Genomic DNA, 51,026 nt, shown 5'->3' with positions numbered 1-51,026 from the left:
TTTCTGCAAGCTCTAGCAATCCCCCAACATAATGTTTCAGACAAGGCCACATATAGAGAAGTTTTAGTGGTTTATTTCTTAGAAGGAAGGTTCACATACTGTCTTCTGTTGAATTGAAAATCCAATAAGTTTTAGCCCATGTTGAAGACCCACAATTTTTAAATGAAAGGAAATTGGTAAGTGAGTAAATGAAAAAAAAAGTCAAAATCACTACCTGATCATTTCAAATAAATATGATAATTAGGTACCTGACTGTAGTCTGGATGGCTTTCTAAAAAAATAAAAATAAAAAATACAGGAATAGAAAGACTAAGAAATAAGCATTCATTTGTGACTGAAATTCTCCAATTTTTCCATTTCTGTGAGACATCCAGCCCCATCTGTGCTCAGGAGAAGCCCGAAGCCCACAGACCATTCCTCAGCAGGTAACCCTGCAAAAGGATCTCCTGCAAAAGGAAGTCTGGAGATGTTAAAGGAAGTCTGAAGATGTGCTTCATGACTCAGATGCTTGATGGGAGTCCTTCACCCTCCAAACCTGAAGCCAGGCATTAATTCTTCTCAACTCCAGTGAGCTGAGAAGAAGAAAAGGCTGTCAAGGAATAAAAAATGGTAAGTGGAGGGACTAGAAGGCCAACACAGAGGGAGCAAGCTGGTGGCATTGCTAATGTTCGGTGTTTGCTTTTGAACTCAAGTGTGTTTGTCTAGCAAATATGCAAGCCAGGCTGGCAGGTTTGCTGGCATATGTGAAAACATCTTAGCTGCAGGAAGCCAAAAACATCAATACTTCCCTCTAAACAAGGGCAAAGTGAGATGTATAGGAAATAATTTCCACTTACTAAGTTTCACTTGCATACCACCATCTGATGATGAAATCTTGAAATCCCAAGACTAAGAAAACCTCACTGAGAATGGAGGGCAGTGAGAGCTTTGGCTGTGATTCTGGTAGCTGGGCTTTTATCAGCAACTAACATGGTTCAATCAGCAGTCAAGAAGGCAAAGCAGAAATTGGTAGAAAATCCTTGCTGTTCTCTCATGCAGCCACTCACTTTTGATTTGTGGCTCCACTAAGTATAAACCACTGCTGCTACCAGGTGAACAGAAGAACTACTGAGTTCAGGATACAGAACCTGAGGCACCATAAAATGAAGCTGTCTTCTCCCAAGTGCTATAGGGATCTGGGCCTAAGAGATCAGCAAAATGATGAAATGAAAACCACTGACCACAAGAAAAAAAAATAGTGGATAAGACATTTCCCACTCTGCTGAATCACAAAATATTTTATTAATTCTAACATCAGTTTCATCAGTCTAGCCCACAGAGACAAAATTTCAAAGGTGCTTACAAAAACCTTCTATCTACATGGGTAAGAAAGACCTTGGAAGAACATGTATACATGTATCTCCTAAAAGCAGAAACCCTCCCCCCACATCCAATCATATAAATAGGTATGCCAAAATGGCATGAGCTTATGGGGATTCAAAGGAAAGGCTGTACATTTTTAATAGAAAACATGAACAAAAGCAAATAACAAAACACATACCAAACTAATCAAAACAGATGCCCAGAGTTCTGGGGGGAAAAAGGTTGGCATTTTTTCATCCTTCTACACATAAGCATTCCTTCGTCTGACAGGGAAAGAAACTCCTCGTATGAGCTGAAACCCTTCTAATCAACATGGTAATGCTGATGGTCAATGGCCAGACACATTGCTACACATTCCTTGTCTGACTGGGCAAGGCAGATCCCACACACCAGGGCACAAACCATCCTGTACTGTTGCAGATTACACAGGACCACAAGCAGGGTCAACTCATCTAAAAGGAGCTCTCAGACAAAATGCAAGTTATACCTCAAAGACAATAATTTTTTGTATTGATATTAGCTGAATTTCACAGAAATCAGTTGCAAAACTGTTTTAAAAATATAATCGTTTTTCCATTAATCATTTAAACTCTTAAATGTTAAGACTCATTTTCTCTAACTGTAATTTTCAAATTTTTACAAAAGAATTGTTGTTAGGTCTTATCTTGAAAGTTTTATGCACATTGAAAATCCACATAACATTAAAGTTGTTTGTGGATTCTAGGACACAGCCACATAGCTGGGCCCATATGAATCTAAATAGGTTTTCCCAAAGCATCACCTTTAAATATTGCTGCCTTCTGCCTTTAAGAAAGATGAGAAAATCCCCATTTTACTCCCAAACCATCTTAAGCATGATTAGAAACTTTTCAAGTGCCATGAACATCTAAAATTGTCAGATCAGTTAAGGTATGGTATTGTCAAGCATGTGCAATTTGTATGCAACTAGATTGTTATTTGTGCAAAACCATGCAGTCATACTCTGCCTTTATGTGTAAATCCACACTGTCTTCAGTGAGGGCTTTCTGGTAGTCACTTAGGGCAGAATATGGTCTACATTTACCTTCTTGGTATTTAAAAGACAAGAACAATTATTAACTACTATCTGTAAAAAATCCAACTTGAGAATGTTTTAGTAGAAAAATAAACATTTTAAGTTATTGGCAGATTAACATTAGTGCAATTTTTGTGACTGCCTTACTTCCATACAGTAGATTAAAAAAATGTCACTTATGAAAAGAACCTAAGACACTTGAGAAGCAGTTATGTAGCTGCCAAATAAAAAGGACCAGATTCTGTGGCACTTTATGAAGCTCTCAGTACTTAGTGCCTTCTAAAGCTCCAGGAAACGAGATCCAAGGCTTGTCAACTAATTACAGTTCTTTCCATACAAAAATATATCACTTATGAGCTTTTCAAAAGGCTGACTAACTGCTGACTAGAAAGAGCACATTATTTTGTATTCAGCTATATCCTAGACAACATCTGGATCAACTTCTTTCTTTGAAGAACCATTTTTGATAGTCCGAGTTGGTGCAAGGTCGTAGCAGTGGTGCTGGGTTCCCATTGTAAGCGTTTGCCTCGGCTTGTAAGCACCTCTGGGTTTGTGGGTGAAACAAGGTACCATCCTACAAAAGCCAGAAATAAAGTTAGCTTTTCAGGTCTCAAAAATTTCAGACATACCACTGTATTTTGAAGTAACAGAAATCATTTGCAACAAATGAATATCCCACATATTCTTCAGTGGCAGCCATCTTGTGGCATGTCTTGGGATTGTGCGAGGAACGGATTTTGGGCAGTAAAGCAACCTTGAACATTTTGGGGCTCAGCAACTGGGAAAAAGGGATTGGAAGGAGGGATTGTGGGAAGGAGAAGCTTCTTTCTTCCAATGGGGTTGTTTTCCGCTTTTAAAATTACATAAACTGACATCAGCATTGCTTTAGAGTGACTCATGAAGTGACATCTCAGCCTGTAAAGGATGTGCTAACATTTGCTTTCATTGCCTTTTTTAACTGGACCAGAATATGGCAGAAAAGAACTAAGCCAAGCACAAGCATTACCCCCAAATGTATCAATTTATCGCACATCTTGTGAGTAAAAGGGAAATATTGCTCATTAAGCATAAATGTTGAAAATATTTTAGCAAGAAATTTTCCTGTCTCTTCGTAGGGTATATTTTTGATGGAAAAAGTAAAAATATCTAAGTGTGCCCCTTTCCTGCAGATGTGTGTGGAGTTCACTTGCTTTGCTGAAAGGAAAGCTGCCTCAGAAGTGTAAGGTCTGACAGGCATCCATAGTCAAATTCCCTAAAGAACACATTTTGAGATCTCAGGCCCTTTTTTTACATTTATTTCCAGATCAAGTCTCTCCTTCCAATCCAGGAGTGCTGTCAGCTAGGACAGCAAGCTGCAAAAGGGCAGCGCAGCAGCCGTGGAGGACTGCCCTGCTCTGAGGCCAACCCCTTGGCCTGGGTGCAGCAATTCCCAAGGCCCCTGGTAGCTTTGAAAGAAAAATGCCAATGCCTTGTTTCTGTCCATAGCCCCGACTCCTGTGGAAGTCTGCTCCTTCCCCCATCAGGAATGTTGCACTTAACTGCATCCTGAGCTGCAGCTCCTGATGCCCAGCAGCGTATGCTTGCTCACAGACTTGCTGAAAGATTCAGCTGCAGAATTACTTTCCTGCTTCCATCACAATAATTCAAGTTTTAGAGCAGATTAATCAGTATCCATCTCACTCATTTTGGACTCAGTGTCCGCAAGAACTCAATTCTTGCCAAGCTGCTGGGAAGGCTGTTCAAATCTTTGATTATGCTCCATCCATAAGGACAGCTGCCTGACAGTACTATGCACAAAGCAAAAGAAATGTGGTGCTGACACCTCACCCATCACTCGCCTTGAAAGGTGGAGACTGGTGCTTTTGATTTAGTGCAGCAGCAGAAAAGGAACTGGAGCAGAGCAGTATATTCAAATCACACACATACAAAATGATCATGAGAAAGAACATTTAAAGTAATTCCTAAAGTCTCAGATGATGAAATTAATGGTTACAGTGGAAACAGATACATTCCATAATTTTTTCAATTTTTTCATTTTTTCAATTTGAAAAGTTCAGTTCTCTTGATTACTTCTTGAAGTGACTGAAGATCCTTCAATATACACCATCTTAGGGATTCATGCAATATGACTGAGCAATTTTGTTAAAAGATGACATTAAAAATGAAACATAATTTATAAAGTCAACCTTTTAAACATTTTTATTTAGTAATATCACTATGAGCTTCAGTCTGGACTAGATTTAGGGAACAGACAGTAACTTCCATCTTATTTTTTTAGAGTTTACCCTGCTACCTATCACTGCTGGTAGTATCGAAGTGTGACATTTGTCAGCCATGGAGCCTGTAGGGATTCGATGCATTATGCAGACACATTATGTAAATATACCATTTTGATATATTATGTGACCTTTTCCATTAGCCAAATAACAACACTCCAGAACCTGACCAAGGCCATCATTTTTCACCCAGCTTATTTTCTCTCAGGCATCCAGGGGCTTCTTTACAGATTCAAAACTACTAAACACAAACTTTTCTAATATCATGTAGAGGCAGCTGCTTAAAAGCAGGAAAGAGCACAAAGTAATGGTGATGTGTGAAGTATTGGGGATAAATGGGAATATAAATATTGGGAAATAAGTCAATGAAAAGAGAGAAGTAAGCCAGCCATATGACTGGCTGGGAAAGGGTTATATTGAAGCACCTCAATCTCAGGAGAAAACAGCAAGGGCGACATACAAGAGAGAATGTTCCCAACCTCCTTGATGTTAACAAGGGTGCTTTCCTTCCTCTAATCTTCCTGCTCTTTATGACTGGAGTGCTCTTTGCTCACTACCCTGTTTCTGTGTTCAGATGTTGAAAGCCAAGATAGTCTATTTCTCCCAGAGACCTGTGCCAGTGTTGTGGCCTGCACAATGTGTATGCAGTAAGATAAAAATTTCAAAAATTCAACAATTCTCCTTCCACCCACTCGCAAAAAAGAGAAAACCCGAACCCAAACAGGCACACTTACCTCTCTGAAAATAAACTTCTGGTTTTCAGGAACACTGTGGGCATTTTCTTGACACAAGTACATCGTCAGGTAGTCAGTCCCTGAATCAACGGCTGCGCAGACTTCCGGCTGTCGCGTGTTGTAGCGTATTTCATTGTGGGATGTGTACTCGAAAAACTACAAACCCAAGGGAAGAAACAAAGGACAGCAGTCATTTCACATGCACACAGAGAGTGTTTAGAAAGAAGCATATACTAAGAGACTATAATTAGGTTCACGAATAAAAGTTGCTGCTGTGAAGGGAAATTTTGCCAGAAATATTCAAGAGTACTTAACTTCTACTGCTTACTATTTTACAGAAAATCAATCTCATCACAGCACTGCTTTATTCTTGTAGCACTTAAATGTCCTGGAAAACAGGCGTTCCAGTATTAAAGAATTTCCAAATTTCAACTGCAATATTTAACTTTCACATTCTAGGCCCCCCTTAAAAATTGGATGGAAAACAGTTTCTGGCCTGACATTATGCCTTCTTAATTCAGTCATCACAAAGTAATATTACTTTTAACTAAGGAGTTGCTCACTGCATTGTTCAAATGCAGTTTGGTCCAGGTTCATTTCCAGTTATAATGGCCATTTCCACCACTAGGGATGCATGGTGATGAACATTTTGTTCTATAAAGTTTTAAGATATTATTTGAAGCAAAACAGGTACAGCTGCTTTTAAACATGAAAAAACTTCATTAAAGACAATTTACTGTCTTTACTTGTTGCACGATATTCTACAGAAATGTTATGAACATGCTCTGAAACTCCTGGCTTCTGTAGCAGTTATGGTTGAAGACTTCCTTAAAATTGTATACTTATCATGAACATTTGCCAACTTTTGGACTTCATTAAAGAGTGGCAGAGTTGGACAGTTGTTTGTATTTAGCAAGCTTATAAAAAATTTAGATGACTATAGTGCACGGATGTGTGTTTAGATCTGATTTAAATTATACTCAATAAAAGTAGAGGAGAGTTGTATAAACATCAGAAAATTGCTTATTACCCATAGTGCAGCTGCATTAGCAGAGACCAATAAAAGGATGAGGGAGAGAAGGAATCCTCTTTTGTTTTGTTTCCCCTCTGGAAACTGTAAGGCTTTGTGAAGGGGGCTGTACCAATTCAGAAATGTACATACTTGAACTTACCACAAAAACATCCTTAACAACCACCAGGGCTAATAACCTTGATGAGGAGTTGGAAGTGGAGTTTCAGTATAAACAGGACTGTGCTATTACAAAATCTTCAGCCATCCGTTTCCAAGTGTAAGAGCTCTGATCTGGACTACACTGATAGTAGTTGTTTCATGAAATCTGCCCCTCCTATTATCACAATCAGGAATTTCTCTGTCAAGGCGGCTGTCACAGCTATACGCTGACTGATGCTGCCCACTGCATCACCCTGTGGAGTCTCATGGCTTTTTTTTCCCAGCAATGATGCAAGTGACTGACCCCTGCCCTCCCCCCTGCCCCCCAGAATTCACCTGTTTGCCACCATTCATTTGTGGTAAGCCACAAAGGTAAATGAGTGTTTTTGAGAAAGCAACATCAGGTTTGAGGTCTCCCTGCTAACATAAGACCCCAGAGACCATGACTTTCCCTTGAAACCTATTGCTAAGATCTGTTCCTACAATGTAGGTTGCACTATTTTTACATTTGCCGTGTGCAAAAAACAAAAAATCTCATCAACAACAAAAATAAATTGGGTGAATATTGGTCCTGTTATTATTATTTACCCTAACAGGCAGCAGCTACTCCCTGGCCTTTAGGCTTTATTCCCAGGTTCAGTATCTGACTGACACATGGAAAACCCGCTACTTTGGGCACCACAGTGAGCTACAGAGACATGCATTTTAATCCTATGGCTTGTGAATAAAGAAAAAGCCTCAGTTCTGCTCAGTTGTGTGTGGATGGACACTTTTTACAGCTGCCACTTTCACAAATCCATATTTAGAGCCTTGCTCGTTAGGGGATGTATTAGATATAATAACTCTTTAGCAATTTGTATAAGTGAAAGCTTGCAAGCTGCTGACTGTACCAGATGTGCCAAGAATAAATGGAGCAGTTTCTAGATCAGAGCACTTCTTACTACTGATATCTTTCCTGAATGGTCTCTCAAGGACTTGTACCAGATTCCAAAGAAGAGCAAGTAAAACAGTTAATTTCTGGATAGCTTCAAGGAATGGGGTTATAGTACTAACAACCAAGCACTCCTGCCTTGTTGCCCAATGAACATAATCAGTTTATTATCCTACACTTCAAACTGAATAAATACTTCAGGCTTTGGGCTTTTCCAAGCTCTAGTAATACAGGAAATAAATATCTTCCTCCTCAAAAGGTAAAGCATTTTTTAGTTCTCTTTTCTAGCATTCTGTTAGCAGAAAGGAAGCATTTTCAAACTGATCCACAGCCCAGTAACTAGTAGCCTTACTGCATTTCTTTCCTTCTGAGAATCAGTAGATTCCCTTAAGTGCTATTGGCAAACTTGATGAGGCCTTTTACCCAGTGTCTCTGGCTTCTGGACAATCTACAGGATATGTCTCAGCTGCATCAGTGTCTCTCTGGTACTGGGGCCAGCAGCAGATTTTGGCTACCTCACTGGACCCTGAAACACACTCTCATCCTTCTCTGTGCCTGTTGTTTTGCATGCAGGGAAAAGTTTGCATTTGATGGGTAGAACCAGCAGAGAGGTTACCAGGTCTGATACTCTTTTTTGCTGAAAACCCAAGGGCTTTGCTAACTTCTTTGTTTCCCTCTCACTGTTAATGTCAAATGTATCAGCTCCAAATTGGAATTCTGGGAAGAACACTGTCAGTCAGTGTGTTCCCATCCTCTTATCACATCAGGCTGATTTCTTGCCATCACACATTGCTGCCCTCTGTGCTGCTTCCCAGCCATACCCGGAAGGGCAAAGGGCTTTAGTGGTGTTGAGTTTCAAAGCCTTTCATTCTCCTCTGTGGGGCACACACTCCCACAAAACATAAGAAGCCTGAGGTACAAGCAATCAGTGCCCAGTGTTTTGTGTATTTCCTTCCTCTCTTATGGATACACTCAGCTTTTAATACTGCAGTGTTATCCTCCCTTTCTTGTGATAAGGATAATGCTAATTTAAAAAAAACCCCTCCAGTTAGTTTTCTTACACTCACACAAAAGAATTAAAAGCAACCCTCTCAATTAGACCATGGATTCAAGAAGGAACAGAAACAAACTACCAGGAACTTTAGTTTTCTGAGAGTGGTTTTATTCACTGAGACATAAAACAGGAGCAGGTGCTGGGCTTTATAAATAACCAAGAGCACAGTGCTCTCTCCTCTCAGCACAGTGCACACAGATATTCAGAGGTCACCAAGTGGAGACTTGTTGCCAGTGAAAAGAGTTTTGAAGTTGTCCCCTACATAAACAGCCACCTGCCTGTGGTGTGGGATAGGGAATAGGAGCAAAGTTTGGAATAAGGGCTTGCTGCTAAAACTCTATATAGATAAAGAGTGGAGTGATGAGAACAAACTCACAGGAAAAAAGGCAGAAAGGGCTTGGGATTAGGATGGTGGATTCCCTTCTAGGGGGCCAAAGAGAAGTTAAGGGCTGCCTGCTGTCAGTAAACATCTCTGAGACTCCGTTGTTGTTATAACTAGAGGATGACCAAACCTTGCCACAATCATTTCATCAGCAGACAGCAATGGACATAAATGTGGAAGACTTGACTGTTTTGATTCTGACAGTATCACCTGCCAAAGGATTCACACCACAAGGAACAGCCTGCTACCTTTTCAGATTGTCAAGAAGGTGGTGGGATGGGAAAGAAATGGAGAGAAATGTCCTGCTGGTAGGTTTCACAGCTATTTGCGAGCCAGAAAAGGGAGCTGCAAGTCCAGCAACCCCAACTTCATTTCCCACCTCACTTGTGTTTCTACATCTTGTCTTATTTTAGTCTTCCTTTGTTCTCCCACACACAACTCTTCCTGCTGTCCACTTGTTCTCTTGCAACTACCTATCACCCCTACTTGTGTCCTCCTTTGCCAGCTGGTATCTCAGCTCCCTCATTCAGTCACCATGCCCCTTTCCACTAAAATGTTCTCCAATGACTCTGCTTGGTCGACTCCCTGTCCTACTCTTCCCTGTGTCACACATGCCCTGCTCATCACCTGCTGCTCAACCTCTGTCACAAACTACTACTGCCTTTGTCACCTTGGCCCTTTCTGCCTGGCTCCTGCCAGCCCTCCCGTGCCTTTTGGCCCATTTCGCTAATCTTGTTTTACCCATTTCCTGTGTTTGGCCTTCCCTCCTCAGGCTCTGCAGTTCTCTCGAGTCATCTCATATTTTCCTTTATTGGTTTACTTTGCAGTCAGGTGCTTTCTCCACTTCTCCTTCCTGCTCCTGCCCGGGTGCCAGCAGAGGGAGCGGTTTGCACAGTTCCCAGAGTGTCGCTGCTCCCAGCCCGGCGCCTGCCACCGCAGGTACACGGATGCACCACCAGCAGAGATGGAAGAGCATTAATACCCAGAGATGTGATATCTTGCAGTAAATGCAGTTAATCTCTTAGGTTAATCTCCTAGTGCCAGCTAAACAAAGGATAACTGTAAAACCATGACAATTTGTCTCTGAATTGTACTTCTCTTTTGCTTTCACCTTTTATCTTATTTCTTTATTCTTTCTTGGGGAAAGAGATGAAATTTAAGCTAACTCTTTTTGCTCAGAGAAATGCAAAAAAAAAAATGCAACCCCTCTCCTCTCTGTAATCTGCAATACAAGGAAAAATATATCTATAAATACCTTTGGCATGTTAGCATGTAATCCTCAATATTAAATGCTTCTTAATCTACAAAAGCTATCAAGTCACTTATAAGAAATGACTTGACTGGGTTATCTGATTATTAACTTCTCTATAGAGAGCTACAGAAGTATTCTTAACTTCTGCAAGAATTTGAACTGAGGGAGTAAACAGGGTGAGGTGGGGCTTAGCATAATTGGCATCCATCTGTTAGTATTGAAGTCCTTTGGCTTTTATCGTACAAGATTCTCACCCTGCCTTCCTCTGCACCTTGACCTTAAGGACAGAAATATTATGAAACCTAAGACATAAACCAGACATGAGCTAATAAATAATACTAAATAATAGTTATAATAATTTAGGCAATAAACTTGCTATCAGCAGCAAATCTATTTCCTCTTAAGATCTGAGGTACATTGCTTTTCTTTCCCCTTTCTCATGTAAAGTGCAATTCATATTAGAAGCCTTCTCCTCAATACAGATTTGTTTTACACTCCTTGAGCTTTTATGTTTGTTTTTTTAAGCAGAGTTCAGAACGATAGCAGATACTCTGCCTAACTGTCACATCTCTGTTTTTTTTCCAAACTTTGTTTTCCCTTTTTTCCTTTTTCCAAACAATCCTAACTGAATGTTTGGATTAATTTCACTAAAAAAGGACCTAAACAGTCAAGCCACCCAAGCTGTCACAGGGTTATGTACAAGAGGTCTCACAAGACCTTTGGTACTCAGCACTGATGAAACCATATCTCAAGTACTGTGTTTACTCTAATCGGGATTAGAAGCCAAAAATCAAGATAGGCAAGTACATGACCCACATCAAATATCAAACTTCAATTCTGGAAGGTGGTCACTCAAAACTGTGCAAAAACAGCCATTCTAGCCATTCACACAGTGCCCCACAACACTTTTACCATGGCATTATGCAGAGAGGCTTATAGGTATCAAAACTAAGAACTGCTGCACACAGGTTCAGTCAACATGGAGAAAGAAAACAGCATTTTCATCTTCAGAAGTTAAAAACAAGACAGCAAGAATGACAGCGTTAAAGAGAGCCTTGGACGGTGGAGCCCAAGCAAGGAGGAGATTTCTGTAGAAGTAAAGGAGAAGATGTGGCCAAAAACCTCTTGGGTAGTTAGAGAAGCACCACGAGGAAGAGACATGATGACAGACCCAGGTGGAACTCGGTGAGGTTTCCAATGTTATTAAGGGCTTTAGAGGCATGGACAGAGAGAAGCTCAGAGGGGTTTTGGAGTTGAGTGAGCACTGGCCTGTGAGCACTATAGCTGCAGTGATGTGCCATTAACCCCTGCTAATGAGCTCTGTGGAAAGGCATAATAAAGGTATGCATGAGTTCCCTGGGCTGGGTAGACACATCCGCAGAATGAAGAAAATCTGACCTGAAGATACATCAAAATAAAAAGCATTTAGTGCAAGAATCAAAACTCAAACTAAGATCACTTTACTGCGGCAACACATTCTCTCAGACCTACTGCAATGACTTTACCATACTTCCTTACATTACAACCCTAAATGTTAGTCAAAATAAAAATAAAACATTATTCTTACCTGATTTTGTCCCATGCCATGGCATGGGTAGAGTATGACCCTCTGTCCAGTTACTTGATGTTCATTTGTAGGATTATAATCAAAGCAGAAGTTTTCCATTCCTCTATTCTTCAGCTAATCAAAACAAAAGAACATTTTAAAATATTAGTCTAAAGTAAAGAACATATTCTGTAGTCACTCTACACTCATCCTGCTGGGCTCTGAGATCCATCCCAAAGCTAGTGCAAAGCAACAGGAATAGATCAAAGGGATGCAATGGTAACATCTCTCAGACTAATAAGAAATAAAACTGGATCATCTTGACTTTGAGCACTCAAGCAGCCAGACATGATGGCTTCCCCTAGGAATGACACTATGTTCCAATGTATTTGCAAAGGAAGTAGGTAGAAACTATGAAAAAGTGTGTTGAAACCCAACAAGCCAGCAACTCATGCAGAACAAAAGAGTCTGCCATGCCTTTTTCCCCCAGGATCTACTTGTTCAATTTTCTTATGAAAAGATGACTACATACTTTTCTCAGTTTGTCAAATGGGAAATGTTAGGAGGATTTGTTCTCAAAAGGACTCCAGTACCCTCTTGAGGCAGAACAAGCAGAGAGATTTTAGGATCAGAAATTTTGAAAGTGGGCAAAATATATCTTTGGAAAGGGATATTATTATGGTGTGATATTAAATGCTATTGACTCATGTTACTGACCTCTGACAGAAGAGGTACATAACTTCTACATAAAATTTTAAAATATTAAGTTAGCTAATTTTAAAAACAACAGGCTAGTTATCAAGGATTTGCATTTAAGTATTCAGGAGGCAAAAGTAACTAAAAATAAGTTAAACAATCACATAGCCACTGATTCCTGGTATCAGCCACATAACCAAATTTGAAAACACACAGAGCAGAATAGGTTCTGTAAACAAGAAGCTGAATGCCCCTGCTACTGAGTGTAATTATATCACAGACAAAAAGAATAGGCAGAGTAAATCTCAGAAGAGTTAGTTCGGCAAGGTGTAATTTCACTGTTCTTCCCTAGTCATGATAATCGTATCCAGAGTTCTTAATGTGGAAAATGAGCGGACACACAGGGATTGCAGGCGGCTAGAACTAAACAAACAAGACAAACCCTGCGGGGCCTAAACCCACCACAGAGCAAACCACACAAGCTGGAAAATTAAATACTTGTGTTCTATATATGTTTGCTTTGCCAACTTCTACTTTTACTGTTACCCAACATCTTCTTTCCACTGCCTTGTGCTCACTCCCACATTAGACCACTGCAACCCTCCTTCAACAGCCAAAATAAACATTTTGTTTACTTTCCTAACGGGAGCCAAGAATTACACTTAGAAAAACAGGAAAGAGAAGTGTCTTACATAGACTATTTTTAACACTGCCATGGAACTACATAAACCAAACAATAAGCTTCTCATGTTTCTACATTCTACATCAGGAAACATCAACCTAAAAGTCATAACCACTTAAAATGGTAATTTTATCTCTACAATTGTTGTTGTCAGCAGCTGTCTTCAGGACCAGAGGGTCTCCCATTAGTAGGTTTAATAACATATGACTCTGCCTGACTGTCTACTGGCTCCAAGGGCAGCAAAGCCCTCATCCATGGTGCCCTTCCAGGCAGCCCAATGACTTCCCTAGTGCTCTTTGCCATCAGCCCCTGGCACATGCTCAAGTGTGAGCTCCCTTTTGGGAAATTTTAAATAATCTGTTTGAAAATGCCCTTCATCACCAGAACTACAGTAACTCTCATATGCATGTTACTCAATGCCCAAATATACACAGCAAAAAGATATGTAAAAGCTTACTAAACTTAAGCTTCATGTCAGATGGTTTGAAAATGGGGCTGTATTCTAGGGTGTTACCATGTATGTTCTCTCCTTTTTCGCTTTCATGCATAAATGAAATGTCAGCTTGTGATACATGCTGACATTTTCCTGCATGTACATGGTCCATGTTGTTCACCTGGTTCTTTTATTTTGTCAGACATTGGTAGATATGCCCACATTTCATCAGGAAGCCAATAAGTATTCAAGACCTAATTAGTGGGAATAGTATATTCTAAGCTTTTAAATTACCTGATTTGAAATGACATAGAAAAATTTGAAAATCTGACTGCAGCACCATTTATTTAAAAAAACCCAAAAAAACAAAGATACACACCCGCCCTCTGTTCCAAGGCAGAAAAAAAGTATAAGAGAATTTGTGAAATATTTTTCTCTTGTTAAATGAAAATATACAGTTTAAGTATCTTTTATGTGCAAGAGTGCAAGAGCTCTATCAAAACAGTGATCACCCACTCATTTCTGAAGCTATGTTTATTCCCACATCCATCATAAACAAGTCATGCAACGAGAATAAAATTTTCTGTGTGACTTACCTTACTTCTTTTGCACAATGCTGCATTAGAGAAACAGAAGCAAGAAAAAATGTTGATCACCTTGCCATTAAAACACATTGTTCAGATCTAAAACCACATACCCATGCAGGACTATTGGCTGTGGTTTTTTCAGCATTTGCTTCTTATTGAAACATTGCTATTGAAACTACAGATGTCACTGTCTGTGCCATTTAGTTACCACTGTTTGGAGGCTGACATAGGTAATAAACACCAAGATATTCACCATAGACCTTAACCCTTACTTCTAGGAAATATTTCAATCTATTGTTTCCTAATATCTGGACACTTGCATATAACTACACAATACAGCTGGCATTCCATGAATAAGTCTTCGTTTGATAAAGTGCATTGTAAACAAACCATCAACAACAGATTTTTGACATTAAAACTTCATTACATTAGTTGATAAGTACAGCCAATGGAGCCCTGCCAACCTTTCTCGACATGCACAAAATAGATCAGAATCCTCTTTATTCTGCCAGCAGCAATAGAGCTGATCTATTAGTGAGATGGACAGATGACACTGTGGGATGCAGTAAGATATGAATTTGCAGCAAGCCAGACAGCTTCACTAGTACTGATCAAAGATCAGCTTTTACCTCAAAGGTAATCCAAGCAGTCACAGGAAATTATTCTACTGAGTAAATGCTATTTTCATATCACCTGTTAACTTAAGGGCAATGCTGAAAAGGGCATACAAGACTGATGACTAAAACCCTCTGAAGGAAGGTGACACACTGCTGTTGGATTCATTGGCTCACCTCAGCAAGCCCCCTGGGAAGCTCAAAAACCCATAAGCATGAGGCTCAAGCAATGGTGTGTTCACTACCAAACACTTGAATTTCTTCCAGAAATTCCTTTTAAAAAGCTTCTGCCTAGCTTTCAGAGGCTTTTCAGAGCCAACCAAGTGGTGCATATTTTCCTGTGATTGGCATAAAGTCTCCAGGTCTAGTCAGTCCTAATCTTGGCTACCAAGCCAATGTCAAGTGGCAGCTCTACAAATTGGATTATAATGAAGTTTTAGAGGTATACCTTAGAGAAGGGACCCTGATACCTCTGAGAACTTGAAGCATGAGTCATGCAATATCTTTGATTATGTAATTTAAAGCACATAGCTATATTCTTCTGCAAGCCTGTCCAAACATATGTGTTCTTTAGATAATTTAAATAATTTTAAATTCTCTTTCATGTTGCAGCAAAACAAAATTCTTCAAAGTTTTAAAGGCATAGTTTAAAATCTTCCTTCCAATTTTTTTAGGATTATATCTAGTCTAAATTAAAAGAAAATTATGACTGAGGACTTGAAAAGGAAGATGAGATGGTCTTGGAGGAAAATAGGGAAGGAACTGTCAAAAGAAAAATTCAAGTTTTTTGACTTCCCAACTGACTCAGTCAGAAACAGATGCCTTTAGTGATAGAAGGCAGAAAGAGAGACCCGATAGAAAGTCCCAGCACAAGACATCTATCAGCTTAGTTGCTTTACATTCAGCTGAAAGAAATATCAGCTAGAAACTGAGAGCAAAGAAAAGCTTACCATGTCAGAACATAGTATGGTCTCACCACCAAGTGATCAAACTTACAGAAAATTAGAGTAAAATCCTGATTTTTGTGTCACCGCTGTTTTTTAATGCCAATCTTGATGCCAAACTTAAAGCCAAATTCACTGACTGACCCCAGTCTTTATCCTTGGATATGCACCTCAATGCCAGCCATACTTAATGCGTACCTCAGAAGAGAGAAGAGCCCTGGCTCCTGCCTTGCTTTGCAGCGGTGCCTTTCCACAGTCACCCATATCATGGAAAGAGCACAGAGCTGCCCAGCCCCTCTATCTCCACCCAGCTGCACAATGCAGAGATGTCACCACACCAATGCTGAGCACACCAGCTGGCTCAAAGCTCTCCCTACAGACTCCCACACCATCCCTTCCCAGGGTAGTTAGGATTTGTAAGCCGACCCAGTCTCTGCTGTCCAGGTGAGCAATTTGTGCAGAGCTGGGGCTCAAACCTTGTTACAATTTCACACCTACCTACTCGTAGCATGCTCAAGGATGGCCAAATCAGAGGTTGTGCCAGAAAAAGATACATCAGTGTGCTACACCAGAGCCTAAAAGGTATTATCAGCCTTTCCAGAAGTGCTGACATATTATTTTAACCCACTGAGTGCCCACCAGCATCACTTCTTCCTGCCCCCTCAAAGAAATTATTCAAGGCAGAAGGTTCATATCCCACAAAGTTCCAAAGCTGCACGAAGCCCAAGGAGCAGCAAGAAGATATTTATCTCTTTTATAGGTGCCAGGCAGTTTGCAGGAATGTAATCATATCTCAGGCAAAAAAGGTTCATAATTCAGTATGTTTAAGTAAAGTTTGAGGCAGCTAGCATTTTAGATAACCAAGAGTAGGTAGTATGGATATTTTTATCCATGTATCAAGAAAAAAAATGTAGCATAAGAAGCTGCTTGCCAGTGCACAGCACTGAATGCTGCTCATTAATTCTTGACTCCGTTTGAATAGCACATGGCTGACTTACAGGTAATCTTAGAAATATTTTTAAGTTCAGTTCAAAAGTAAAAAGATTTTTAAGGGAAGTAAAAATCTCCATATTCCCTTGTATTCTCCTTGAACAATTAAATAACCTCACACTAAGCTGAGCTGTTATCAAAGCTGACACTTTTAAATACAGTATTTTTGTGAAGCAGAAAAGCCCTACACAGCTGAGGCAGGAGTAAAGAACAAGATCAGTGATTCATTGAAGCTAGCAGATGGGACTCAATATCCACAAATCAGCTGAATCAGTAGGTGTCGTTTCTGCACTCCCAATTTCTCAGAGTACAACCATATTTCCATCACATTTTAAATTCCTCCTCCCCCCCAAAAATGGCGTATTCTCATTATGCTCACAACTAGATGACAGCATTTATGAATTGTTTTTGGAGAAATATATAGAGCACACCTAAATTACACTCTAGATACCTCAAGCAGCTCTGAACAAGAGTTATTATTTCTAGGTACTGTCAACTCCTTGCCTGAAGATGACAATTAAATCATAAAAGAAATTGCACAAATCCCTTCTCTTCACTATCACTGGCACCAGTCTAACCCTTTCTTTTGGAGGGAGAAGGATGGAGGTGGAGGGAAGGATAAAATACCTGAAATGCTCCTGGAAGTTAAGTCTTATAATACTTTACTGCTTCAACTGTCTCAGAACTTGCCAGTGGCAACAAAGAACAAAAGAACAAAAACAGAACCAGTGTTGTACCAGGGTTTGTTCAAGGTACTGGATAATGGTGGGTAGCACCTTTCATGCCACTGATCAGAGAGATATCACCTCTCCTGCAAGCTCCAAGACAAATGGAGGAGGGTGGCAATTCTCCCAGAGGCTCCTAAGGGCTTTTCTGACAACTGCTCCCACAGCTCCCCAGGGGAGGAGTTTTCCCCAGGGGAAACCACAGCATTTCCACATTAGCATCTTTTTCATTCAACAAGTTACAAAGCTATTAGGGCAGACTTCGGGGAGACTTTGTTCCTGAATGTTTTGTATGTCCACAGAGATCAGATTATTTTTCCCTTTCCTGAAGGAGATTCAGCAGAGGCTGAGTAACTTGGGGAAGGGCAGATGGCAGCAAGACAAGGGCTGGATGTGATGATGCAGAGTGGGAATGCAGCTCAGCTGGATCTGCAGAGAGATTGAGTTACCAGCAAAAGTACTTTTAAGTCGATGAGGCATTTGGTAATTAGGAAGGTATTTGATACATCTTTGCCTGGTGGAAAGGTGCAGTTTTGTGTTCCTAACAAGCAGCTGGTAGAGAGGAGAGAGGTGATTTTTCAGAGGAAACAGCTACTTGCTGCATCATCTCGGCCTTCATCCCTTCCAGATGAGATTACAGTAATGTAATATACACAGAGCTATAGTTTATATTTCTTTGTAAGCTGCAAAGAGCATAAAGAGCTGTCAGCTCTTAAAAGAGAAGAGGATTCTGATTGAATCTATTGCCTGTGCCCTTGTTGGTCTAAAGTGACCTCCAGATTAAAAATTAACCTGTTGGTTTAATATACAGAATCCCCTATGATCTGGAAGCACTTAGCACCAGTTCTCTTTCCCATCAGCAGAGCATCATAGTTTTCATCAGATAAAATGTATGAACATATGTTTCAAAGCAGACTCCTTTTCTTTTCAATTCAACAAGTAAAATAAAACACTTTACTGTTATCTTTTTGTTACAAAATGTTTCGAGAAATAAAAATCTCCTCTTTTCCTGCCTTTAACAGTCCCAAGATGTCACTTAGAAGGAGTAATCCACAGCAACATTACCTGTTCTCCTACTCTGTCTCAGAACTCCTTCATAAACACCATTCCCTTCAATAAAGATTCTGATAAATACTACATTTTAAAGCCTACCAGTTTTAAGTGAATTCTACCAAAATCCCAAACTGATTTAGGCACAAAACCACCTTCACACTAACTTAGTAGGAGAGCTCAGAGAACTGCAAGCAGGCTCCCTTCTCAGCAGCCACATACCATTCCAAAGAAGCCTGGTCTGTCCTCGGGTACGTGAAGTTCTGGATACACGTTCTCCAAAAACCATTTGAAGTCCTTACATTTCAGCTTCTCTCGTAGAAGTCTCCTTTCTGTCACATCTCCATATGGTTCCTAAAAAAAAAAAAAAAAAAAAAAAAAAAGAAAGGAAAGAAAAAAAAAAAAATTTAAAAAAATCCCGAACAGATGCTCTCTTTTAAATTATCTGTATACATTATTAGGAACCGTATGCTACAGTGATGAGTAGGACTTCTAGCCAGGAAATATCACCATGTTTGGGTGCTGGATTTGATTTCATTATCCTTACATTTGTTAAATGCTGACAAAAAATAATTGGAACTGTGCAAGTAGAACTTTAAAATATTCTAGAAGAGAGTTGTGTAAGAAAACTCCCTGAATCTGCAAGTGAGGAAGCCCTTGAATACAGATTGCTGGAGACTGAGAAGGCGTACTGGAAAATGAGACTTCCTTTAGATACATAATTGAAAATCTCCAAAGCAGTGAATGAATCTTTAGGACTTTAAATTGTAACACTATCCATTTGAAAATTACCTGTACAGTTCTACACTTAAGTTATGAAATTTGTGAATCTGATAATGTATCCTTTGAACTTCACCATTTTGGGGGGGTGAGGAGTATGAAATTTTAAACCTCCAGAGAAAAGCTTTCATTGCAGACTTTTCCCTGTCTATGAATTGGAGCAGAGTCCATGTCTTTTTATGTCTGTCTTCAAAACCCTATCTTCATACTGACTAGGGATTTCAGATAGTCAGGCACAAGAGAGCGTTTGCAGCCCCCAGATTTTTACAGGTCACTTGACAGAGTCTTTCATCAAACCACAAACATATTTGCATTTCTCAGAGCTGTGGAAATACCACTGAAAACACAAAGCAGATGTAAAACAGAGATGCCTGTTTGAATAAACAAACAGCGTGACATATTAGCTCTGAGGTCTGAACATTAATCTTGCAGTGAAACTTCATGGAACCAATTTTTGCAGCCATAACATCAATCATTTTCCTGTATGCTATGGAACTGAATATTTGGGTCTGATGAAGTAAAAAGGTCTGAGCTCAACTGCTGCAACAAGTGGTGCACAGAGCATTATGGAAACCAAAGTTCATTGGCAGCAGCTTTGATATGTGGAAAAATAACCCTCATGAGTTTCAGCTTATATCCACTGTGTTACAATAAGCCAATACATGAAACTTTCAGTACTAACACAAATATCCTTTAAAGTTAAAGCTCTGTCATTACAGACATAAGAGGCCCAGCATTTTACATGAAAAATTGTCAGCATTTATTGCTCTTTTTGTGTATGACAAGCTGAAATCAGCCTGGCGTTGCCTATGGGCAAATCCCATATTTCTCTCCAAGTCAGACTCCGATAATAAAACCTAAATGGCTTTTATGACATTAAAGTAAACCAATTATTACAAATGTGTGGACTATAATGATCTAATTACCCAATTTAATCCAAACAAACACAAGATGAAAGCTAACCAAATTCATCTTCTCCAGCATCCTGTAGCATATTTTTTAAAAGTCTCATGTTTGCAAGGGCAGTTTTCCCCTGCTGCATCTATAGGGGTTGGCCACTCAAATAAGAGGGGGGCTCCCTGTGCCCCACACTGATCTGATCTGGGGCTCCCTGCCCCACCCAGGTCTGATCCAGTGCAGCCAGAGGCTGATGCCCAGCAGCCCATCCCAGGCACAAAACCAAAAAGGCAGCATTTAGAAAACTTCATGCAAAGAGATCATGCTGGGGAGACCAGGCACCTCCAGAAACAAGCAACAGCAGACAATGATTTCTCTGGGGCCTGAATTTCAGACGTTGTGACAGGGGTTCATTTAATTCATTTCTAGACACTGAGAGAACCTTCCACTGTTATTGTTTTCCAGCCTTCAGGCCCCTAACGATAAATACGTCCAAGTTATGAATTTGCACACTGCTTTACTGTTTTGACATAGTCAGTTTTCACAGTAATAATTTCCTGAAAAATTCTGCAACCAATGATCTTGCATTTTCATTTCAAGGAAAATAAAAATATCAACTTAAAAGAACTCAAAACTGACAGAACTGATACTTGAAACATTTTATTAGGAACATTTTTATCTGAGTTGCCATGATTGATTTTAATTAATTTAATCATTTCAATATTGATTTTGGTTTCTACTTGTTGGTGTTTTGGTTTTTTTTTTAACTGAACATGGTGCAGCAGTAAATCAAACAGAAAAATATATTTTGGTTTACATCAGTCCCAAGTTTTACAATTATCACAAGACAGGTAATTTTGCTAAATATTAATAACATGCTGTTTACCTGAAGGTCTACTGTCCACTGAAAGTTGTGGATTTGCATTCATTAATTGTGTAATTCTTATTGAGAGTCCAGGATCAGCCATTTCACAGAAGTGTACATTTTAGGCTAAACAACTCCTCCTTGCTTTGATGATCCCGCTTCATATTATTCTTTTATTTTTTCACTTATTATTGACATAGATTGGGCCACCTTGTACTCTTACAGAATTTTAAATCTTTTTCCAATTATTTCCAAAAATTATACACTTATTCTATGTCTGGGAAAAACTTTCAGAAGGAATAAGAAATAAACATAGAAAGCACTTCATGTTAAGTATTAGCTTAGCCAATAGTTAGTAAGTTGAAAAACAAATTCTGAAATTGCAGGAACAATGGAGTTGAACTCACCAGGCGAGCGTGTGGGTTTCGGTGGTAATAAAGTTGTTTATATTCATCCATCCACACTTCAGCTGCACGCACGCTGTTTGCCAGAGCTTTGACCCGTGAGTATGGGGCTTGTTTGGGGAAAACATGACCTACATGGGAGCAAGGATGGATCTCAAGACTTCCTCCACACTGCCATATCTGAGCAAAGAATTGACAGTGTGCGTCATTAATTTTGTCTTTTGCAAGCTCAAGGATATAGTAACAATAAGCCTGTGTAAGACCAACACCATCTCAAGAACACCACACCACACTACAAGTAACACATACAATAATTTTGTGTCTCATTTGATGACTAAACTGGATAGAATTACATCCTTGTTGCTCTTAGTAATTTGCTCTGAGTTCACAAGGAGATAATCACTCTGGTTTTATCTGGAGTGCAATATTCCTTTCTTAGCTTTATTTTGTCATGATAAGATGTGATCTACCATACAAGTTATGCAGGCATTATTGAAAAAAAATAAATTAAAAGACAAAAGAAGCATGTTTCTTTTCCAAATTAACCACATAAATAGCTTTTTCAGAAAGAAACCAGTAACTGATAACTAATTCTTATTAGAAATCTATAGCTCTATGTACCATCTACATATTCTACAAAGCTGACTTGGCAAAGGTAAGCTTTCCATTTGTACATTCACCAATCTAGAAGGGCAGCATAGGTGCCTGGTGATAAAATCTCAGTAACCTTTTCCATTGGAAAGCTGGGAAATGTACCCCAGAGCCAGCACATGAAAAGAAAAAGCAAAGTACTTCTATAACTTATGATGGTCCAACCAACAACAATGAAACAACCTCCCCTATCTAAACTAATATTCCTGCTTGATGCCAAGGAAGTACTTGCACCCAAATGTGGAATTGGCAGATCCCTGCAAACCATCACTCTGCCCTTGTGCTCAGGCTCCTGCTTCTCTGGCTCCCCAGGCTGGGAAATGTACAGCCCATGAGATAAAGTCCAGAAACAACCATCATGTGGATCCATTAGCCTCAGCACTATGTACACATTTTTGTAATTACATTCTTCGCCTCCGAAAACCAAGGACTTTTGGCAGCTCATCTACACAGCCACTTTCCCATCACCCATTCCGATCTCAAGTTTGATTACTTGAAAGGAAAGCAGAGCTATGCATTTCCTATTCAATATTGTGTGTGACCACACCATGGCAGATGCCCTGTTTCTGAAGGGTGCCTGAAACAAGGTTTCTGAAATTTTGCCAGATGGAAGGAAGGCCGGAGATGTTGCTGTACTTGAACTAACTTGAGGCTGTCACCAATGGCTCTGATGGACTTTCCATAAAAGATTTAGAATTCTCCTCATGTATTCAACCATGCATAAGTGGCAGCTCATCATTCCTTTGTAAATGGAAGACAAAGGAAATTAGCTGGGATAGGCTTAAGGGGGTAGAGGTTTGCTCCCTGACAACCTTCTTGTATACATTTTTAATTATATGCTATCCAAATACATACAGCAGGAGTGAAAGATAAGAGGTAGCAAATAAAAGCTCTGCTGCTAACAGTGCCAAAAGATCAGTGGTGGGACTTTTCCCACCTCTCTCTCTGGGAGTTTTAGGGATCTAAAAAGATAAAGGTTTTCAACTCACACAAGATAGGACTTGGTTTTAGACTGCTAACTTTTAGGGGTTTTTTATTTTAAGTTACTTAGAATTTCTCTAAAATTTCTAAATTTGGAGATCAATGAGTGTCATCTCCATTGATTTGGTTTTGGATAACAACATCAGAATTTCTGCATGGCACAATGCTATATTTAATTACCAAAGTGTAAGCACTCTAATACATATGTTTACTTTTAAAAAAGAGAGTTTCTTTAAAGATATAGGTAAATCATTAATCAGCTATAGGGAACATTGGATAATTATTACTTCCTGGATTTAAAATTTTAATTTCTTGTTTTCCATGTGAGGCTTCTTTCCTCTTTTTTGCTGCTTTTCAGGGAAGCAGTATATTTGTCATTTGAACAAAGATGATTAAAGGAATTATACAAAAAATCTACAATTCTGTACTAATCTTTTAAACAATTTGCATATTTTCTTAGATAAGTTACTTTACTGCCATTTTGAAAGCTGCTATGAAACTAACTATCCACTTTCACTTTACAACCTCCTTTTTTGAGATTTATTTCAAAACAACATTTTTCATCATTATTATTTCTATGTTCAAAATTAATTTTTTAAAGCTTCAATTTACCATTCAAGATTTGTCAGCAAATATTAAGAGCCATAATTTTATTAGTTTAAAAATTTCCAATGTTATATTCCACATAAGAACTATTAATTCATCTTTATTTATCTACTTTTAAAAAATATATTAGGAACAGATGATAAAGACTACTGAAATAAAAATGTAGTTAAAAAGGAAGCACATGCTTCAGCTCTTCCATGATAAAGTCTGATTTCAAAGGAATGAAACAAACTGACCATACCTCTGCTAAATTGATGACAAAAAGAGAATTCCATAACAGCTGAATTTTTAATAATTAAAGCTCTCTAAAAAATAACTGTAGGTTGCTAAGCAATGCTCACTAAATTCTAAGTATTTCATAAAAACAGTACAAAAATTATCTTGTCATCCTATTACAAAAGAAAATTGAATATACTTCAGCTAAACAATTCCTCAAAAGGAATTGTTTATTCACTTTCATTAATATGGAAAAATTATGACCTCTATATAGAATCAGGTACAAATGAACAGCCATAAAATAGAGCGAGGAATTTAATAGAGAAAGTAAAGTTGATTACTAAATGCTAAGTAAGTGGCTCTGCAGAAGATTCTCCATAAAACTAGCTCAACCTTCTCTAACAGAAAAGCACATAAGGTTTCATGCATATTTTGCAAGCTCACGTACATGTAGATCTGTTTCTTTACTAGGTCTGGGTAACTCACAGCTCTCATAATAAAAGCACACATTTTTCCTCCACTTCAATAAGAAAACAAGGTGACATTCCTTTTTTCACTTTCACTTTCATCTTGATGCATGCAGACTATCGGCGTACTTTCTTTTGTTTTCAGAGACAGATGGTGGCATTATGAAAACCTACAGAAAATGTTCACAATCTCACCTTGGGATCGCTGTCCCTGCCAGGGTCTCTGGACAATTGACCTTGTGCTGGGTCAATGAATACTAAAGAATAAAAGCTCTACCAGCTCATTCTAACACTTTAAGACTATCTGGAAGAAATAAAAAACATAGAAAGGATGCTACATCCTAAAAGGTGGCAAAATGTGGAAAACCCTATGTTTCTGCTGCTCTCTCTCTGCTGCAATTTTTTCTTGACAAGTTGTGGCTAAGCCCCCAGTGTGGTGCTCATGCACAATCTGTCGGAAGCTGGGTGGGTGGAGAGGCACCCCAGACACACAGACTCACCCTGGCTGCTCTCAACACAAGACAGAGTTCCAGATCCAGACAAAAAGAAACAATACAAAAATACTGGAAAAGAGAAAACCCCAGGTGTTCTGAGGCGTATCACCCAGGCTCATGGGCAGGAACATTTTTGAGAAGAAAGACCTTTTTGCACATGGTAGGCTGAAGGACAGACCACAGACATATTAAGCGTTGGTCCAGAAACAAACTTACATTGCAGTGCCACTTGCAGGACCAAGAGCAGAGAGGGGACAGAAGCTGCAACCAGGTTCCCTTTGCTCTGAGTACAAGAGGGAGAAGATGAAAGAGCATGTTTTGAATCCCTCAGAAAGAGGAGTTTCAATGCCCATTATGCCCATGAAGTGAAATCTTATCCAGCCAAATAGCATTAAGCAATCCAAAATCAAGGTACATTGACTCGATTCTGCATTCAGCACGTAGCCTCCATCTCTCTTAGTCATCGTGCTTTTAGTGAAAGCTTTGTCCTTGTTGCACTTCTCAAAACCACAGAGAATTTCTTCAGCTCAGAATAATCGAAGTGCAAGAAAGAGGAGGCTTGAGGACAAGTCTTTTCATGTCATTGGGAGAGAGTGGTGTTTTCAGAGACGAGAGCAACAATAAATTAATTTACAGCAGTTTTGAGTAGTTCTGCTCCTAATTTTCAGGTCTGACAGGTTTAGAAAACACAAGGACAACAACACTAACAATGATTTATCCCTTCCGACCTCTTGGAACACTGCAGGCAGCCAAAAGAACACAGTTAAACAGCATCATAGCACTCTGCTCTGTTCCACAAAAATCCTCTCCACACAGAGCACAAGTACAAGGGCTCCAAATCAAACAGAGCAAAGCATGTTGCGTACAAATACCCAGATGCTACTGGCAATCTGCACTAGGAAAATTGGCCAGGCATATTTGTTGGCCGTTGCACAGCCTGTCCTGTTAAATCATTTGTCTCCCAGGAATTGCTTGAACCACCTGCACCTACATGCTGGCTTAGACCCTTGCAGAGTGTCTGTGCACTCTCTCCTGAGGACTCTGCTGCTCCCTTTGTGCTTCTCCTGTGTGCTGGGCTACCTCTGAAGCTTCCTCTCTCCCATGAGGAGACCTCTGTCCTGCATGCTGAAGGAGTAAAGGCACTGCTCACACATGCTGCTGCATCCCAGGGAGCCCTGGCTCAGGGGAACCTGTGATGTACAAAATGAGATTGGCTGCCAGAGCCTCATAGAGGTCAATGGCAAGGGAAGGGTGGGTCTAAAGCAGCAGCTGGGACTGGGGCACTCTGAGCCAAAAGGAAGGGTCATGCTGCATGCAAGCCTTGGTCTCCCCAAAAGCAAGACACAAAGAACAGGAAGCCAAGAACTGCATGCCAAATGTGCCATATTAGAGGTTTTCTTCAAGGAGTTGAAGTTCTGGGTACACCAGGACCAGAGACTCCTGCTTCAGAAGATTCCAGGGCTGATGGAGGTGGGTGAACTTCTTCTCCCTTCAGGTGGAGGCCTGCTGAACTAGACCAGGACTACTGACTAGGCTGTGCTTGGGCTTATGTGCCAGAAACTGTTCCCTAGGTGAAAAAGGAGGTGGTCATGAACTCAGATTGAAGAGTGTTTCCAGCTGACAAGTCTTCCAAACAGAGAGAAACCATATCAACTCTAATCCTGTGCTTGTTATTCCTAATAATTTTTGTTCCTTATTTTTATACCCTCTTTTCTACGATTTCTGCACTACAGGCAGCAGGAAATCATAACAGCAGCCAGGAAAACTCCATGTTTCTCTGGTTAACACACAGACATCCAGAGAGACAGTCTGCTGATGTCTCCTTTCTCAAGAAAGTGGTTTTATAACATTAAAATGCTATTTAACCTTGAAATCTGTTGTCACCTGGTAAAAAATCCAAAAATCCTCCTGAACCATGAGTCAATGACTCAGAGAAATGCAAACATGACCATCAAAAATAACAGATGATGGGCAGAACAGACAAGGGTAATCCAGGATAATAAGCTGTGAACTCCATGAAAGCCAAAAGAGGCATCCCTCTTACATCACCACTGGATGGCTTCAATGAGCTCAGTGTGATTTGGGGTAAAGCACAGGCAGCCAGTGCTCAGGGGGAATCAGCACTGGTAAAGGTGAGCAGGGAGAACTCTGCTTTGCTGATCAGCCTGGACTGTGCTGTGTCTCCTCTCTTTTCCTGCTGTAAATCCTTTCCATTACAGCTATCTGACTCACATCTGAGCACTTGGTCACGCCTCCTGTGGGCACAACTCTACAGTTACTGGAGATCTTCCACCTTTTATAACCTTTGTACCAACTTTTTCTGAGGTGAAACAGAAAAAGACCTTAAAATTAGTACAGGGGCTGCCTTCTGCTGCCCCACTGGGAACTGCTTGCTTCATCAACCAGAGCAAGAACTCTGAGTCACATCAAAGCACTACAAATCTTCTTCCCCATGACCTCCTTCAAGCTGCAGGATGTAAACTTCACCCACTAGTATCACAGCCCTTTTTCACATTTTATACTAGAGCTCAAAACAAAGACATGTATTTAAAAATTGCTTTAAAATGGCTAGTTGGAAGAAAAGTACAGTAATCCTGAAGTGCAAGAACAAGATACTCCCTAAATGCTCCCTTCTTAGCACTTAGCTACCTCATTAAGTAAAAGGGCATGAAGAAAGAAACAGGAACTTGTTGTATTCTGAGGAAAAGAAACTTTCAATTAAGCCACCTACCCTAAATGAGAATTCAAGGTTTTCTCCTCCCCAGACTTCCATTCCTGTGTCATAGGAACCAAGATAATCAAAGTACTTCTTGCTCACAGAAAATAATCCACCTGCCATGGTTGGAGACCTATGAAAGAGAATAGAAACTCTGAACTGAATAAAAAAATATTAAACCAATGTAACAGATAAGAAAATACAATATATTTTTATTTTCTCAGTCTTTTGTGGATACAAAGTAACAGTCAGAAATTTATCAATTATTATGAGGCCATTTGAATTTAATTTTGCATTAAAAAAAACATACCTGAAGCAACACCAGAATGTAAAAATATTGTGTTAAAATACATTTTTCCAATTGCAGTGTCTGTGTGTAAATGAAGAGCCTCTTCACATAACAGAACATTACTTCTTTGTGGCAGAACTGTATTAGTTGGCTCTGAAATTTCAAGTGCTGTGTCCTTATATATTTTACTTAAGCAATAATTAAATAAATACTTGTGCTTTAGTAATTAAAACCAACATTCTTGATCCCACTAATATAAATTAAAAAAACTCTCACATTTTAATTATTAAGTAAATATAGCCCCTAAAGAGATTTGTTTTCTTTCTAAGAAAGAAACCATCTGTGTGTTCTTAAATTTTTTACTAAGTTTTGGGAAAAAGAAAACAACAGGAGTCATGGCTGGGTCCTCATTGAAGATCACAAGGCCCACAGTGACAGCACACTTAAGGGATGTACTTATATTTTGGTAGAGTGTGCACATGTACATAAATTTGTATTTGTTCAATGTTGTTCCCTATTGTTTACAGTTTTAGGATGACTTTCTTTAAAGTGCCAAGTATATAATGGTGATTAGAACTAAGTTCATCTGGCATTATGTGAATTTTCCAAAATACTGTTGAGGTAAATATCAACAAAAGCGAGATGAAAGATCAATTACACTAAATCTGTCAAAACTAATTTTACCAGCTTTCTTTTTGAAGCAACACTGTCTCACACTGTCATATGTTGTTTCAAAGAATGGAATGAGATGAGACAAGACAGAAGGAAAAATAAATTCCATAACCAGTCAAGTCCTTCTGTCTCCCTCCAGATCTCTCCAAACCAGGCTGTTGGTGACACCACTCCCAGCACTGCTGCTTTCTCCAGACACTTGTCGAGCTCCCAGTCCTCAGGCTACCCTGAAACTTTATCCCCCATCATTTTCCTCTTGGCTTGTCAAACACAATTCTTCTTATCATGAAGAAAAAAAGCATCATATTTGAACTAAATGTTTTTAAAAATATTTAATCCATTTGTTTTTTGTTGGTTTTTTTTTTAAGGACAACATGGACTAATACATGCTGAGAAAGACTCAATTACTACCTCACTTTTCCCATTTAAAAAAAAAAGTTCATTCTGTTGAGTGTAAGTACATTAGTATTTGTGAAATACTGGGAATTAATATCATGATAAGTAACTTAGAAAAGACTGAGAAAAATTAGTAATTCCATATTTTTTGTGGTCTATAAAATAACAGATAAAAGTACTAACAAAATTACGGTATTAAAATTGCCAAACAGGTTAACTGACTTCAATAAACTGCTGAAATACAGAAACTTCCATAGCAGATGGGGCTAGGTTTAACATGGCAGATCCTCAGCTATCAGGATCTTGTCTACCATTCCCATTATCCAGATGTCTTGCTTGTTCTATTCTCTTACCTCTCCTAAATATACAATGTTGAGTGACAAACAGTACCAATTGATGGCATCTTGTTTTAAAATAAAACAAAATTAAAACCCATAATGAAGACATCAGCCTGAGCTCTGTGAGGCAGTCCTTCACAGAAACCATAGTGGAGAGAGCTGTATTGTTTCACCCCTGTAAAGAGCTGGCAAAATGGTTCAGCTTTGAAAATAGCACACAGTGAACTACATAGCACAGGAAAAAATCTTCAAAACTGCTTTTACCTTCTTACTGGTTGGTGATTTTTTTTCCCCTTTTCATCGTTGCCCATGATACATATCCTCTACAACACAGAGCTCTTTGCTTTGCACAGAGGGCATCCTCCAGTATTAGTTAATCAGTTACACTCTTTCCATGTGCTGGTAAGCATCTGTAAGAGTTTGTCTAGAGGAGTCAAGAACCTACTTTGCAATAGGCTTTCCACATGGAAGATGAAACAGGATTTTCAGCTTTTAGAGCACTATTTTTTCCAGGAATATGGTAAACAGGAGCTATTTTGGAAAAAATGGGGAACTAAACAAAATACATACTTTTTAGTAATATGTTCATTTCCCAAATATCTTTCAGCACCTGGCATTTTCAGGTGAAATCAAAAACACATGCACAGTTTCGAGGATGCATAAAAATTAACCTGATCACATCAGTCTTGGACTTCCTCCGTTTTTGTTCTCTTTCAGGGATACTGTGCCAAATGAAGACCAGGCGCCAATCAAATCCACCAATCTGTGGCTCACCAGCATTTCCCAAGTACTCAAATGTGTTCCAGTCAATAACATCAATAACAGGGCAGACAACAGCTGTTTCTTCTTCAGCAATCCTGGTAAGGTTTTAAAACAAAAGGGTGACTTCCATTAGAAACATCTCCAAAATTAAAAAAAAAAAAAAAAAAAAAAAAAAAAAAAATAAAAAAAACAAAACCCAAAACAAACAAACAAACAAACAAAAAAAACAAACCAAAAAAACCCAAAACTAGAACTGACAGGAACAAAGAATGCTTACAATACCAAACATGAAGTTTTGCTCCTTTTCAATTCACACTGCAATAAGAAGGAAATGATGATACAATAAATACGAGAATAACCCCCATTTTCCTACATCAGGAGGATGTATCAGGATGAACTCCACTGGCAAGCATCAGCCTTCCTGGATGGTGGAAGCAAGATATGCCAGATGGATTGAGATAACACATTCAGCATCTGGCTTGGCTGCCATAGCCAGCACCACTTCATCAAGAAAAAAAGTGTTCATTTTCTTTTGTACAGGTAGCTGTTTAAGAGAGCAGTTTGATTGCATACTTTCACAGTGATGAATAATAAACCAACCAGACTCTTGGCCCTTGAAGTCATGGCTGTTCTTGTAACTGTGATCATCTGCAAATGTTGCAGTGAGTACTGTAACAGTAACTCAAAAAGAAGCCCTGAGCTTAGAAAAAACCAAACCTGCAACATGGGAATTAGACCTCCAACAATGAAACACAACTGAAGGAGGCCTCAAGAAACCCTGGCAACATAGGAGATGAAAAGGAGAAACAAGACAGCACTGCAGAATGACATTCCTAATACAAGGGTGATCTAAAGATAGTCCAGATCTTTATCATACTACGAATACATCAGAGCTGATGACATTTCTTGCAGGTTTACTTCTACAAGGAGATAAATCCCTTCCTCCCATTTCTCAATATCATGCAGGGTTTTCAGGATTCCTTTCCAAAAGGAGTCATCTTTATAGGAAGCAGTGGGATTATTAGCCTTCTCCTCACCTTCTAAATGGCCCCCCTCAGTACTAGGAGCAACATCAAGCACACAAACTCAAGCCAAGGTCTTTCTCCTAAATCTCTGTTTAGCATCTTCCCTGGTCTAGTTAGACACCCCCTGATAGTTCAGTGAAATGCAGTCACTTGTTTCACTTAGAGATGCAGATATGCACTTTAGTCCTGCATCTTGTATTTACATGTTTCAGAGGTGAAGGAAAACTGAACACATTATATTGTCAAACAAGTAAGAGATGCACTACATCTGTAATCCAAAGGAAGCTCATTCCTCATGGGATTGTTAGGCTAAAAATCTGTACACTGACCAATGGCTCATTGTAGCTTGTGATGGTTAAATGCAGCAGAGAACAGCAGCAATTCCAAAGTAGTATTGTCTGAGCTGAGAAAGACTGCCCAAAGTGTGAAATGGCCTCTTGTGGCTGGAGGGAATATGTGAAACAGCTGTTTTCTTCTTTATGATCTCCCATTGAGACCTTGTTTGGTAGAGCACACGAAAGGGCTTATACAAATGTTGTTATCTCCTATCTCACTTGCATAAAACTTAGTACAAATCCTCATTGCACAAAGCAATGAAAATGATATCCACACATAGAGGAAAAGGAAAAAAACCCAATAAAAAGTAAAAATATTTTCCTCCTCCTGTAACAAGTAGGAAAACAAGTAAATGTAGGTAGCTGGCATATGATTTCAATTATGAAAGGAGTGAAGTAAGTGAAAAGTCATCACTTTTTCTGTAAGTTAAAAATTAGCTAGATGGTACAATGCACAGGCAGCTTACAAATACAGTTATGTTTGCACTGCAAAATGCTAGCACCGTGGTATTGCTGCCATACATTTGAGTCCGATATGCCGCAGAAAAACCCCTTAGAGATGCATGTCTGCATCTGCAGCAAGAACGGCAGGAATTCCAAGAGAGGGCTAACTTGTTACAGGTGGTGACAATTGCATTTGAAAAAATCCCAATCCTTCCTCAAGATTGCCATCTAGTGGTGCGCTAAAGAAGTGAAGAAATCACAGATTTTCCCCCATCAAACACTTTTTTTAGTTAAACTTGTGCCCGTGATTTGAGGTTTTATCCCTTTTCCTGTCTTCACGCTATCATATCTACCCCCCAGTTATCTGGAATACACTCAGTGTGAAATTTAGGAACAAGGTAAGTATGACAATTTTAAGAAAAGAAAAACCTGAAGTTGTATTCTAGATACAATTTCAAAGGGACATGGGGAATTTGGGAACACAAGACCCACTAGGAATCACGAAGACTTGCACACATCAAGACACTTGGTGCTTTTGGAAGTCTCTCTCCAGTTTGTATTTGGGCTGTTTTTTCTGTCCTCTACAGTATCTGGTGGGAATCCTAATAGGATCCAAGACAAAACACTGGCCTTGAGGAAATTTTTTTTTTCTTTTAATTATGTTTTAAAGAAAGCTGGTTTTCTACACACAATAATCAGGAGGTCTGATTCAGGTCCTTTATCTATCAGTACTTATTAATGGCATCCAAGGGGGTAAAGCCATGAACTGTGAGCAAAAGGGGCAAAACTAACAGATTGTAATGTGATTCAGGAGCAGCAGGTGCTGTGGTGAGGTGCCAGTGGCTGAACCCATAGCAGGAAAAGTCAATGTATGGCTGCTGGTACACATGGGTGAGGCTTCAAGAATATAATAAATATTCTCAGCTGAAACAGAAGGCTAGTGTTCTGGTTTCTAGGGGTTTTCTGTTAGAGTTTTGGGAAGGTTCCTTGGTTTTTTTGGTGTTTGTTTGTTTGCTTTCAATTAACCAAAGTTTTCTGAACAGTCTGACAGATCTGCAGAATTAACAAGAGACCACACAGGCACAAAGTACAGTGTCCCAGGACAGATGGTTTCCAAGTAAGCGTCAGTGTTGACATAACATTTACTCCTCCCTATCCTACACTATGATGCTTTATGTCAGAACCAGTCTGGAAAGGTGGATTTGCTCAGGACTAAGAAGATGGAGTTTATTGACTTGCATTATGCAAACATTGCCTTGCAGGGCACACATTTTTCCAGACCTGCTCACCCAGGCTGACAGAAATAGCCTCCTTGACCAATATAGTTCCAAAGCTGGAGGTGAGGACTCATCGTCTTGAAAACCAAAACTTTCCATTGCCTGAAGAGGCAGCTTGGTCCTCAGGGAAAAAAAATAAAACAAACAAAAACAAACAAGCAAAAAAAATCAAAACCCACCATGCCACGATCTCTCAAACTTCCATTTGCATTTGCTCCCCTACAGCCAGGAGACAAACACCAAACACTGGCAGTGCCTCAGGGACCAGACTGCAGCAACCTTTGGTGAACCATGAGTCATTTTTCCACTGCAGAAGTGGGCCAAACTGTCTCGCCCCTTCTTCTCAAAGGGGAGAGAAAACTTGCCCAGAGCACAAGCTCACCTTGCCAGCAGTGGCTCCAGCCAGCCCTCATGGCATTCACAGTGGCAGTCCAGGAACGTCAGGATGTCTCCTTTGGCCACAGACGCCCCCAGCAGCCGGGCTCGGACCAGCCCCTCCCTCTTATTTGCGCGGATAAGACGCACCTTGCGTAGGCCAGCCACGTAGTTTTCCAAAGTCTCCTTTAAATGTTCTGCAACAAGCCAAAAGAAGAGGGAATAATACACTCTGAAATTATTTGTTTATGTCTTTCTATAGGAAGCTCTCTCCTCACTAGCATAACACTTATAGTAGGGCTCTAAAGATTGTGGTACTTTGAACTCAGATTTGGCTATACATGTTTAGAAAGGACATGAAAAAAGCACAAAACCTGGATTTGGACAGAAATCACAGTTACTTTGAAGAAATTGAACGCTTCACATTTACCTCTGTAATACATCCCCAGATTGATAAGAGCTTCTCAAATGTTACTTAAGACTTTCTGCATAAAAGTTTTATTCTTAACACAATTCATGTGTGGTGGAAAATGCCAGCATTGCCTTTATGTCCCGTTGTTCAAACAAGACCAAAGAACTAGGTCACTGTCATTATATGAGACACCAGGGGAGCGTTGGTGCAATTGAAACTTGCTCAATTCAGGAAACCCAAAGTGCTCTGTTCAGACTGTAGTCTATCTATACACACAAGCACTCATGTTACAGCACAGCAAACGTGCTTCCCCATTCCAAACTAAATTTGGTACATAAGCCAAATTTTTCACTGGTACACTACAAGAAAAACTTTTTCAGTGAGAGGCCTTTGTTGTACAGTTTTCTGTTATGTGACCTGAACAGCATCACTCTTTCTCCTATGAACTGGCTGACCAAAAAAGCCCATCAACAATCAATATTATTTAGACTTATTCTTCCTACCTTTGTCACTGTAATCATCTACAAGGATAATTTCTTCCAAAAGTATATCCGGAGATGTCTCAAGAACACTGTGAACAGTTCGCAGAAGCGTTGACCAAGCCTCGTTATAAAAAGCTATCACAACAGAGGTTTTTGGCAGGTTATAATAATCATATTTCTCCTCTCTGCATCTGTAAAGGTGGGGGGCAACATTTAGTAGAAGTGCAAAAGCATTTAATAATTTTCAGGAAACAATTCTCAAATCCATTTGCATGCTAGTTACTACCTGCAAGCAAGAACACAGAATGGATCTTAAAAGAAATGCATGTGTGTGGAAAATTGTATGAGAAGACATTAGGAAGTTGCTCTTACAGAGGTTCCATTTCCACAGAAGCATTATGAATAAAATTCTGCAAACTATCAAAATGTCTAAAAAGAAAAATAATAGGAAGTATTCTGGGCTGGTGTAGCTGCAGTAGCTGTTTTTGCACAATTTCAAATAGAAGAACAAGTAATGAACAAAATGTGCCTCAGATTAAAGGAAAAAAAAAAAGAAATGTAAAACCTAAGTGCAGTAAAAACAGTAACATAAACTAGCGATAACTGTTGCTTTGGAAAATAGAACAAGTGCTAGACAGTAAAAATACGACTGTGAAGGAACAGCAACATATAAAGAGGAAAAAAAACCCCAAACCAAACAACCAGCAACAAAACTGAAATGTATGTACACTGAAGCAGAATTTGGAGAGACCCCACAACTGGCAAAATCTAATAGTGAAATCCACGGAAGCGTAAAACAGATATAGAAATGCACGGTTTTGGCTCTATGGAGAGCCAGAAAGTTTGCAAACCTTTGGATTAAGCTCCAGAATGTATTTGCTATAAATATATATATGAACTTCCCTAAATGAACATAAGGATGCCAAGAAAGTTATAGCTGAGCCAAATGTATAAATTCTTAAAAGAATCCCCTGGTTTAGAAGAATTTTAAAATAACGATGGCATCTTCTACAATTTCTCCTCTTTGCTCAGAGCATTCCATATTGGCAGCTTTTATTGCCTGCAGTCAACAAGGCTTGTAAGGGGCAGAAGGACAGACTTCTGTAGACTGCTAAATCACAACAGATACCAAGGCAGGTAGCAGAACAGCAGCGAGTCCTCCAGAACATGTGCTATGGGGAGCTGAAAAGGGAAATTAAAACTGATCAGTAGAAAATGCAACAGGAAAATACTTTAGGTCAATTTAGAGGCACAAAAATTCCCCAAAACACTAAGAAAATTATATTAGATGCAAACTGCTTACCTATAGCACATTGAGAATATTTTAACAAACTATTTATGTCTGCTGTGTCTGCAATTAAAAAAGGCTTATAGGTTTCTTTGGAGATTAGGCAGTATCTATTAAGATCAGTTGTACAGAAAGAAAAAAAATCTGAATCTGATTATGCCTAATATTAAAACTCTTATGAAGGAAACAATAAGTCAGTAGAGTAGTTCTGTAATAAATATATGAAAATGAGGAAGCAACAGGACAAATGACACTCAGGCAAAGGAGGCACCCAAAGGCTGCTTCTCAAACATGGCAGGAACGCCCCGTGACAACACATGTGCATACAGACATACATACATAGGTACTACACATAGACACACACATTGATACAGTGAAGTTCAAGAATGCCTGTCCCTCCAGGTGTAACTTATCCTGAGGGGCTTTCACAGAGGGAACTGTCTCACATCAACACCTGGTGACAGAATTGATTTATTTAGCCAGACATTCAAGTATTGACACAGAAAAAGGAGTGACAAGTGACATTTTAATTGACTTCTTTAATTGTAATGCAGAAAAACCCACAGTATGAATCCAATTTTAGAAATACATATTTAATTTAATTTAATTTAATTATGTTGAAAAACATTTCTGCTCAGTACTGCCAGGAAAAAAGAATCCATATACATCAGTCACTTGTACCAGGTAATTTTGAGTTAATTTCTTGATGGAAATAGGATTGCTACATACCCAGTTTAGAAAGTTGAAGGAAAATATAAATAAATAAATAAATAAATAAATAAATAAATAAATAAATAAAAATACCAGGAAAGCATTCTTTGAAAAATATGTCAGGAATATTCATGGGGAAAAAATGCTGTATTCCATTTAAAGAAAGGAAACCCAAAAGGTCTAAAGAAGCTTATAAGTCTAATTATAGATTAAAGACTTCAATGGATTTGCCTGAAATTACATGCTGGAGATGGAAAACATAATTTGGCACAGAGCAAGGCAATCTCCACAGTTTGTGATTCACTGTGCATTGCTTCCTCCTTCCTTGAGCGCACCCCACACTGCAGGAAAAGGTCAGCCTACTACAAGGCATACCAGAACACACGTTTCTTAGGTTTCCAAAGTCAAGAAAGAGGCCAGCACTAAAAAATGGGTTTAATTTACCAGCTCTGTGGTGGAAGGCAGCACAGGAGTGCAGAGAAGTGACCCACCATGGTAGCAGGGCAGGCTGCTGGCCAGCACGGCCAGCCTAACCTGAGCAGTACCCTGATGCCCTTACTAAAAAAACAAAACCAAAACAAAACAAATTAAAACAAAACCAAAACAACCCACCCATATTATTGAACTTCTGTGCAGATTTGCATGTTTATCTCAGATATTATTTCCAACACATACTTCTTGCTAAATTGCTAGAAGATCTCAACTGTTAGCAGTCTCAAACAGTGTTGCTAAAGTGAAGCACACTTTTCCTTATCTTTCTGTAATGAAAGAGTTTCTCTAAGCCTTAAAAATTAATCCCATTCGGGAGATTACAAACCCAAAGCATTTAAACCTCGGCAAAATTATAGCAGAAGAAAATCTTTAAAAAGCTAATGAATCCCTGAAATGGAAATGCTTGGCAGTGTTGCTGAATAACAATTAAGTGGTATGCATATGGACACTAAACATTACCACTTCACAAGATATAAAAATTTTAAAAAACCCACTATGAGTACAAAACCTGATTGAAAGCTTAGTGGTCATACTCATCTTTTCCATTCCTCAACTCCTGTTTACCACAGAAGTGCCTCAGCAGCCCATCTTCTGTATTCACACTTGCAAACTTCAAGATGTACTTTTATTATCCATGTGTCAGCCAAGCATCCCAGCTCCTACTTTCCAACTGAATCATTTCACTCCTACTTTTGGATTATTCAGAAAAACAAATGCATATCAATTACAGTATGCCTTTAAAATGACAGCAACTGGTGACAGCAGTCCCAAAATACGTTTCTGCACACACTGGGAACATCTATTTATGCATACTATACTGCAACCTGCTTTCAGCTTCTGAGGAGGGCACTCTTTAGTGCCACCCTCAAACCCGTAGCACTGTCCTTTCCAATAGAGAGGATCATGTTAAGACAGTATTAATTGCATCTCACATTATTCATCCTAAAAACTACCTTTGAGCTGATCATCTGGGTTCTGCAGGTCCACAAAGACAGATCCAGAAGGCAACTCGCCTCACTCTCCTTAAGCCATTGATCCAGCACAGCCCAAGAGACCTCAGCGGGTCCCTCTTGTCTATAGAGGCTTGATTATGGAACATTCCTTAACTTTTCTGTGAATAAAGTTAAATGTGGTCCCTTCCACTGGCTGTCATACATCACTTTGAAGCTAGTCATCATAACTACCAAATGGTTGGTAAAAACATAACACAGACAGAAGGAAATTAGTTGCCTGTAAGCGTGACATTTCCAAATATGGAAAATAAACACAGATGCATTTGAAATCCAACATTCCTTCACAATTCTCCTTATCTTATTCAATCACAGGAACTTTACTGTTTTGTAATAATTTTGTAATTCGTATTTTAATATAAACAATTACCTAAATTAAAAATGGCATGTTGTGCATGTTGAGTGGGTTCATTTTCTTCAGAGAAGCACACATATCTCTAGTCAACCTGATTTTGGTAACAGTTATCAGATACCAGGATCAGTCACTGAGGAAAAACCTGTTGCCAACACATCCAAGAGGCCTTTCTAGAGGCAATAAAATAAATGCATATAGCTTTAAACAGGACTCAGATTTCAATGGCAGACACTGATATATAAAGAATAAGAGCCACAACAGGTATGGCAATGCAAAGGAGTGACACCTGCTCAGTCTCTGCCCTCTGGTCACACCTGATCTCTGCAGATTCGCTAGAAAATGCACAAGCAGAAGCCTCGTGTAGGAATGTGCCCCCTGTTGATCGAGTGACAAAACTATCCTTTGTCTCCTTCAAAAGGAAAAAAGCCCAGAAGTTTATTTCCTCAATCAGCAAAAAGGGCACCTCACAGGATCTGGGGGACTTCACCTCAAACTTAAGGGTAGCAAATTGGACAGAAGCCAAAAAGTCCCACCTGAGCAATTTACTTGAAAAAGAACAAAGAAGTAATTGCTTTTGTGAGGTGTTTTACCAGGAGCAAGAACCTCTTGCACCTGGCTCAGTTTATTCTCTCTAAAGAGTTTTGTTATTTTGCCTTTTATTAAAACTTTTTTGTTTCCAACACGACCACAGAAGTCATCATGCTGGTTTTATGCCTTCTAAGGTAGCTTAGCTATCTTGGGTGTGAAATAAATCTCCAAGAGCTTATGAAACCTGGCTGAGGAGACCAATATTTCAGCCTTGTGCACAGTAGAGTGACAGACAAAACATGGCCAGGACTGCCCCAGCCATCTTCCAAGGAGCAGACGGGGACACTATGATGCTCCAGCATCATCCTTCATTTCCCTCAGGCACTTTCTGCCACACTGGGTGGGTGTTCCATGGACCCTCCTACTTGATCACTGTGGCATAAGACAGGCATAAAACAAACAAAAGCTTTGTCTTTTGGCATTTCTTAGCAATTTACACTAAGACAACATCTATATTTTAGAATTCTTAATGTGTTCATCCATAAATCTTTAAACCTGTCAATGGGAATAAACAGAAAATAATGCTGAACATAAAACCATGTTCACTATGTACTGCTCTTTCTCTACGTTTCACTACAACTTCTACTCAAACATCGAAGTCCACAAAATGCAGACTGAAGCCAAACATAAAAGTGCATCCTCACACATCCAAATTCCTGTGGGGTTTTGGTTTCGCCTTTTTTACATTGCATTTTTAAATCACAGTCTAACCAAGAGTAAACAGCTGACAAGTTTAATAAATTAACCTTGGAATCTACTACACTACACAGTCTCCTGTTAGCAAGTTTTACAATAGGTTATTTATTAGAAACCAAGGAGACATCACTCAGGAAATGCCTAAACAAAATTAAATGGGTTGTTCTCAAGAACATTTGTGTCAATTAATGTAATCACTCAATTTATTTCTTTGTAAAGAGCTGTTTCTCTAAGAGATGTGTATCTATACACAGGGAGAGAGCATGAATGTGTGCACACTGGGCGCACTGCCATGAGTTAATTAGGAATGGTTGCTGACATGGTCTTACTTGAGACTTTCACCACAACTGTGACAATGATACAGAAAGGGAAAACAGACTTTCAGTCTCCAAATTTGATCTTCTATATGCACAGTTACATATATTTTAACAACAAAAAAAAATGAAATGTTCTCTGTCTGAGTTTTCAAAGATTTGTTAAGAACACAAACTGCTCATCAATTATTTAATGCTTTCAGAAGGTATACTGTGTAAGTTTTGGTTTTCAAGTTTCAGTCTGAGTGCCCCAGGCAAGTTCAGGATTGCGCAGCTTCTCTCAAGAAATGCAAAACAGCACGTGTCACTGCTGAAGCTGATTTATTTAACTTGATTTATGTGACTACAGTAGGTGACATATACACCCCATCCCAGTGTCACCTGGAAAACACTGCCAAGGTTCTACTTCAGGCTGGCTTTACATGGTGGGCTAGGAACCAGGTTGGCTGGGTTTGTTGTGATGGACCATAGACATGCTGACCCACCACACAGCCTCCTTTCCTCTTCTTAATTTGAACAGCTAAAACACCAACTGAAACTGCTCTTTCAGTAGGAGGTGTGCTCAAAAGGGACATTTTATAGGCTGCAATAAATGAGGCTGATGGGGATGAATGGCAGCATCTCAATCTAGTTTCACCATGTTCACTCCCACTCCATAAACTGCAGAGGCAGCAATGTGGGCATTGGAATCTGCCAAGTACCTTCACCCAGGAGAAAGCATCTCTTTCTCTCACTTTCCCAAAGCCATGGCACAGGACACAGCAGCACTGGGATCTTCTATCCCATTTTCTACTTGTGCCCAAGCTGCAGCTTGAGTTCTGCACATCCATCCACAAGCACCCTGAGCCCTGCTGCATGACACAGGTGGCAGCACTGGTTTCTAAGCCACCCCACAGTTACAGTCCCTCACTCCAGGCTGAATATATAGCTGAACATCCACTCCTCATCCCTCTGTGTGGGAGAGTAATCTATGGATAAAATGCAGCACGCGAGCCAAAAGCAACACCTCCCAAAGCCTGGGATACAAAAGGGCAACATCTCCAGTGGAATTAAAGGATATAATAAACATTATTCTTATCTCCTCCAAACACTGCCCAACTTTCCATGACAAATTTATTTTGTCACATAAGACTACCTTGATCCAACTGCCAGTTCAGGGATTTTCTTCTTTTTTTTTAATTAAAAAAGGTTTATCTGGGCATGGAGAGGCTACACCTGGTTTTACACACCTACACAAGCCATGTGTTCAACTATTGCAGAAAGAGGCATTGAGAGTTTACAGAAGGTGTGTCTTGGAGTGAGTAGCAAAGCACACAGCAGCAAAGTGCTGATAACTGGAAAAATGGCCAGATTATTTGGGGCAAGGCTGGAACACAAGCAGGTGAGTTCAGGATGCTGGCCTACACTACCCCACTGCTTGTCCCAACCTAGCAGGCTGGCTAAAAGCTCGCTAAATTACATCTGCTGAAACAAACCATGTTAGAGAAACCACCCCTTTATAGGCCACAACACTGTGATATGATCAAGTCTCTGGAAACAGAAGCTGGTTTGATTGTGAAACAGTTTTCCAGGTTATTTAATGCTCTAAAGAATGATTCTCCCAATGACAAGGAGGTACAGAACAAGACTGACTGCCAAAAGCTGTCTTAAGATTTCAGATAATAATGGGCTGTACTGCCTTGTATACAAACATAGTAAGAAGCAAGAAAGAAAGACACGAAGTCTGAAACAGAAGAAAATATTTGTTAAGAAGTTGGGGGTTGGGAAGGAGGTGGCAAAGAAAGCAAAATTCTTTAAGACAGATCAAAAATACATTAAGAAATAAATGTCTAGAAATAACAAGTAAGAGAATTTACTAAGTCTGCATCCTAAAATCCACAAATTTAGGAAATCCATAGAGCCTCCTAATTCCAAATTGTTAGAGAAATACTAAAGAATTTCCTAACTGATCCAGATTCTGGATGTGCAGATGAGAAGGAAATTCTGCATGTGACAGTGAGGAAACCCACTTGATTTTTATTTTATTTTGCTGAGCTGAAACAGTGGTTGCATTTTGCTCAAATGTTTTCACTTTTCTTCCAAGATAGTGTGATACACTTAACCTTTCCACAGAGACATACTATTTCCTATACCTACATTCAAAAACTTACTTTAGTGTGAGTAATTTGATTCATGACAAGAAAAAATATTTTGCAAAGCTATAACTGAAAGAAGCTATTGTATTCATCACTACAAATAAGGTGTGGATGCACCTGATCCTTATAGACAATTGTTTAAATGAGAGCAGCTTTTGAATTATTTTTTTTTTAAATCAATTTTTGCTTACTATCAATCACTGATCTGGGAACTTTTTCAATTTAAAAATTAAATCAGCTGAAACCAAGCAATAATCTAGATGTCAAAGGAAGTTGAGGAAGTCTACCAGAAGCTGGAAAGGAAAGCGGTGAAAAATAATCATGTGAGCTCTTCTGGAAAATATTTGCTGGGGGTTGTTAAAAGCATAATGACAATGAAAAGTGACACATTTTTACAGATGACAGGAAACAAAAGTAGCAAAGTATCCTGAATATCAAAGCAATAGTGGAAGCATTGCTTCATTTTGTACTGCAAGCTTTTTTATTTTAAAAAAGAAAAGCAAAAACAAACAAAAAACCCAAAACAAACAAACAAAAAACCCCAAAAAAACCCAACTATAGTGAAGAATTATTTTTACCCCACTTACTGTCTGAGGAAAGAATGCAATGTCCTAGAGAAACATTGCTTTGAGGGTCTAAAGCCTGTTTATACATTAAAGAAATCCTGCCAACTAACACTAAAGTAATGACTAAAAGGTATTATAATTAATATTGTTACTAGTAACCAATTACGTATTTCCAAAAAAGCTCAGAAATCGAACCAAAAAATCCTAACACCAAACAAGCGACCACAGTGTTCCAAAACCACTACACCAAACACACTCTTAAGTGTTTAATGCAAAGCCTTGGCTTGCAAGAAGTCGTGTGCTGTGTCTCCTGATCAGACACAAAGCTGGGAGCACCCATGCCAAAGCCAGCTCTGGGCACAAGGTGATGGTTTAGAGGGAAGGGATGTGCCAGAAAGGTCAAGCTGCTGCAGCTCACCTCTTCAAAGGGTTCTATTTCCTATAAGCACAAAAAAAAAAAAATTATATCTATATCTATATATATATATATATATATATAGATATTCACTGCAGTTATTTCACCTTTAGGTAAGAGATGAAAGAGAAGCTCCTGGGTGAAGTCAGTCTTTCACTGTGAGCTGAGGAGGGAAACACTCAGCTGCTGCTGTGCCTTTTCCCAGAACAGGGTCAGGTTAAAACTCCTGGCAGGAGTAGCTGTGATTTTTGGAGTAGAAAAGGAACCAAAACCTAGTACCAAGGCTTATTCTTGGAACTTGCTAGCAAGATACTATCAGACAAACATCCTGGTATAATTTAGTATTTACAGCCCAGAAAACAAAACAAACCACAGAAGAGAGACTTTGGGAGAATCAAATTCAATTATGGGAACAAACAGGAAAAACAGTATTGAAAGACAAAACAATCTTAGCACAAGATTGTTTTGGTAAAGTCAAACATAATATTTCCCCAAAATAAATAAAATGACAGGCATAAGTGGTGGTGGCAGAGGAATTTGAGGATTCGTGTATATCTAGCTATCTATACAAAGACACTTAAAGATATACAGACAGACATACATAAAATCACACATATAAAAAAAATTATATAAAGAATCTCTCCAAAACACAAAAGATTACCTAGAATTAAAGAACAAACCACTAAAACTTTTTTTTAATAGCTGAAAAATACTATGCAGACCACATTCAATATTTTGGGGGCTTTTGTGGCTACTTAGGAAAGACCAGAAAGAATTAAAAATCCATTTCCTTGTGATCACAAGTAAAATGAGTCCCAAGGGCTGAATCAGGCTTCTACCATGAAAGAGAAAACATGAAATGCTGAGTCAGCAAAAAAATGCCTAGTCCTGACTTGCTCCTTTTGTACCTAGAGTCAGCTGAAAGGCAACTTGTGTGCTTTGACAGAAACTATCCCCAAAATAAGTGAGCAATGCATCCCTACTGTAATACAGAAAGAAAAAGTAGAATGCCTAAAATCCAAAACAATGCTTGAAAAAAGCCCTTAATCTAAAAGAACTCATGTAGAAAAACTGGAAATGTAATTCTTACACATTGTAATAAGCTGTAAAAGGCTAAGAGAACATATCAGTTGTCTGCCTAGCCCTACAGTCCTGTAAAACAAGCACACAAGGAGAAGCCCATGGGACACAATGCTGAGGTGTTGTTGCAGGGGGAGGAAGGCAGAGCAGCAGCAGCAGCAGCCAAACCCATGGCCCCAAGCTCATCAGACCCACTTACAGAGGGGCATCAGCCCCAACAGGCCCCTCAGTAAGTCAAAGTCTGACAGAGGACACTTGCTGGTTTTAAACCTCCTGTAATTGTAGCTCACTTTATGAGTACAAAATCAAGAAATGAAGGGTAGATGTTGGGAAGACAAGCTGAGCCATCCAGACAACCTTACAATCAGGGGACAAAAGCAGAAATAAATCACTGTGGCAGTGATGTTGCATGTAAAGAGGTGTTCAAACATCATTAAATGTCCATCCTTGGAGGCTTCAAAGTTGGACTAGACACCTCAAAGTTTCCTTCCAACCTCCATCCTTCTCTAAACCAATGGCTTATTTCACTTCTAGCCTTGTATAAACTGTATCATCATTTAGTAACTTACATTCTTATCCATAAGATTCTTCCAAGTGGATATTTTTATAGATTATTAAGAAATAATGTTTATTTGTTTATATGTATACTTTCAATAAAACTAAACAATTCCTGTGTGATGAAACACATTTTCAGTTGCTGATGTCAAGCTCAGACAGTTAAAGGAAGCAGAAATTGTCTAAAGGCAACAATTGTAGTCGTCAAGTTCTTTGGGTCTGTGGGTCGATAGAAACAGAATCAGTCATCACAAAAATCAGGTTACGGTGGTGGGGACAAGAAGGAATAACAACTTGCTGAATATTTTCACTGTCAGGAATATATTTGTAGGAGAAAGGTCTATATTGGAAACCTCTTGGATTCATAGTCAAGTATCATCAATCAATACATTATCTGAGAGAGTAATCTCAGCCAGACTATTCTTCTCTTCCTGTACAGTATTACCAGACATAGATATTAGCAAATACCTGCCACACTTCTGTTCCCATGGCAGGTCCAGGGTGTACAACATGCAGCAGCAGGAAAAGATTTTTGGCACGTGTTTCTGGCACAGCAACACCTTGTGCAATCATTTTGCATATCACATTTATCAGGTTACTGGCTCAGATACTCTCTATCTTATTAGCAAAACTCTAGTTTTCATTGGATTCAAATGTTTTCACCAATTCACACACACAGAGTGGGTTCATTCACCAGTGTGGAAGGACATTAACATCAAAAGGAGCGTTGGGGCATCCAGGTGGTGGTAATGTCGTTTCTGTTTCCCTTTTATTCTCCCATTTTTTTGGTATCTAAAATTTCCAGATTGCCTCCACACACACAAGAATATGCTGAAACAGACCAAAAGCCCATAGCCCAGAACAGAGTCTCCAAGCATAGTATCCATCAATACCTCCTGAATATTCGATTTAAATTTTTTAGTGGATGGACTATGCTTTACAGGAAATGGATTTTTGGAACAGGGAGGTGGCAGAATTTGTTTTATCCATTTTCATGCATCAACCATGTGTTGCAGGAATCCTGCAGGAGATACACTTCCAGCAGGCCACCTGTCTTTCAGGCTGAAGACCTGTAAATTAATCACTTCTTTATGAAAGCCATGCTGTAAGTTGAACTGCATTGAGTCCAGCACAGATTTCTGTGGGACTTTATCTTTGCTCTTTAAAACAAACAAAAACCAAAACTAACCAAACAAAAAAACTGGGAAAAAAAAAACACCCAAAACCCCCCCAAAACTGCTTTGCAGCTTCTACTCAGTTATTTATAAATGCAAGGAATTTCCACATTATTTCACAGTTGTTTAAGGAACTCATCAAGTAACAACACACTTCTTTATCCATATAATTATGAACTTCAAAGAACTCCTATAGATTTGTAAGACACGTCATCCTTGACAAAAGCCTTGTTGACTTTCTCAATAGATCACACCCTCCCATCTGTTACTAATTCTTTCCCTTACCACAGTTTGTAGATAACACGCCTGGAAAAGATCCAAGGATTGCCAGCACACAGTTCTCTGGTTCTCTGCTGGGACTCCACTAAAAAAATGGTGCATTTGTCACCTTCTGGTACCAAAGCTGTCTCACTGATCACATATAAAATTTAGCCTTTGCATGATTTTGGTGGACCGCTGAAGTCTAGTTGCCATCTACCATTACTACTTATTTCCCATAATTTGGAGTCTCACCCATCAACAAAATGTCCATTAAAGGTCACATATAGTCAAGCATTACGAAAAGAAAAGGAAAGAAAAGGAAAGAAAAGGAAAGGAAAGGAAAGGAAAGGAAAGGAAAGGAAAGAAAAGAAAAGAAAAGAAAAGAAAAGAAAAGAAAAGAAAAGAAAAGAAAAGAAAAGAAAAGAAAAGAAAAGAAAAGAAAAGAAAAGAAAAGAAAAGAAAAGAAAAGAAAAGAAAAGAAAAGAAAAGAGAAAAAGAAATTTTCCCTAGACTTGAGATTTCAAACTGTATAACCTCTAATCTTGGAACTAAGTGCAATGCATTTTCTATGGCTGTGGGCTGGGCTTGGTGATAAATTCTTCAATTTTTTTATTATTATGGAGTTTTTTTACTTCAATCTCTTACATGGTCTTCCTTCTTGAGAGAAGGAGTTAACACTTCATTGCAAAATTGCCTTTGGGAAAGTTTTTTACATTTGCTGTGTGAGTTGGAGAGATGCTCTGTGACATTTTTGCCATAATTTAGATTTAACTGTGCACAAAGGCATGAAGCACCTGCCAACAGTACAATACAGCCCCAGCTTCAGAAGGCAATTATCTCTGAGATTATGTCACTGATGCTTCTGTGATTCTTCTGGTTTGGATACGTTTTGTCATTTCAGCATCCATATATTCAAATCAAAAAGGGTCTGCTGTTGTAGCAAAATCTATTTAAATTATTTTCATTTCTAGAATAGTCACCCACACCCATCTATAATGTCTCCTATTCAACAACTGTGACCTTCCATTTTTTGTAACACCCTTTGTCATAGGGAAATGGCAGAAGTCCAAAACAGCTCATTGAAATGATTTAATTCTTCCCATGGAAATGAAATTTAAATGGTCCTTTTTGACCTATGGTCTACAGACTGCTGATAAGAGGGGAATAATAACTAAGTAAAACAAGCCTAGTGTCAGGCTTAACTTATGATCAAAAGGCTTTGCATTTGCACTGCAACTTTTTGAAAGCCATCCTAATATTTATGCTTTAGATTCAGCACTTACAATTAGGGTTGGTGAAACATTGGGCAGGACACAGGGTGTGAAGTGAATGCACGGGAGAGCCAGAGCCCTGCTTTTTCCACTGCTTTTTGCTATCATATCCTACAAACCGGCTGCAATGAAACAAACCAGCTGAAGCCAAGCTCAAGTGAAACAGAAGTGAGGAGTCAGTAGCAGCCGTGGCTCCATCCCAACCCCTGTGACAGCTAGCATATCCCCTTAATTGGCTGGCCCTTCCTCTCACCAGCCGGCAGCTCACTCTCAGGACAGCCCAAGAGGTGCCACCCGCAGTATTTGCGCAAGGGCACAGCAGTCAGACCTGCTGTGCCACGCTGGCTTCACACTGAGCCATTGCCCGTAAACGTGAGCCACCTCATCAAGCATTATCTAAGCCTTTGTTTGCAATTGCCTGTGCCATTATCTGCCGCTGGTGTCATAACTGTACGTGTAATTAGTAAATGCACCTTGTTCCCAGCAAGCATGCATCCCGGATAAAGCACAGTCCCACTTTAGAACACTGTTAGCCACCTTTGTGAGCACCATTTCTAGCTCACTCCTGGTAAAACTGCTGATAAAACAATCTCCTTTAAACTGTGTGTCTTAAAACATTTGAATACAATGCACAGCTGAAATCTGGGAAGCGTAACATTTGTAAAGCTGGGAGTGACTGAGAAAGTATGCTGCTGCCCATGGTGACTGATCCAGGGAACAGCAGCAGGAGAAACATGACAGAGCAGCGTAGCTTGAGGACTGAAAACACACTACCAGGGCTACAGGTGGGGAAGCAACCTGTACACACTCCACCAACACGCGACTTCGTACTGCCTTGTGTAGGTGCGGCAGCCTGGCAAAGTCATCAATCAACTTAACTCTGAGAGCGAACGCTGTGATCCAAGAGCGTTTGTGATGGGAAAGTTTCCAAAAGCCTCCACGCTCCTGAGCGAGAGGTACTTGAGAGAGACCGGACTACCCCGCGCTGCCTGCTGCCAGCAGACACTCCGGTTTGCCGGAGCGGCTCTCTGAGCCGCAGCAACAGCAGTGGCAGGCACGGCTCCCCTGCCCCGGCCCCACCTGCCCTCGGCGGTACTCACAGCGGATGCCAGCGCTCGGGCAGGCGGCGGTGCAGCGAGATGCGGTCGCTCAGGTAGATATTGATCTGGTGCCGGCGGATGCTCTCCTCCTGGCGGCGCTTCTCGGCCGGGCTCAGCTCCAGCCTCACCGCCCGGCCCAGCTCCCCCAGCGCCCCCGGGTCCAGGGCGGGCTTGGCGTACACCGGCCGCCGCAGCAGCTCCGGGTCGGGGGACGGGGGCTGCGGCGGGGCGCGGCGGGCGGCGCGGAGGGGCGGCGAGCCGTGCCGCCACACGAGGAAGCCGAGGGCGGCCAGCAGCCCCAGGGCGAGCAGCGCGCCCTCGCCCCGGCAGCCCCGGCCCCGCTTGCCCCAGCACATCCCGCGGCCGAGGCGGCCGGCCATGCCGAGCGAGCGGCGGCTGCCGTCTCACGGACACGGGCGCGCCTCCGCGAAGTTCTCAGGACCTGCCCACGCCGCGACAGCCGCCCCGCCGGCAGCGCTGCCCCGCCAGGAAGCCCGCACGGCTCCTCCGCCGCCGGCTCCTCCCTCCTCCCCGCCCCGCCGCCGGCCAGCCCGGAGGGGCGCGGCGCGGAAGAGCCGGGCTCGGCGCTGCTGCGGGCCGGGGAGCGGTACCCCAGCACAGGGAACCCGCCCCGCTTGTCCCCCGGCCGTGCTGCGCCCCTGCCGCCCGCCAGCCGCCTCCCGGGAACGATGTCCCGCAGTTTCCTGGTGCTCGGAAGGCTGCTTGGCCCCCGAGGGTTCCGGCATCCCAGGGAAGGCACACACGGAGCTCCAACCTGCTCCGCGTTCACCCTGGGTACACAACCGGTGGAACCAGTGCTGGTGCTGACCCATCCCGGGGCAAGGAGGAAGTGGAAGCCATCCCAGTTCTGCCGGATCACACAGAGCTGGGATGCGGGGAGGAGGGAAGAAAGCATGTTGCCTTTTGCTGTCACCCTTCAAGGGAAAGGTGATCTGGTTGCCTTGAAACTTCAGAGACCTTCATAAGCGCTGGTAACTGCGTGGTGGATATGCCATTTCCCCAGCAAGGGAAAGATCTGCTGGCACTGAGCTGTCAGGGCCACAGCAAGCTGCTTTGGCCTCTGGAAGTGATTGAGATAGCCCTAAGACTTGCTGTCTATGGACAGAAATTTTCAGAACTGCAGGACAACAAGGGAAGTTATTTCCCTCAAAGGGACTAGGAAGAGCTTAGGGGTCAAAGGGAACAAATAGGAAACCAGGCTTCATCCATTCTGGTGCCTGTAGAATAGCACATGCTTCAGAAGTAGAGCAGAACATGGGCTAAGAAACCATAGACATTAATGACAAGGGTTTTGGCTGAAGAAAGGAGTGTTCTTGGTTGAAAAAAGTCAACCAATGTGGCCTCATTGAGAGAAATCCAAAATACTAGTGAAAATCCCAAGTTTATTATACACATAATAGGCAGTTCATTCTATGGCTTGACAGAATCATGGAGGAAAAAAAAAACAACAGCAGCACTAGTTAGAACTTTCAGACTTGCTTCATACTCAACAACATATCCATACTGATTGTTTTACTTCAGCCCCTAACAGTATGAAGCCCCATCTGCCTAAATTTGTGATCTGGAGACCTGAGATTACACAAGAGCTCCTGATTTTGCGTTTGAAATACTTCAACATAAATGTAACATAACTGGATACAGTTTCTCTCTCATTAGCAGCTGGGAGCTGGAACTGGTTTCGAGGCGTTATTTGCTCCATGCATTTTCCATGTTCACTGCAACATCCTCTGCTGTTGGAGGCCTGTCAAGATCAGCCCAGCAGAGGAGTTTGGCCATGCCCAGAGAGAGAACTTCAGTACACAGCACTGGGTGGTGCTCACCAGCGCTACTGGGGAGTGAGTGAAACTAACACTAAGGAAGGGAAAAAATAAAAATGTCACCACTATCAGGGTCAGAGCATACAGCTATGAGCTCTTTCTGATTTTACATGATAATAAATATTGTATGTGACAACAAATGCAGACTCAACTACTGTGGGGGCCATGCTCTGGACAGAAGGGTGCTGAAAACCAGTGACTGATTCTAATTGTGGCAAGCTAGTATAAATCAAGGAATTTAGGTGGATTTGCAATGAATGTCTGTATAGACAGATTATTTCTTATGCAGCTATACAGCTAGCTATCACGAGAAATTATATAGGCATAAATCTAGTTTCAATATGCTTTGTACTAAACTACTAAATGTCAATATGTTGGACATGAGAATTTACATTGCATATAAAGGATGTTGTGTCTAGCAAACTTTGGGTCTGAAGAGTCAGGTGGCACCAATTATTGCATGCCCAGTGTTTGCTTTTCTCCTTGCTCACCATCTTTCTGAATAAAGGAAGTCCATTCCTGGAATGAATCAAAGGAGAAGAGATCCTCCTGGACTCCCAAAAGAAGTTATTGAGGAGATTTGGAAGAGCAAAATGTAGGACTAAGAGTTACCTAAGGAGAGTGAGAAAAAAAAAAAAAACCAAAACAAAAAGACCCCAAGAAAAAAAACAGAGAGTTCTGCTGCAGAGGTTCTTAAATATTATAAGAATCTGTATTTTATATAAGTATTTTAAGTATTAGAGCAATATGGAAGAAGCACAAGGACATCATCACATGACCAAAACAAGTTCCGAAACAAAAAAATGGGA

At 40.1% G+C, this 51,026-nt stretch overlaps 1 protein-coding gene across 1 annotated transcript; it reads right to left on the bottom strand.

Moving 5' to 3' along the window:
• Positions 1 to 1,262: 1,262 nt before the first annotated feature.
• GALNT12 (polypeptide N-acetylgalactosaminyltransferase 12) lies at positions 1,263 to 48,759 on the bottom strand. The gene is made up of 10 exons (XM_059473431.1): positions 48,380 to 48,759; positions 34,389 to 34,558; positions 33,481 to 33,670; positions 29,927 to 30,112; positions 27,576 to 27,693; positions 21,433 to 21,609; positions 18,706 to 18,837; positions 11,784 to 11,897; positions 5,427 to 5,582; positions 1,263 to 2,990 (listed from the first exon to the last, which is right to left on the bottom strand). Exons 1-10 carry the CDS (start codon positions 48,757 to 48,759, stop codon positions 2,853 to 2,855), a joined length of 1,761 nt encoding a protein of 586 aa, XP_059329414.1. The 3' UTR covers positions 1,263 to 2,852.
• Positions 48,760 to 51,026: the final 2,267 nt, after the last annotated feature.

This window comes from Ammospiza nelsoni, chromosome 1 (assembly GCF_027579445.1).
Source record: "Ammospiza nelsoni isolate bAmmNel1 chromosome 1, bAmmNel1.pri, whole genome shotgun sequence".
Taxonomy (NCBI): Eukaryota; Metazoa; Chordata; class Aves; order Passeriformes; family Passerellidae; genus Ammospiza; species Ammospiza nelsoni.
This window is presented reverse-complemented; position numbering and strand designations above follow the sequence as displayed.

Excerpts from the sequence above, each read along its gene's own strand:
- GALNT12 (XM_059473431.1), bottom strand. The coding sequence starts at position 48,759 with ATGGCCGGCCGCCTCGGCCGCGGGATGTGCTGGGGCAAGCGGGGCCGG. Across the intron at positions 21,610-27,575 it reads ACCTTGAATTCTCATTTAGG|ATATGGCAGTGTGGAGGAAG; the intron begins GTAGGTGGCTTA and ends TTCTTTGCTCAG. Across the intron at positions 11,898-18,705 it reads GACCAGGCTTCTTTGGAATG|CTGAAGAATAGAGGAATGGA; the intron begins GTATGTGGCTGC and ends TGTTTTGATTAG.